The sequence below is a fragment of the Notolabrus celidotus genome, unplaced genomic scaffold, assembly GCF_009762535.1.
Source record: "Notolabrus celidotus isolate fNotCel1 unplaced genomic scaffold, fNotCel1.pri scaffold_259_arrow_ctg1, whole genome shotgun sequence".
NCBI classification, from domain to species: domain Eukaryota; kingdom Metazoa; phylum Chordata; class Actinopteri; order Labriformes; family Labridae; genus Notolabrus; species Notolabrus celidotus.
In genome coordinates, this window is record NW_023260102.1 from 1 (window position 1) to 58,959 (window position 58,959).

General features: G+C 42.6%; 1 protein-coding gene across 1 annotated transcript; it reads right to left on the reverse strand.

Moving 5' to 3' along the window:
• Window positions 1-749: 749 nt before the first annotated feature.
• LOC117809364 (calcium-dependent secretion activator 2-like) lies at window positions 750-56,833 on the reverse strand (the record flags this gene model as incomplete). The annotated part of the gene is made up of 12 exons (XM_034678923.1): window positions 750-857; window positions 18,760-18,843; window positions 23,671-23,745; window positions 27,893-27,907; window positions 31,588-31,735; window positions 34,161-34,316; window positions 36,058-36,087; window positions 40,339-40,480; window positions 44,921-45,077; window positions 51,044-51,144; window positions 54,348-54,471; window positions 56,770-56,833. Coding segments are annotated over 12 exons (1,204 nt in total), but the record flags the coding sequence as incomplete, so codon positions are not given.
• Between the last annotated feature and the right edge of the window lie 2,126 nt (window positions 56,834-58,959).

The following is a 58,959-nucleotide window of genomic DNA, read 5'->3' on the forward strand; positions in this document are numbered from 1 at the left end:
ACTGGCACACTGACACACTGGGATCCTAGCTCACCTTCTTCCCCCCAACCCCTTCATCACTTACTTTAACTCTGCCTGTCCCATTAAAGTTACTAACCATAGACCTTTCTGGAGTCCCTGAGCTCCATTGTCTCGTAGATTCCTCTGAGCTGCCGTAGACGTCCTCCTGCTGCGGACGATCTGGACTCCAGCTGATACGGACGTGCTGGACTCCAGCGGCAACAGCTTCTACGACTCGTCTCATCACTATCACCTCTCTCTCTTACTCCCCTCTATCTGTCTTTCCAGACCCAACTCAGTCGAGGCATGATGGCTGTCTAACATGAGTCTGGTTCTGCTGGAGGTTTCTGCCTGTTAAAGGAAGTTTGTCCTCACCACTGTAACTAGCTAAATACTGCGATGTGCAATGCTCATGATGGATTAAGGTGGGGTCAGACTGAGTCTTACCCTGTCTTGGTGTTGGGTCTCTGTTCATAATTTGACATAGTGTGGTCTAGACCTGCTCTGTTTGTAAAAGCGTCTTGAGATAACGTTTGTTGTGATTTGGCGCTATACAAATAAAGATTGATTGATTGATTGATTGTTACAGTGCAGCGACTTCCAATGACGCCAATGCTGAAGTGCAAACAACTGCAGTTCCTCAAGCGTCCACTTGAGGCTCCTTTTACAGGTTATTCGTCATCTCCAGGTCTCAGTGTTTGAAGTTTCTGAGCGGTGTTATCATCAGAAAAATAAGAATCAAGACTTACATCAAACACCTTCTCGATGTACTGCTCCTCCTGGACCCGGTCTCGAAGGATGTCCTGGTTCTGCCGTACGAAGGTGATGTACGTGTCGGCCAGATCCATCCCCGGTTTCTGGAGGAGACAGAACAAAGACGGGCCTGAAGACAACTCAGAGAGGAAGAGGAAGAAGGAGGAGGAGGAGGAGGAGGCTGGATGTGGAGCAAGCACAAGGTTCAGAGTTTTTTGTAACAGTGAGATGGAAAAGAAGTCAAAGTGATAACGTCAACATGCAACAGTAAAGAAGTCAGCTGAAATGGTTTGGGCATCTGATAAGGACGCCTCCCTTTAGAGGTGTTCCAGGCATGTCCAACTTGGAGAAGGCCCCCGTGGTAGACCCAGAACTCGATGGAGGGATTATATCTCCCGCCTGGTCTGGGATCGCCTCAGGATTCCCCAGGAGGAGCTGGGAAGTGTTGCTGGGGAGAGGGATGTCTGGGTCAATTTGCTTGGACTGCTACCCCAGCGACCCGACCCCGGATTAGTGGAAGTAAATGGATGGATGGATGGATGCAGAAATAAAGCATTAACCCCCGACTGTCTGAATATTATTAATACAACTCAACCTAACTTCTGTCGAGCTAGTGTGAGGTAAAGAGGCGGGCCTTTAGCCTCCTTGCTAACAGCTACAGTGTTCCCGCCTGTCAATCAAGTCAGCCACGCCCTTATTTGGGCAAAACTCAGAAGTTTAATATCTTAAAAAATAATGAGTTACAATAAATTCACCCCATACAGTGTGTGCTGAGAGAGAAATGAGCTCTTCAGACCTAAACAGTTTTTTGAACCAGGCTGTAAACATGTTTATTTCTGCTGTAAAGATCGTCTTCTTTGAATGGGTGTGTATGTGGTTTCCTGTGTTTCTGCAGCCAGCCTCTAGTGGACGCTCGAGGAACTGCAGTTTTTAGCACTTCTGCATGTGCTTCATATTTTAAAGACCAGAGGATGCCGCTTGGTCGGACTAGATCCACTGAAGTTAGGTTGAGTCAGCATTTCAATAGGGCGATGGGCTTCAAAACTCAAACAGGAGATGTTTTATAGTGTATGTCATCTGCCGTCATTTGTGCCCCCCCGAACTGTTATTCCTTCACTAGGTCTTTTGGTTGAGTCAGCACGTGTATACCAGGACTCGTCTCCATGCCAACGATACACAGACAGCCTGTTACTGGGTCACTCTGAATTCTTCACTGCTGCCAGTGCAAGTTTTAACTTTCACTTTCGTTTTTGGAGCAGTTCACATATTGACACTTTGTCAGCTGTAGGAGCCAAGAATGCACGAAAAGGGCGTGTTGGGCGCGGACTTAGCCTAAAGGTTAAATTGCACGCCCATGAAGCGATTGGCCCGGGTTTGAATCCAGCCTGCGGTTTCTTTCCTGCATGTCATTCCCCCCCACTCTCTCCCTGTTTCGTACACTATCCACTGTTCTCTCCTCTATGAATAAAGGTGTTAAAGGCCCTGTGAGGAGTTTTGAACTGGCTGAGAAACAGACTGAAAATGATACTGATGCCTCTTTATGACCTTCAATAGCAAACAAGTCTATCAGCAGCAACACTGACACCTTCTCTGTTGTCATTTTTAATGCCTGAAACCACCCTGAGGGGGTAGGTGTCAGACCAGATGATGGACATCTCGCTTCAGAAACAGCCTTTATTTGACTGTTTTCATGGAAAATAATCACATTGCCTGATAAAGTTGACTGTTGAACACAACAGGATGAGGCTTTAGTTGAAAACACTACTTTTGCATGTATAGGACAAGAGATAAGAGGTATCACTTTGTCCACAAGGGGGGCGCCAGAATCGATACAAAACAAAAGTTCCTCACAGCAGCTTTAAAGCCCCAAAATTATAACTTTAAAAAAGAAGATGGCGTGTTCCAAGTTTGGTACTAAAAGAAAAGTGGACAGTGGTAACTGGCAATTCAAAGGAGAATGGAGTGAAAAATTTGCATTCATTCTCCATCCAACCAGCACAAGAGCCATGTGCTTAATATGCAAGGAAACTATAGCTGTGAAGAAGATTTCCAATTTGAAACGGCAATATGAGACGAAGCATTTTGAAGAGACATTTCCTCAAAATTCAGAGGTAAGAACTACAAAGATAAATGCACTGAATTCGTCATATCAAGCTGCAAGCAGGACTCTTCATCTATGACACGACAACATTTCAGTTCGTATTTTTGTTGTTGCTTTGAATGAAAAGGACATTTTGTTTTGAATATTACAGTATTATTGCATACGGTCTGACCGACATCATTAAATGGACCTTTGACTCATTGAAAAAATTATTTGTGGCCCTTTTAAGATTTGTATTTGATTACCCCTGGGCTATGCATACCACCTGTTAGCCTCTTAATAATACATTTTATTTATATAGCGCTTTTCACAGAACTCAAAGACACTTTACAAATAGCACACAATAAAAGACACAATAAAAGAAACAAGTTAAAAACACAGTGGAAATAAAAACATTAACAGTTAAAAGCAGTTCTGAAGAGGTGTGTTTTGAGGTGGGATTTGAATGTTTGGAGGTCAGTGGAGTTGCGTATGTGTGTGGGGAGGGAGTTCCAGAGGGCAGGGGCAGCAATGGAGTAAGCCCTATCGCCCCAGGTTCGGTGCTTGGTCCTACAGGGTGGGGAGAGGAGGTTTTCATCAGAAGAGCGGAGAGCACGGGAGGGGTTGTGAGGGTGAAGCAGGTCAGTGAGATAGGAGGGAGCCAGGTGATGGAGGGCTTTGTAAGTCAGGAGGAGGACTTTGAAGTGAATGCGTTGGGGGACAGGAAGCCAGTGGAGGTTTTGGAGGACTAATGTGTTTGCTGATTTGGTATGTGATGTACTTCCTGTAACTGTAGATGTGCATGTTAACGTACTGAATGGGAAGAAAGCAGCTCAGTATTAGAGCTCATCCTCTGTAAAACTGAAAAGCGTGGCACTCTGGGAGCCGATAGAGAGAGGAGAGGACGCTTTGTTTACCTAAATGTTATTAATTGTGCAGATCTGATATCATCCTGCAACACAGACTGATCAAAGCAGCCCCAATGCTTCATTTGAAACTGTCCAGACGAGATTGAAGATGAAATATGAGCCTTAATTTGAACATTCTCATTTTGAAGTTTTCTGCTTCAGCTGGTTTTTCTTCCTGCATTTAGCAAATTCAGCAATGTTGATTATAGCTAAGTGTGCAGCTATTTGCAAAAGCATTCCCTGTGTTTAAAAATGACAATTGCACTTATTTCCATTCTCCAAAATTAGGTCTGCATTCAGCAGAAATCCATCTTGTGAAGGAATGTTTATAAAGAGAGATCTCCCCGAGGACTCGGTCGTGTTTCCGGTGTTTTCATGAAGAAGAAAACAGTTTTCACTCCAACGTCCTAGGGAGGAAATGTTCAGCATCACCTGCTGCTTCCTGGGTGAAGAGAGTAAAACAATAATCTACCCTCTCCGTGATCGGAGTATCATGAAGCTGCTGGAGCCGCTGCACCGGAGGAAACGCTCGCTGCTTAGGAAGCAGCGGTTTGCTCGGCGTGCAGAGGCCAGAGGCAGGAGGAGTGTGTACACGTCTGTCCGTTCACACTCCCTGTTGTCAGGGGAGATTACAGCTGTAATGTTTATTGGAATTGCTTTGACATCTTTCACACCCGCTCTCTCTGAGCCGGCGTGTGCAGCCCCCCGGGGGGGTTTTTGTTGCTGTGCTGCTGCAGAGCACGGGAAATGAGAGCCGCTAGAAACCCAGGAAGCTTCAGGCTTCAGTGAAAGGCCAGAGGAGGGTTAGAGAGGGAATCAGCTGAGGGATGTAACCTCGTCTTCAGAAAAGGCAACACGGAAGAGACACAGACGCTCACATGCTAATGTTGGAGGAAACTAGACGGGAAGCTGCATCGCTTCACGGCAAAAGTACCCACATGTACCCACATCTCAGAGCGACGCAGAAAAACTAGTCCATGCATTTGTTACCTCCAGGTTAGATTACTGTAACTCCCTCTTATCAGGCTGCCCCAATAAGTCTCTAAAGATTCTTCAGCTAGTTCAAAACGCTGCAGCTCGAGTATTGACTAAAACTAGGAAGAGGGAGCACATCTCTCCAGTGTTAGCTTCTCTTCACTGGCTCCCAATAAAATGTAGAATAGAATTTAAAATCCTTCTTTTAACCTACAAAGCTCTTAAAAATCAGACACCCTCGTATCTTAAAGACCTCATAGTGCCCTATTACCCCTCTAGAACACTACGCTCCCAACATGCAGGCTTGCTAGTTGTACCTAAAATCTCTAAAAGTAGTATGGGAGGTAGAACCTTCAGTTATCAGGCCCCTCTCCTTTGGAATCATCTACCAGTCAGGGTCCGGGAGGCAGACACCCTCTCCACTTTTAAGAGTAGACTTAAAACTTTCCTTTTTGATAAAGCTTATAGTTAGAGCTGGATCAGGCTTGGACCAGCTTTTGTCATGCTGCTATAGGCCTAGACTGCCGGGGGAACTGGCACACTGACACACTGGGATCCTAGCTCACCTTCTTCCCCCCAACCCCTTCATCACTTACTTTAACTCTGCCTGTCCCATTAAAGTTACTAACCATAGACCTTTCTGGAGTCCCTGAGCTCCATTGTCTCGTAGATTCCTCTGAGCTGCCGTAGACGTCCTCCTGCTGTGGACGATCTGGACTCCAGCTGATACGGACGTGCTGGACTCCAGCGGCAACAGCTTCTACGACTCGTCTCATCACTATCACTTCTCTCTCTCTTACTCCCCTCTATCTGTCTTTCCAGACCCAACTCAGTCGAGGCATGATGGCTGTCTAACATGAGTCTGGTCCTGCTGGAGGTTTCTGCCTGTTAAAAGGAAGTTTTTCCTCACCACTGTAACTAGCTAAATACTGCGATGTGCAATGCTCATGGTGGATTAAGGTGGGGTCAGACTGAGTCTTACCCTGTCTTGAAGTTGGGTCTCTGTTCATAATTTGACATAGTGTGGTCTAGACCTCCTATGTTTGTAAAAGCGTCTTGAGATAACGTTTGTTGTGATTTGGCGCTATACAAATAAAGATTGATTGATTGATTGATTGATGTGGTTTTTGATCTGAGAAGCAGAGAGGCAGCTGTCCCCCCTCGTGTTAAAGCTCGGGTACCAAGCTTCTTTACATCCCACCTACGCCTCAGTTCCTCCTTTCTGCTGTGTCTGATTTTACCACTGTCTTATATATTGTCACTGATGCTCGCTCTGTTCTGTGCAGGGTCTATGCTGCTGCTCTCCCTGCGTTGGCTTTTCATGTATGCACATGAAAGAAAAAAAAGATGGGCTGCTTCCAACCTCAGGATATGGCATTCCATGTAGGTACGTTCACTGATGCCCGCTATGTTTGGTACCCTTTGGTCTTTGCTGCTGCTCCCCCTGCCTCGGCTTTCCATGTATGCACATGAAAGAGACTCTGTGCTCTCCACACCTCAGGCTTTGGCATTCCATGTAGGCACATTGAAGGTCAGGGAGCTCCCAGAACCGCATTTTTGCTGTTGCTCTCCCCGCCTTGGCTTTTCATTTATGCACATGAAGGGGAAGAGAGATGGGCCCCCTCTCACATCAGGATATGGCATTCCACGTAGGCACGTTAACGGATGCCTGATATGTTTGGAACCCTTTGGTCTTTGCTGCTGCTCCCCCTGCCTTGGCTTTTCATGTATGCACATGAAAGGGAAGGGAGGTGGGTTACTTCCCACCTCAGGATATGGCATTCCATGTAGGCACGTTCACTTATGCCCGCTCTGTTCTGTACCTCTGGTGATCTTTGCTGCTGCTCTGCCTGCCTTGGCTTTTCATTTAAGCACGACAGAGAGGGGTGGTGTGCTCTACCCTCCGGCTTTGGCATTCCACGTAGGCACATGTAAGGTCAGGGAGCTCCCACAGCAGTATTTTTGCTGTAGCTTGTTCTGTTCTCTTTGCTGCTGCTCTCCCTGCCTTGGCTTTTCATGTATGCACATGAAAGGGAAGGGAGGTGGGTTACTTCCCACCTCAGGATATGGCATTCCACGTAGGCACGTTCACTGATGCCTGGTCTGTTTGGTACCCTTTGGTCTTTGCTGCTGCTCTCCCTGCCTTGGCTTTTCATGTATGCACATTAATGGGAAGAGAGTTGGGCTACTTCCCGCCTCAGGATATGGCATTCCATGTGGGCAAGCTCACTGATGATTGCTCTGTTTTGTACCTCTGGGGGTCTTTGCTGCTGCTCTGCCTGCCTTGGCTTTTCATTTATGCATATGAAAGAGACTCTCCACACTGCAGGCTCTGGCATTCCACGTTGGCACATGGAAGGGCAGGGAGCTCAAAACAGTAATTTTGCTTTTGTCTGCTCTGGCTTTTCATATACACGCATCAAAGAAAGTGGAGGTGTGCTCTTCCCTCATCAGCCCTTGTCAGTTTATACCAACAAACTTCTCTCTTTCTCTAAAAGGACCCCTTCACTGACTGATTCTCATATGGGACAGATCAGTACAGGATGGGCACCTCTAGTTTTAGCAGCTAGTGCTTTGTGCCTTTTCCCACTCCATGGATGTGACCACGGTGACTCTGCCTGCCCTGACGTCATGTGCTCCCCTTTGAACGAGACGGACTAAATGTAATCCTGACGTCTCTGTTTAATCAAAACTTTCAAAGACACCATCCTCTAGACGACTCACTGGTGGTTTGATGCCGTTCAGCACCGCTTTGGAAGTGATTCAGACGATGCAATCTCGAGGAAGCCAAGCGAGGGGGCTCCGGTACAGTTTCGCCAAGGAAATGTTTCTCAGTGAGCGGGTTAGTATCGTAGTTTCTGCACGGAAGCTGCCAAAATCCGCATAACTGAAAGTTTCTGAAAGTTGCTTTATATCTGGTCTTTGCCAAAAAAAGATCAAATACAATGAAACAGTTTCTGAAGCATTCATGTCCAATGATTATTTCTCTTCTCAACAATGAGAAGTTTGCTTCACATAAAAAATCGTCTGCAACAGTCTGTGGCTTTTCTCCATCTGAGGAAACCTCCACCCACGCAGAGACACGGCGTAGTAAAGCTGAAAAACTCTCTGACTGGAAATGTGTAAACAGCTCTTTTCATGATGATGATGTTTTTCAAGTCCAGGTGAAAACATCGACTCTCTGATTGCTGCTTCTTAAAAAAGTAAAGATTTCCTCTTCATTCTGAGTTTCCACGCTGAACTGAAGACCTCTCCGTTAGCTGGAGTCAAACATGTTCTGGGCCTTGAACAGCGAGTGACAGACGGAGATCAGTCAGATGTAATTCAGACGGACCGCTGGACAGACAGCAGGGGTTAAAGTGGGGTCACATGCCCTCAGGGGGATCTGGTGTGTGTGTGTAGGGAAAGGAGGGGTGGTGCGAGTGTTGTGTCCAACCGAAGAGGGGAGGGGTCAAGGAGGGTGAGTGACAGGCCTGTCAGATTCCCCATAATCCTCTGGAGTGAGGGTCTGGCAGATCCAGGATCTTCGGGGAGTGATTGTCGGGAATGTTGACGAGAACGAGCCGCGTGTTTGTCTCCGATCTGTTCCAGGTGACACTTTGAGGTCACGTCCACATTAATGCTGACACATTTCAAATGTTTATATCTGATCTCAGGACGCTTCAGATATCGACTGATCGCCGTATATTCCTCTGGGAGTGACGGAGAACTTCTTGGGTATTCTGGTGAAGCCTTTCCTCCCTGAGTGCTAGGTTGTTTACGGACTAATTAGCAACATGAGAAGCGACCGTGTGATTGGATACGTCTGCTTAATTGCATCCTCCATAACGGCACTCCTTCATCTGTTCATCTGAGTCTCAGTTTCGCTGTTAATACTAAGTTACACAGAGGCCAAGACTTTGTCTTTGCAACATTGTCTACAGTCCAATTAGCAACTTGAAAGCAGAGTGAAATAAACCCCTCAAGATGTGTCTTAAAAAATCACTTCCTGGTTCATTACATCCCTGATAAGAGCGCCCAATTATCTGTTTCTGGAGAGTCTGAGTTTCGCTGTAAACAGAGCGTTCCAGAGAGGCTTCACTCTGGCTTCCTTAAGCGGTATGAACCTGAAACAGAAACTGATGTTCTTGTGATTTCTTTGCCATTAACAGGCCTTTTTAAGTTGAAAGATTATTGGCCAGGGTCGCACACGTGGAATAGAGAGAATGGCGAATCACGTGAGGCGTTCAGGCGTAGCCATAAATGATGTCATGCCATGACTTTCTCTTCCATTTGCCACATTGTCTACAGTCCAATAAGCAACTTGAAAGCAGTGTCTGGAAAATTCCTTTCTTGGTTCATTACAACCCCGATAAGAGCCCCCATTCGTCTGTTTCTGGTGAGTCTCAGTTTCACTGTAAACAGTAAGTTACACAGAGGCCAAGTCTTTCTCTTTGCAACATTGTCAACAGTCCAATTAGCAACTTGAAAGCAGAGTGAAATAAACCCCTCAAGATGTGTTTGGAAAATTCACTTCTTGGTTCAGTGCATCCCCATAAGAGCGCCCATTCATCTTTTCTGGTGAGTCTCAGTTTCACTGTTAATAGTAAAATACACAGAGGCGTCACTCTGGTTTCCTTCAGCGGTATGAACCTGAAACAGAAACTGATGTTCTTGTGATTACTTTTCCATTAGCAGGTCTTGTAATGCCTCTTTTAATATGAAATATTAATGGTCAGAGTCGCTCACGTGGAATAGAGAGGATGGCGAATCGCGTGAGGCGTTCAGGCGTAGCCATATATGACGTCATGCTAAGACTTTCTCTTCCATTTGCCACATGGTTTACAGTCCAAGCAAAGTGAAATACACCCTGAATGAAAATTGCTTTCTTGGTTCATTACAACCTCGATAAGAGCCCCCATTCATCTGTTTCTGGTGAGTCTCAGTTTCACTGTAAACAGTAAGTCACACAGAGACTTCACTCTGGCTTACATCAGCAGTTTGAACCCACAAAGACAAACAGATTTTCTTGTCAATTACAGGCCTTTTTCATGCCTCCACTGAGAGGACAGGACAGTGGATCGAGTCAGAAACGGAGAGGGGAACACGAAGAATGATGTGAGTTAGAATTGAGCCCAGGGCTGCTTCAAAAACTGTTCGGGAACTCCGTTTGACCACCAGGCTGAACAGATTTGTAAAAACTTAAAGTCAAGCTTTGTCAGGTCTGTCCTCAAGAGGAGAAGAAAACTACATCTACAATGTTTGTTTGTTGAATGGAGGTCTACGAAAGAGGATTAGAGACACTGATGTTTCTTTAGCTCTGACCTTCTTCACTGAATGTTCCATTTGTTCTCAGAATTCTGACATCATCAAAGACAGAATTCTGACATCATCAAAGACAGAATTCTGACATCATCAAAGATAGAATTCTGACATCATCAAAGACAGAATTCTGACATCATCAAAGACAGAACTCTGACATCATCAAAGACAGAATTCTGACATCATCAAAGACAGAATTCTGACATCATCAAAGACAGAATTCTGACATCATCATAGACAGAATTCTGACATCATCAAAGACAGAATTCTGACATCATCAAAGACAGAACTCTGACATCATCAAAGACAGAATTCTGACATCATCAAAGACAGAATTCTGACATCATCAAAGACAACTCTGACATCATCAAAGACAGAATTCTGACATCATCAAAGACAGAACTCTGACATCATCAAAGACAGAATTCTGACATCATCAAAGAAAGAATTCTGACATCATAAAAGACAACTCTGACATCATCAAAGACAGAATTCTGACATCATCAAAGAAAGAATTCTGACATCATCAAAGACAGAATTCTGACATCATCAAAGACAGAATTCTGACATCATCTTAGACAGAATTCTGACATCATCAAAGACAGAATTCTGACATCATCTAAGACAGAATTCTGACATCATCAAAGAAAGAATTCTGACATCATCAAAGACAGAATTCTGACATCATCAAAGACAGAATTCTGACATCATCAAAGACAGAATTCTGACATCATCAAAGACAGAATTCTGACATCATCAAAGAAAGAACTCTGACATCATCAAAGACAGAATTCTGACATCATCAAAGACAGAATTCTGACATCATCTAAGACAGAATTCTGACATCATCAAAGAAAGAATTCTGACATCATCAAAGACAGAATTCTGACATCATCAAAGACAGAATTCTGACATCATCTTAGACAGAATTCTGACATCATCAAAGACAGAATTCTGACATCATTCTAGAACACCTGCTGTTGCTCTCCATACAGACTGTTTCTCCTGCTGACACCTGATTGGTGGATACTCCTCAGACTACAGACAGAGACCAGAACCCCTTCTCAGACTAAAACCCAGACCCTGAGATCCAGATTCAACATGTCTCTGAATCAGAATCTGTAATTACAGGTTAGTTGTAGCTGAAAGTAAAAAGCTTTGTCAGGTCTGTCCTCAAGAGGAGAAGAAAACTACGTCTACAATGTTTGTTTGTTGAATGGAGGTGGGATCCATCATTTCTGATGCTGCGTTCAGGGAAGTCAGGAAATCTAAACGCTGGTTGTCTTTAGTGACACAGCATCAAGCAGATTTGTGTCTCAGTGTGGATGTCTGATTTAGATTGTTAGCTGCTCTTCATGCAGATATCTGTTTATAGAGAGAAAGAAATCCTCCTCAGATGACCTCCTGCTTTTGCTCTCCGTACAGACTGGTTTTCCTGAAGCCTGGAGTTTCTGTACGAGTTCAAGTAAGGTCAAAACCAGAGAGGGAGAGATCCTTACAACATCAGGATTGTGTGTGTGTGTGTGTGTGTGTGTGTGTCACTGGCAACATATTACTGCCCTGCTTGTCACTTGAGACATCAGTTTCCCTCCTTTCCATCCCCTTGAGGCTTAGTCTCAATCATTCACCTCTCTTTTCTCTGGGCCTGACGAGGTGACAAAGCAACATGACAGATCCGAGACGCCGGCACAGTTCCAGCCGCAGAGATTAAGACTTTAACACGAAGAGGAAGGAGCGACCGACAAGAAGAAACACACACATACAAGCGGCCCGGCGCTCTTGTCACGCTCTGCCCTCTCTGCACTGTTTTGTCTCCTTCACTGTTTCTGAACTTGTAGCCAAACACCAGTAATCCCCTCTGCGCCGGGATAATGGCCGCCCGGTTGCTCGTCAACATTTGACAACAGAGAAATAAATGGAGAGTGTAAAATTAAGCTGTTGGATGCAGACGTGGAGGAGAGGGAGGAGGAGGTGGAGGTGGAACAGTGGAGGGAGAGTCCCGTCCACAAAGACTGGGGGAGGAGGGCGGTGAAATGCCAGGTAATTACACACTACGACCAGCCTTGTTTCCGGCCCTGGTTTCATTTCATGTCAACCAGGTGCAGAATGTGTGTGTGTGCAAATATGTGTCTGCACATCACGTCATGTAATTTAACATAATTGTGCTTACAAGAGAGAAAACATCCTTCCCCTGTCCACACGATGTCTGTGAAACAACTTAATGAAAGTCACTGCATTAAACACAGACATGACTCTGTAGTGGAAGTCACTGCATTAAAAACAGACATGACTCTGTAGTGGAAGTCACTGCATTAAACACAGACATGACTCTCCAGTGGAAGTCACTGCATTAAACACAGACATGACTCTGTAGTGGAAGTCACTGCATTTAAAAACAGACATGACTCTGTAGTGGAAGTCACTGCATTAAAAACAGACATGACTCTGTAGTGGAAGTCACTGCATTAAAAACAGACATGACTCTGTAGTGGAAATCACCGCATTAAACACAGACATGACTCTGTAGTGGAAGTCACTGCATTAAACACAGACATGACTCTCCAGTGGAAGTCACTGCATTAAACACAGACATGACTCTGTAGTGGAAGTCACTGCATTAAACACAGACATGACTCTCCAGTGGAAGTCACTGCATTAAAAACAGACATGACTCTGTAGTGGAAGTCACTGCATTCAAAACAGACATGACTCTGTAGTGGAAGTCACTGCATTAAACACAGACATGACTCTGTAGTAGAAATCACTGCATTAAACACAGACATGACTCTGTAGTGGAAGTCACTGCATTCAAAACAGACATGACTCTGTAGTGGAAGTCACTGCATTAAAAACAGACATGACTCTGTAGTGGAAGTCACTGCATTAAAAACAGACATGACTCTGTAGTGGAAGTCACTGCATTAAACACAGACATGACTCTCCAGTGGAAGTCACTGCATTAAACACAGACATGACTCTGTAGTGGAAGTCACTGCATTAAACACAGACATGACTCTCCAGTGGAAGTCACTGCATTAAAAACAGACATGACTCTGTAGTGGAAGTCACTGCATTCAAAACAGACATGACTCTGTAGTGGAAGTCACTGCATTATACACAGACATGACTCTGTAGTAGAAATCACTGCATTAAACACAGACATGACTCTGTAGTGGAAGTCACTGCATTCAAAACAGACATGACTCTGTAGTGGAAGTCACTGCATTAAACACAGACATGACTCTGTAGTGGAAGTCACTGCATTCAAAACAGACATGACTCTGTAGTGGAAATCACTGCATTAAACACAGACATGATTCTCCAGTGGCAGTCACTGCATTAAACACAGACATGACTCTGTAGTGGAAGTCACTGCATTAAACACAGACATGACTCTCCAGTGGAAGTCACTGCATTAAACACAGACATGACTCTGTAGTGGAAGTCACTGCATTAAACACAGACATGACTTGGAAGTCACTGCATTAAACACAGACATGATTCTTTAGTGGAAGTCACTGCATTAAACACAGACATGACTCTGTAGTTGAAGTCACTGCATTAAAAACAGACATGACTCTCCAGTGGAAATCACTGCATTAAACACAGACATAACTCTGTAGTGGAAGTCACCGCATTAAACACAGACATGACTCTGTAGTGGAAGTCACTGCATTAAACACAGACATGACTCTGTAGTGGAAATCACCGCATTAAACACAGACATGACTCTGTAGTGGAAATCACTGCATTAAACACAGACATGACTCTGTAGTGGAAATCACCGCATTAAACACAGACATAACTCTGTAGTGGAAGTCACTGCATTAAACACAGACATGACTCTGTAGTGGAAATCACTGCATTAAACACAGACATGACTCTGTAGTGGAAATCACCGCATTAAACACAGACATAACTCTGTAGTGGAAGTCACTGCATTAAAAACAGACATGACTCTGTAGTGGAAGTCACTGCATTAAAAACAGACATGACTCTGTAGTGGAAGTCACTGCATTAAAAACAGACATGACTCTGTAGTGGAAGTCACTGCATTCAAAACAGACATGACTCTGTAGTGGAAGTCACTGCATTAAACACAGACATGACTCTGTAGTGGAAGTCACTGCATTCAAAACAGACATGACTCTGTAGTGGAAATCACTGCATTAAACACAGACATGATTCTGTAGTGGAAGTCACTGCATTCAAAACAGACATGACTCTGTAGTGGAAATCACTGCATTAAACACAGACATGATTCTCCAGTGGCAGTCACTGCATTAAACACAGACATGACTCTGTAGTGGAAGTCACTGCATTAAACACAGACATGACTCTCCAGTGGAAATCACTGCATTAAACACAGACATGACTCTGTAGTGGAAGTCACTGCATTAAACACAGACATGACTTGGAAGTCACTGCATTAAACACAGACATAATTCTCCAGTGGAAGTCACTGCATTAAACACAGACATGACTCTGTAGTGGAAGTCACTGCATTAAAAACAGACATGACTCTCCAGTGGAAATCACTGCATTAAACACAGACATAACTCTGTAGTGGAAGTCACCGCATTAAACACAGACATGACTCTGTAGTGGAAGTCACTGCATTAAACACAGACATGACTCTCCAGTGGAAGTCACTGCATTAGAAACAGACATGACTCTGTAGTGGAAGTCACTGCATTAGAAACAGACATGACTCTGTAGTGGAAGTCACTGCATTAGAAACAGACATGACTCTGTAGTGGAAGTCACTGCATTAAAAACAGACATGACTCTGTAGTGGAAGTCACTGCATTAAAAACAGACATGACTCTGTAGATGTGATTGGCAGTGAGGCTCCTGCAGAGTGTGTTCGGTGTGTGTTTCTCACACGTGTTCAGCAGGTCTGACGTGTTCACACTCCGCAGCCAAGACAGCAGTGACTGACAGCCGCACAGGCTCGTCTCCACCATATGCACACAGGCGGAGCAGCAACACAAACATTGGAAGAGTGATCGTCAGCACTGGCTCTTCACCATCTTTAGAGCTCATTCCAACCTCTCTGAGAATATTCTAATCATACTTATTAATATTATTTAAAATTTCAACTGAATCTGTCCATCCTGTAAATGTTCCTCATGTGTCTCAAAGAGAGAGAGAGCTTTCTGTTTTTATACCCCTAAACTCTGAGTGTTTTTAAAAGTTAAATTAAGACTTTTTATTCTAGCTTTTAATTTGGAGTAAGTTTTTTTAGCCCTGGACTGCATTCTTAACATTATGACATTTTTTTTAGAATCATTTTATTTTCTATTTATTTTACCTTATCTTATTTAATTGATTATAATGACTTTATTTTCTTTTTTTGATATTTATTTATTTTAATGATTTTATTGAACTGATTTAATTTCTTATTGATTTGATTTTATCTGACATTTTTATGAATTAATTTTATTTATTTATTTTTTGTTTTGATTTTATTTTTTACATTTATCTGATTTTATTTTATTTATTTAATTTAATTATTTAAGTTTTGTTTTGATTTTATTTTGGACATTTATCTAATCTAATTTAATTAATTTAATTTTAATTATTTAATTTCTATTTAATTTTATTTCTGATATTTGAGTATTTTAATACAATCATTTTATTCTGGAATAATTTAATTTTTTCATCTTTATCATATTCAACACTTCTGCTTGCATTAAAGAAGAAGTTAAAATAGTATGTATATATATATATAATTTAAATGAATCTAAATCTGATGAAATCTCAAGGTGTGATGAATAAAGAGCAGTGAACGGCGTGATGAAGACGTTTCTCTAAATGGACTCGGGGACGATGTAGTGAAGGCTGGTTTTTGTTTTCAGGAGGTCATTCCTGCGCCGGCACACTCCGGATAGAGCTTTAGAAAATGTCTCTCCTTTATAGTAAACAAATTAAAGAGTACACATCCAGGGATAAACACAAACAAAAATACAAATTCATGTTTTAATATTTGAGCTGCAGAGAGGAAGGAACGACTAAAAGGCTTTGGTGCAACATTAAAGGTGAAAAACGCACACATGATTAAATGCACCGTGTGTTTTCATGTGACATAAACACATTAAAATAAGGTGGTGAAATGTTTTTCTGATAAATACAAAGTAAACAAGAAGAAAGTCTCTCAGATGTAAACACCGGAGGGTTTAAGCTTCATGTTTTCGTGACAAGGTGTCGGGGGCGGAGCCGTCAAACAAGGACGATAAGAAGCCCCGCCCCCCCGCTGCTCAATGTGCCACCTGCAAAAAGAGGCTTACCCGTGTCAGGTTCCCTCCTCACAAAGGAACCAAGAGGACGAGGTAGCGGTTACATTATAATTTCAGGGGAGAAAGCAGCTGAGGAGGAAGTCTGCTGGGAACCAGAGAGCATGATGGGGGAGGTGGGAGGAGCCATGGCAGGGATTAAGGAGGGTCAGGTGGGATTATGTTGCTGCTCTTTATCTCAGCTGTTCAGCCACTCAGTGAAAGAGTGGAGGATGTTCTCACATCTGTTTTATTACAACACGACTCTGTAGTGGAAGTCACTGCATTAAAAACAGACATGACTCTGTAGTGGAAGTCACTGCATTAAAAACAGACATGACTCTGTAGTGGAAGTCACTGCATTAAACACAGACATGACTGTAGTGGAAGTCACTGCATTAAAAACAGACATGACTCTGTAGTGGAAGTCACTGCATTAAACACAGACATGACTCTGTAGTGGAGGTCACTGCATTAAATACAGACATGACTCTGTAGTGGAAGTCACTGCATTAAAAACAGACATGACTCTGTAGTGGAAGTCACTGCATTAGAAAAAGACATGACTCTGTAGTGGAAGTCACTGCATTAAACACAGACATGACTCTGTAGTGGAAGTCACTGCATTAAACACAGAAGTGACTCTGTAGTGGAAGTCACTGCATTAAAAACAGAAGTGACTCTGTAGTGGAAGTCACTGCATTAAAAACAGACATGACTCTGTAGTGGAAGTCACTGCATTAAACACAGACATGACTCTGTAGTGGAAGTCACTGCATTAAAAACAGACATGACTCTGTAGTGGAAGTCACTGCATTTAAAACAGACATGACTCTGTAGTGGAAGTCACTGCATTAGAAACAGACATGACTCTGTAGTGGAAGTCACTGCATTAAAAATAGACATGACTCTGTAGTGGAAGTCACTGCATTAAAAACAGACAGGACTCTGTAGTGGAAGTCACTGCATCAGGTTAAAACTGAACCATGCAAAGAGGAAACCATATATAAACCTGATCCAGAACCACAGAGCCCTCTTTGGACCTGAGCCCGTTTGAGATGGACTGAGGGGAAGTGAAAACTGTCCTGTGGTCTGATGAAATCCTGGACTCTGTGTCCTCCGCTCTAAAGAGGAGAGGGACCACCCGGCTTGTTATCAGCTCACAGGTCAAAGCCAGCGTCCCTGATGGTATGGGGATCAGAAGAGTCCATGGCATGGGTAGCTTCCACATCTGTGAAGGCTCCATTAATGCTGAACAATATCTACAGGTTTAGGAGCAACACATGCTGCCATCCAGACCATGAGGTCTTCAGGAAGACCTTACAGATTTCAGCAAAACCACATTCTGCACGGACTACAACAGCATGGCTCTGTAGTAGAAGAGTCCAGGTGCTGAAGTGGTCTGCTGTTTGAGAAGCTGAAACCCTCTATCAGGGAGACTTTAAAGTCCAGAAACTGGTCTCCTGGGTTCACCAACGTTTACAGAGTGTTGTTGAAAGAAGAGCTGATGAACATTTTAAATTTTTAAAGTAGAGTTGGACTTCTTGTTGAACAGTTCTCATTCTTAAACTTGATTTTTGTTGAAGTCGTCTTCCACAATGATTCCCTTTGTTTGGATTGAAGGCTGATTTTTTAAAGTCTGTAATCCCAGCGGACGCTTTTAAAAACTGCCAGACTTCACATGGCCGCGATGGAAGATTTGAAACGTGCAGAAACTGAAGTCACTGAGGAATACTGCGTCGTTAAATCGGAGCTGTTAATCACTTTGTGAAAACGCGGGGTCACCTCATAGATTGAGATTAACCCTCTCTCTCCTTCACACCTCGGACGCTGCCAAACGTTAACGCCTCGACACCTCGACTCTTTAACTCCTCATCCCCTCCCTGCCTCGCCTCCTCCCTCCTCCTTCCTCCTTCCTCCTCGCGGGCTCGTCGCGGCCTCTGATCTCTGCCACGCCGCCGCCGTTCATTAACTGCTCGACACCGTAACGCCGCCCACAAACCGACACTTCGGCAAAACACATCTCCAAGGACAAGAGTGCAATTAATTAGGCTTGTTGTGTGATCTTTGGCTCTGGAGCTGCAGATGGATTCAAAAATAAAAAGAAACTCCTCTTTATATCTTTCACACATGCTTCGACGCCACGATGACAAACTTACAGAAAGAAACACAAACTCATGACAAAGAGCGGGCGGCTTTATTCTCCATCCCACGCCTCCCAGTGTCAGGATGCGGGTGGAGACACAGATATGGAAACCAACCGTGACGACATGGGTGAATGATAGAACAGATTGACACACTCACAGGGACTTCCACATATTTGGCAGCTGCTTTCACCTTTCAGGAGAAGAAGAAGAAGAAGAAGGAGGAGAGGAAGAAGAAGAGTGACACTGAAGTTCAGCTCTGGTTTCTGAGAGAAGCCGCTCCACGCTCTCTGATTCAGGAGCAAAACAACGTGTGTACTCACTGTGAAGGAGAGGATGGAGGAGAAGAAGGTTCCTTCATCGTATCTGGAGAGTTTGGAGAGGACGCTGTCCAGACCAGCAGCAAACTGGAGACGGAGGAGAGACGATTCAATGTCGACATTCACCTTTATCTGATTTTTTTTACACATTTCAGGCTTTTATTTTGAAATAAATTCACAGTTTTCTTTCTTTTGTTCCTTTTTTTGTTTCAACACATAAAAAGAAGTGAAATAAACCTGCTTAAGTTAAATATGTTTCTGAAAGAAGAAGGGGTGACATATGACACTTTTTTAAAATCGTCATTAATCGCAGGATGTTTGTTGTGTGGAATCTTGATTAATACCCTCTATTATAATCATGCATTTTTCTTACAGATAATCCTGTGCTTCTTATTATGTTCATGTATTTCCTTGCTCATGTATTCTTCTTTTTAACAATTGTATCAATATGTTTTTTCATTATACATGATTTATTGAAGTAGCCTGTAAATAGTAAGGCGTAAGGTCAGAGATCTGTGCAAATATCTGCACAAAGGCAAGGCAAGGCAAGGCAGCTTTATTTGTATAGCGCATTTCATACACGAGGGCAACTCAATGTGCTTTACATTAAAACATTAAAAGCATTGGAGACATTCAGACAGGCATAAAAGAACACAATTAAAATGACAAATATGATAAAACAGAAAAGAAAAGGAAAATTAGAAATATATTAAAAATTACATTAAAATTTTAATTTAAAGTGGGTTAAAATAATCTAAGATAGGAAGGCAGAGGTAAATAAAAAAGTCTTAATCTTTGATTTAAAAGAGGTGAGAGTTGGAGCAGACCTACAGCTTTCAGGGAGCTTGTTCCAGATATGTGGTGCATAATGACTAAACGCTGCTTCACCATGTTTCCTTCTGACTCTAGGAACTGAAAGCAGACCAGTACCTGATGACCTCAGAGGTCCAGGTGGTTCATAAAGTAGTAGCAGATCAGCAATGTATTTTGGGCCTAAACCATTCAGTGCTTTATAAACCATCAGCAGGATTTTAAAGTCTATTCTCTGACAGACAGGAAGCCAGTGTAGAGATCTAAGAACTGGAGTAATGTGGTCTACTTTTTTGGTCCTTGTTAGGACTCGAGCAGCAGCATTCTGCAGCCGTCTGATGGACTTTTTAGGGAGTCCTGTAAAGACCCCGTTACAGTAGTCTAGTCTGCTAAAGATAAATGCATGGACGAGTTTTTCTGCATCCTGCTGAGACATGAGTCCTTTAATCCTTGATATATTCTTAAGGTGATAGTAGGCGGACTTTGTAATTGTCTTAATGTGGCTGCTGAAATTAAGGTCTGAGTCTATGACTACACCAAGGTTTCTGGCTTGGTTTGAACATTTCATCTGTGCAGATTGGAGCTGAGCAGTAACCTTTAACCTTTCTTCCTCCAAAAACAATCATTTCAGTTTTTTCTTTGTTTAACTGAAGAAAGTTCTGTCTCTCGTCCAGTCATTGATTTGTTCAATGCATTTACTCAGTGTTTGTATGGGACTATAATCCCCTGGTGATATGGTGATGTAAATGTGTGTGTCATCTGCATAGCTATGGTATTTTATTTGGTTGTTTCTTATTATCTGACTTAAGGGGAGCATGTAGATGTTGAATAGTAGAGGCCCCAGAATGGATCCTTGAGGTACTCCACATACGATTTTCATCCGCTCAGATGTGTATTTACCTACAGACACAAAATAGTCCCGGTCATTTAAATAGGACTTAAGCCAATTTAGTACTGCACCAGAGAGTCCCACCCAGTTTTCAAGTCTGTCCAGTAGTATCTTGTGGTCAACTGTGTCAAAGGTGAAATCGAGGACAGAACCTCCGCTTCTGCAGTTCAAGGCAGGTTTAGCCCGGATGTGGTCTCACATCTTCAGCCCACTGCCTTGCAAAAGGCCGAAAGGCCCACCATAGTCTCAGGTTGTGGTTGAATGTGAGCTGAGGGGATTTTTTTGGTAACGTGATGATAAACGGTTTGTATTATGATAAATGAGCGCCTTATGATTACATAAATATTCAGTGGTAACGATGTACGCTTTCTTAAGAATTGTTGATATATGTTTTTTTGATAACCGCAAGTGTCGTAAGTTGTAGACATATGCTAGACTGAGGTAATGTCTCTGTTGTTTCCAGGGTACAATGTTCACCTGACATGACCCTTTGCTCACCCTTGATTGCAACTCACCCACACCTGTCACCCCCCCCCTTTCTCCCCCTCCCTTTGTCTTTTCTTTATGAACAACTGTATTAAGGTCACACATACACATGTTTCCCCCTCCCTTTCCCCCCCTATGTTCGATGAACTATAAAGTATTGAGCATCTCCGTCGTTCGGGGGAGAACTTCAGATGCTCTTGAGTATGCTGTAACTTCTCTCTCATGCTGCATGAATACTTGAGACTTTTAAACGTAAACTAAAAACGTATTTATTCAGTCTGGCTTTTATGTAGGGTTTAACAATTTTATTACCTACCTTTTATTAGAATATTGATTTAAATGTTGCTTTATTATTTTAGTAATTTTAACTGTTATCTTATTCTATTTTTATGTATTTATTCATTCATTTATTTAATTTTATTTATCTACTCAGTTTTATTGATATTTTTCAGCCTTAGTTTTATTTTTCAACTCTTATCCTTACCTTTTAAATCTATTTTAACTATTTTTATTTCTTAATTTTGATGCTTTAACTTATTTTAATTACACATATTTTATTTTGGTGTGCATTGGTCTCTATTTTATTTTATTTTTATGTTGTTCTTATTTTTAATTTGTATTTTTATTAGTTTTATTATTATCATTATTATTATCTTCCACTAAAATGTCTTAGCATTGTTTCATTTCTGCTTCTTTCTTGTTTTCAATCGCTGTAAAGCACTTTGGGTTGCATTTTATTTGTATGAAAGGTGCTCTATAAATAAAGCTTGATTGATTGATTGATTGATGAATAAACTTTGTGTGTAAACTTTGATACTGAGTTCGAAGCCTCATTTCTGGTCACTGCTCCGCTGGATGATCGCCTCACGGCTGGGTCACCCTACCACAGTTGTTTTTTCAATGGTAAATGGTAAATGGACTTGTACTTATATAGCGCTTTTCTAGTCTTTCTGATCACTCAAAGTGCTTTTACACCACTCGTCACATTCACCCATTCATACCCATTCACTCACTGATGGTAGAGGCTGCTACAGTAAGGGACCATCAGTGTTAGCTAACTCATTCGTTCAATGTGGGGTCCAGTGTCTTGCTCAAGGACACTTCGGCATGTGACTGCAGGAGCTGGGATCGAACTGCCAACCTTCTGATTGATAGACGACCGACTCTACGCACTGAGCCACAGCCGCCCCAATCAATCAATCAATCAATCAATCAATCTTTATTTGTATAGCTCCAAATCACAACAAACTTTATCTCAAGACTCTTTTACAAACAGAGCAGGTCTAGACCACTGTAAGTCAAATCCTGAACAGAGACCCAACACCAAGACAGGGTAAGACCATAGACTGTAAAAAATATGGACGTAGTATCCGTGACGTCACCCATCTGTTTCTGAAGAGCTGTTTTGAGACCAATCGGCTGCGGCAGCCATATTGCTTCTGTCGAGCCAGTGTGACGTAAAGAGGCGGGCTTTGAGCCTCCTAGCCAACAGCTGCAGTGTTCCCACAGGCAGCTGTGCCTCTCATTGGAAGACTGGTAATCTCAATATCTTCGAAATTGCAGAATTAGAAAAAAAATCACCCCCCTCACAGTGAGAGGACATCGAGAAATGAGCTATCCAGACTACACTCATCTTTTGTACCAGGCTGTAAACATGTTTATTAATGCTGCAAAGATCAGCTTTTCCCCATTCATGTGTATGTGACTTCTGGTACTTCCGGAACCAGCCTCAAGCGGATCCTCGATGAACTGCAGCTTTTGACGCTTCTGCATTGACTCATATTTTTAGACCGGAGGTTGCCGCTTGGGTAAGACTCAGTCTGACCCCACCTTAATCCACCATGAGCATTGCACATCGCAGTATTTAACTAGTTACAGTGGTGAGGACAAACTTCCTTTAACAGGCAGAAACCTCCAGCAGGACCAGACTCATGTTAGACACACATCTGCTGAGACCGAAGTGATCACATTTATTATCGCGTGTTTCAATAAATTAAGGAAGGACTTAAAAGTGCTATTTTTTGTAAATAGCACACCTTCATTAAGCGGCTGCTAACGACTCCATTGAGCGTTTGAACTTTAATAACCTCCCTCTTCAAGTTTGAGTGAAGCATACGGGTGCAGCTGATGGAGCTGAGGTCAGAGCACTATCTTGGAATCCCCTCAGACCTGAGGAGGAAACTGAACTGAAGAAAGTGACATTGTGTTCTATAAAGTGTGTAAAAATAAAGGATTTATTAATTTATTATTCATTATATTATTTAGTTATTTACACATATTTTAAAACACATTAAAACAATAATAAAAGTGTTATAAATTAATTCTATATTTTTCTTGATTTCTTATAAATTCATACCCTTTAAAAATTAGACTTTATTTTTATTTTTTAAATAGTAAATAAACCTTCAGTGACTCATATATTTTCTTTAAGGATATCATTTTAATCTTTTTGTATCTTTGTCTTGATTAAGACCCTTTTTTTTTTTAAATAATTAGCCCAGGCTTTTATAATTTAGATTGTTATATCAAAATGAGAAGCCTCTGAAGAAAAGTGTAAATTAATAATAGTAATAATAAAGATTTATTCCAAGGGGAAGATGCTGACATAATACAAAATCAAACATGTGACCGAACAGTGAAGATGAAAAATTGGAAGATGATAAAATGAAATAAAAGGCCAACAAAGACGTCCTGAGAGGATCTTGATTGGAGGATAAAAAGAGATTTACCCGCGCGACGAGGGAGGAAACCATTTCTTTGAACGCGTCGTCTATGAGGACGTCGATTTTGGAGTGGTACTGTTGCTGCAGACAGAGAGGAAGAGGAGGACGAGGAGGGGAGGAAAGGAGGGAGGGAGGAAAGGAGGGAGGAGAAAAAGGACAAAAAGCAATATTTATTTCAGAAAACTTAAGGTACACAAAGGTGGAAGGAATGACTCTTCCACGTTACAGAACAACAGCATTGTCCGTGCTGTAAAAGACAGAAACACTCGGTATGAACATCCACACAAACACACACACACACACACTCACACACTCACACCTCCCGACACAGCGAGGCGTGAAAAACCTTCCCATGCGTGGAACGCCGCTGAGTTAAGCAGCTAATAGGACCATTATGTGTCTGACTGACATTCCCCGTCCGCGCTGGAAAAAGCGAAGGAATCTGAAGGATACTTTTTGTGCGGCTCCCGACAATTAGAGCAGCCTTGTATTCCTCTAAAGCACCGGTCCAGCTGCAAGGACCAAAGGCTCACACGAGATTCAATTAATCCGCCATTTCATGTCTTGTTTGAAAAAAAAAAAAAAAAAAGACCCAGACCCCCTCCACCTCCCCTCCACCTCCCCTCCACCTCCTCCCCACCTCCCCTCTGAAAAACATATTCATGGCACCTTTTCCCTTGAAGGGAGGAGGGTAAAAAAAAAGGCCGGGGCTGAGCGCTGAATGGCAGCAGCAGCAGGGGAGTTCATCTCTTGGCGACAATGCCCTTTCACTGGCCGTCTAAAGAACACCCAAATTAAAAATTTCAATCAACAAAGCGAGCGGATCGCTGACAAATTGCAGGTCCAGGGAGGTCACCGCCGCCAGCCCTAATTATGTTTTTTTTTCGCTCTACAGGTCCACAAAAATGGCAGCTCTCTTTCAGCACGCAGAATCTTTTTTGGCAAATCTTGAGAGCTTTTCTCTTTCTCTCTTCTTACCTCAATTAACATTGCTGCTTTGGCCTATTTTATCCCCACAAAGGGCGCCATAAAAAGCAGAAAAAGGAGAAGAAATTGTTTGGTCTTTGCCATGCGCGCCGCTGAAACTGAAAAGAACAATTATTGCTTTTAAAAACATTTATCTGGTGGTTGAGCTGCAGGCGCAGGACGCTCCTTCAGCTCCGTGAGATGTTTTAGATTCTGAACCGGGTCACATTTTCAACACGACCCCGCCGACACTGTTTAAATCACCTCGGCGGCAAAAAGAACCCCCCAAAAGCAGACTGATGAGGATTTTCACCATCGGTCAAGTTTAAGAGGTCGATGGAGGAAGGAGGAATCCAAGCGTAAACATGCTCTCGTAAAAACAGAGGAGTAAACAACGACGGAGAGGCTGAGCTCGGCGACGCACTCGAGGACTAGTTGGCAGGAAAACCGAGCGCTCTCCATCAAAGGTTTGAATCAAGTTCAGACCGGCTCCATTCAGACCGCGGGTCAGGGGGTCAGAGGTAAGGGCGCCTCTTTCACAACACCTCCCGCCAGGTGAGCGCTACGTTTCCCAGCTGAACTTCACACATGGAAGTCAAGAGTCTCTGCTGGTGTTCTTAAGATATGTGGTGAATTCAAACATCACAGAGAGGACGTATCTTTGAATCACAGCCGTCTGAATTTGTGGGAATGGTTTGGTAGTTTGTGTTAACGTTGTAAGGGCCTGTGTCCACTGAGAGCGTCAACCTTTGGAGCACCACTCCCCTCTCCGACCAATCACAAGAGAGGTGGGACAGCTGATATCGGATCTGTCTTTTTATTTGTAAAACGTCAATTCAAAGTGTTTTACAGCAATTGAAAAAAAAAGAAGTAGAAGTAGAGATTAATGCAATAAAATGTATATAAATAAACAACAAAGGGAAATAGTGAATAAATAAGTATTTAAAAATAAAACATGACGGGTAAAGACATTAAAAAAGGTGAAGATTAAATAAATATAAATAAAAGCACTAAAAAAAGCAACAAAAATAAATATTTCACTAATTAAAACAAGTAAATAAATAAATCATTTAAATTAAAAATAAATAATACTATATAATATTAAAAGACACTAGAATAGCAATTAAGAATAAATACAAATTTAGAAAATAAAAAATGTAAAATTAAAAATAAATCAAAAAATATAATATTAATGTAAATATATAAAAAGACACTAAAATAGCAATTAAAAAAATAAAAAGGTAAAATTAAAAACAAATAAAATATGGGTGCAGATTTGGCCTGATGGCTAAATTGCACGCCCATCCAAGTGGTTGGTCCGGGTTCGATTCCAGCCTGCAGCCCCTTTCCCTCATGTCACTCCCCTGCTCTCTCCCTGGTCCCAGCACTATCCACTGTCCTCCCCTCTCTCTAATAAAGGTGCAAAAATCCCCAAAATATTAAGAAAATAAATAAATAAATAAAAAATGAATGTAAATATATAAAAATACACTAAAATAGCCTTAAAAATAAATAAATATATACATATAAATAAAAATACATTTAAAATGTAAATAAATGAAACTGTATAATACTAAAGGAAATATAAAAATACATTAAATAGACGAGTAAAGACATGAAAAAAAGGTAAAGATTAAAGTCTGAGATAAATAAAAGCACTAAAATAGCAAATAAATAAATAAATAAATGAAATAATTAAAATAAGTAAATTGTTTAAATTAAAAATCAATAATACTAATATTAAGGTAAATATAAAAATACACTTAAATAGCAACAAAAAATAAATAATTATTTAAATAATTAAAATAAGTTAATAAATACATAATTTACATTAAAAATAAATAATACTATATAATATTGAAGTAAATATATAAAAAAAGACACTAAAATAGCAATTAAGAATAAATACAAATTTAGAAAATAAAAAATATGGAATAAAAAATAATTTAAAAAAATAATATTAATGTATATATATAAAAAGACACTAAAATAGCAATAAAAAAATGACAAATGTAATGCCTGATGGCTTAATTGCACGCCCGATTCCAGCCTGCGGCCCCTTTCCTGCATGTCACTCCCCCCGCAAGCACTATCCACTGTCCTCCCCTCTCTCTAATAAAGGTGCAAAAATCCCCAAAATATTAAGAAAATAAATAAATAAAAAAATAATGTAAATATATAAAAATACACTAAAATAGCCATAAAAATACATTAAAATTGAAATTGAAAACAAATGAAACTGTATTATACTAAAGGAAATATAAAAATACATTAAAATGATAAATTAGAAAAAGCCAGACTAAATACATGGGTTTTTATTCCTGTCTCCTCTCAGAAGCGTCCCGTCTTGAGGTCGTTGGTTCTGCCAGTGTAAAAAAAAAAACGCTGCACATGGTCCCTGAAAATAACCTGCACAACATGAACCTTTAAAAAACAGAGGTTTGACTTTCTGGGTTCAAGGAATCAGTTATTTTAACTACAAAATACAGGAGCTGCTGGTCTACCACTGCCTCTGTTTTTGATGTTGTTGACAGATCTACCGGTTTAAAAAAGGTCCAAACACAACGTTTGGTTTGGGCGCATTTCCCTGCAAGGCCTGCTGAGTTTTTCGTACCTATCGGTCACTTTAACCTCAAAATAAAAGAAGTGTGGGATCCCAACATTTCCCTTTAAAGAAACAACCACAATCATCTGCACTCAAATGTCTCATAATCTTCTCTTGTTTCTAAATGTACCGCTCTCCCTTCATGTCTACAATGATGACGGACATAAATAAAAACAGGGCGTCACGTTGCATTACTTCATTCCGTAGTAAACAAAGTAATCTAGCTGGTTTATCACATGCTGTTAGGACACGGTGTAACTGCGGGTTGATTTGATGACTTCCAGCTTTAGCGTATAAACGAGAGTGAAGACATGAGAAGAGGAAAACAAAGCAGGGATATAAATAATCATGTTTGTTAGAAGCTGCTGAGGCTTTCTGATTGTGAGTTTGAGAGTCTGAGAGTTTACTCCTGAGAACCTCCTTTAAGAGATAACGTCTGTAAGGTTCAAACCGTATGCAGACGATTCAGTGATTTATTGAAGTGAGGCTCCCTTCAGGTCCTGCAAAGGCCCAGTGATTCTTCTCCTCAAATTATGAAGGTTTCAATGAAAGACTTATGAAGTTCTCTGGGTGACTCTCTCACTCTCTCACTCTCTCTGAAAACCTCAGACAGAAGAATGACGAACACAAAGGCGATGAGGCGATGGAGGGACTTACCCATTGTTTGTCAATCTGGGGTTCAAACAATGACGTGCAGGACACATGGACATGAAAGAGGGACGGGGACGACATGAGACAAAGAAGAGAGGGCATACAAGTCAGTGGCATTAAAACACATTTAAATACCTGCATGATGAATCAATACAACTTTCTCTTTCCACACTTCACACACCTCCACTTATCAATAATCGCTCCTGTGTTCTGAAGTTGGAACATCTTTTTATTCTGAGTTTTGACCTTGAGTTCTTCATTTCTTTCTAAAAGTCATGTAAAACCACATCATACATTTATTTAAAGAGAACTGAATAAGAGCGACCAGCGCCATACATGGAAAATTAAATCTTATTCAGTTTGAGTTCAAATAAAACTCTGGATTTGTAGGCGAGAAAAATCAAACACGTACAAAGCAGCAGGGAGACGATGAATCGATGAAGTTTTTCTACTTTTCACATCTCCAACAGATGATTTGGATCATTCAGGTTAACATAGATCTGGATTATCAGAGGAGTTTGTGTTTGTTTTGTTGTAATCCAAACAATACTGGCCAATTACATATCAGCAGGGTTTCATGTACGCAGGAAAAACAGCTTGTATGGAGAGCAAAAGCAGGCAGAACACCAGCCAACGTAATGACATCCTGAGTCCTAACTGTAGACCAGGGGTTCTCAAACTTTTTGGGGTCAGGGACCCCTTACAGATGAGAGTATTTTCCAAGGACCCCCTCATAATTGTAACACAGATTAAGCACATGCTTTCTACTATTTGCACTCTTAATTGCCCTTGGACTTATTTGTTTTGTAAAATGTATCAATCTTAAAGGTGACATATCACGCTTTTTTCATCAACATGTCTTAAAAGTTTATGCTCAAAAAAACACTTTGAAATCAGATTCTGGTCTGCCTGTAAAACCCTCTTCTTCATTCCTCCTCAGAACACTCTGTTTTCCCTCTGACCACGCCCCCTCAGGAAGTGGGTGTGGCCTCGGCTCTCCAGCACGTTGATCTAATGTTTACATGTTGGCTGAATATACACGGCTGCTCAGAGACCCACGTTACTTCAACCCTCTGAATCTGATCCAGAATCTGATCCTGATGGAGAGGCGCCTGCAGCAGGACCTTTCTGAACCATTGGTCACAGATTTAGTGTTTCTTGTTGTTTTATTTATCAGCATGTCGACGTGTGTCTTGGTACACAGCTACAAACATGTAGCTATGCTAACTAGCGCTAGCACTTATCCATGAAAAATAAAAATCATCCACTAGATCTTCAAATCTGCAGACGTGGGGAGTAAAACCGACCTCTGCCAGAAAGGCAGCAGGACCTTTCTGAAGGATTGGTCACAGATTCTGTTTCTTGTTGTTTTATTTGTCAGTATGTCGACATGTAGCTATGTAGCTATGCTAACTAGCGCTAGCACTTTTCCATGACAAATAAAAATGCAAAATTAACTTTTTAATGGTTCTCTACCTGAAATCTGTGTCCCTGTCTACAAACCCCCTGAAATGTAAAAGACTCCATTCTGCCCCTGTTCTGATTTCTCCACCTTTCTGTAAATGTGTGCTGAAACCAGCTGTTTCAGTTTTCAGTGTTTTTCATACGTCACAACGCCATCCGGTCTGTAACAGGAAGTCAGAGCTCGGAGCTTGTTCAGCCCATAGACTGTATAAAATACAACTCAACCCCTCCTCCGTTTTTCATTCCCTGCACACATGTGTGCTAACAAGGAGCTTAGGAGGGAGGCATGCTAGTTGTAGGCTGTCTTAATAAACACAAAGGTCGGTTTGACTCCCCACGTCTGCAGATTTGAAGATCTAGTGGATGATTTTTAGTTGTCATGGATAAGTGCTAGCGCTAGTTAGCATAGCTACATAGCTACATGTTCGTAGCTGTGTACCAAGACACACGTCGACATACTGACAAATAAAACAACAAGAAACACTAAATCTGTGACCAATGGTTCAGAAAGGTCCTGCTGCAGGCGCCTCTCCGTCAGGATCAGATTCTGGATCAGATTCAGAGGGTTGAAGTAACGCGGGTCTGTGAGCAGCCGTGTATATTCAGCCAACATGTAAACATTAGATCAACGTGCTGGACAGCCGAGGCCACACCCACTTCCTGAGGGGGCGTGGTCAGAGAGGAAACAGACTGTTCTGAGGAGGACTGAAGAAGAGGGTTTTACAGGCAGACCAAAATCTGATTTCAAAGTGTTTTTTTGAGCATAAACTTTAAAGACATGTTTTGGGGACCTCTTAGACCAATATATGTTGATGAAAAAAGCGTGATATGTCACCTTTAATGACACAGCACAATTTAATAATTTACTAGAAATGGATTATAATTATTTCACAGACCCCCACGTTATGGTTCGTGGACCTGACTTTGGGAACCACTAATGTAGACTACATAATACATTTGCTGAATAATATTGGCAAGCTTTTTGGTACACAAGTAAAAGCAGTCAGTATGGGGAGCAAAAGCAGGCAGAACACCAGCCACCTTAATGACTTCCTTGCTCCTAACCCTAGACTGTATAATACATAATCTGAACAATATTGGCCAATCAGGTATCAGCATTCTTTCTTGTGTGCAGGAAAAAAACGGCTTGTATGGAGAGCAAAAGCAGGCAGAACACCAGCCACCAATGACATCCTGATTCCTAAAGGCTGATTTATACTTCTGCGTCGTATCGTCGGCGTAGCCTGTGTGTTAGCCCCCTCGCTAACACTAACTGGACTCCTTCAGCATGGTTACATCTTTTTTTTACAGGAAAATATTTGACAGATTTAAAATGATTCACACCGTTTGAAACTATTTAACATTTAATTTAATATAAACGTTTCATCGGCTCCCTAATTCAGGAAACGCTGATTAAACCAGGTTTTCTGACATGCTGTTAAAATTTGAATCGATGACTCTTTCAGGTTCTGGTTTCCATTTTACTCTCTGCTCTTCTTCTCCTCCTTTAGTGTCTGTATTTGTTGTGTTACATCCTCAAAGTGTTGAATAAAACGAGCCAATAAAACACTAGAAGCAGCGTGTGTGTGTAAAGCTGATACACTGAGTGCCTCTCTGCAGGCGGGTATTCAGTGTGTGTGTGTGTGTGTGTGTGTGTGTGAGAGAGCGGGAATAAATGGACAGACGGTGTTTTTTCGAGCAGCGACGACTCGGCGGAAAGCTGAAGAAGAGAAGAAGCTGAAGGTTAAGAGAACAGCAATCTTAGCTCTCTGTCAAGACTGCCGGCGGCCAAGGGTTTCGCTCTCAGCGAAGCCAAGGCTGCAGCCTCACACGGGCTTCACGGTCATCCATTTAACAGCTTGTGTCGAGCGCTTGGCCGCTTCAAGTGAACACAAATACACCTGAACTCCCCGACTGCTGCGTGTTCGGAGGGAAACCGCCGCGGTTTTTAGTGGCTGAGCTGACAGTTTGACTCCACCTGTGCACCGTCAGGCTGCAGAGAAGAGACGACTGAGGGGTTTGTTCAAATATGTGAATACAAACTGATGGAGCGTGATATTTATAAAGGAGGCAATGTGCTAGATGCTCGTCGGCTTCAATTTAAAGATGTTTAAGGTAAACCTGTGAGCAAATATGTGAAGACCAGAAAGCATAAGGAAGGAAGGATGGTGGAGATGGTGGAGGTGGAAAGTACATGGCGTGCACTGCAGCCATCAAAGAAGCATCCACTCTCTCACCTCCTGCCCGGTGTCCAGCACGCAGAGTTTGGAGCACTGCTTCTTGGCGTCCATCAGCACGTTGAACATGGTGCAGATCGACAGAGGAACCCGGAAGTCTGTCGTCTTGCTCGTTTTCTGCATTTTGGAATCAAACGCAGATTTTGTTCTGAGGGACGAAACACAAAAACACAACTTATTATTGTTACCCAGCTGTGTGAAATACTTGATTCTGATTGGTTGAAACACAGGGACACCAGAGACGACCTGACGTCATGTCAAATCAATCTGCAGAAAGGAGAACAGAATGTAAAGGTGTTTTTGGACCAGTGGACCCAGGGTCTAAATTTAGTTCAGGGGTAGATAATCTCCCCACTAAAAAGCCCCTGCTAGGGGGGTAGTACTTTTCAAAGGTCCCTGGGCTTTCAGGGGGCGGGGCCTGCAATGCTGAACGTGTCTGATTGGTAGATTAACCGCAGTTATTTATTCCGCCCGCCGTCCACAATAACATCACACACATCTGTGATTCACTTGATTTCTCTTTCTTTCATTAGTTTTTATTTGTTCTATCTTGTTTGTATGTGTGTGTACTTTTCAAAAGAAGAAGCTGTGATTCTCTTGATTTAGCAGCTTGTAACAGTAGTCTTCTCTCAGCCCACCGTGAATGCGTCTCTCCTCCCGGTGTTCCGGTTTTAAAAGTCACGTGACACGTGAGAGTTTTTAACCCCAGGCACAACATTTTCACTTTTTTTTCTCATGTTTTTCTGCTTTTGGAGCACAATTTCAAGTTTGAGGAAATTTTTGTTTTCGACAGGGTCAACTTTTTTTTCATTTTTTTTTGTCAAATTTAAGTTTTTTCAAAAAAAAATTTGTCAAAAAAAAATTTTTTTTGTCGAAATTTTTTTTTTGTCAAATATTTTTTCGATTTTTTTTTTCAAAAAATGTTCTCAAATTTTTTTATTCAAAAGGTTTTTTCAAAATTGTATTCAATTTTTTTTTTTTCAAATTTTTTTTTTTATTTCAAATTTTGCAAAAAACATTCACAGTCATTGTATTTTCCATCTGTGATTCTCTTGATTTCTCTTTCTTTCATTAGTTTTTATTTGTTCTATCTTTTTTGTATGTGTGTGTACTTTTCAAAAGAAGAAGCTGTGATTCTCTTGATTTAGCAGCTTGTAACAGCCCACCGTGAATGCGTCTCTCCTCCCGGTGTTCCGGTTTTAAAAGTGACCCTGTAAACTGGAGACCTTCAGCTGAACGTGTCAGTGTTTGTGGAGTTTACACAGCTGTTGAAACACAGAGGGAGTTCCTGGGAATGCAAACTAGTTTAGTTTTTATTAAGATTTCAAAATATCCTCATCAGATATTTAATGATGGTCTAAAGACGTTTATGAGGGATGCATCCGGCTGAGAGTCTCCAGTTAACAGGGTCGCCGTTTAAACCAAAACACCGGCCGATCTCTGCGATCACGGCTTTTTGAGTTCAAAAGGATTTTAAAGCCGTGTTGAAACGTCTTTGCTACTCGCGCTTATCTCCTCTCACGTGTTGATTCAGTGAATCCATCTGTGATGAAATATAGCACCATCTAAAACATGTTCCTGGTCAACTTTTTTGTCAAAAATTTTTTTTTGTCAAATTTTTTTTTTCAAATTTTTTTTTTTTAATTTTTTTTTTAATTTTTTTTTCAAACTTTTTTTTTCAAACTGTTTTTTCAAAATGTCTTTATTTTTCAAAATCATTTTTTCAAAAAAGACTATCAATTTTTTTTGCAAAGAAAATTCTTTGTCACCTTTTTTTTTCAATTTTATTTTATTTTTCTATTTTTTTTTCTTTTTTTCATTTTTTCATTTTTTCCAGAAACCATTCACAGTCATTTTTTTTTTCCATCTGTGATGAAATATAGCACCATCTAAAACAGCACCAGCTGAGTCTCTTCATGCTAACAGGCTAACTGTTGTGTTGCTCATAATGATACCTGCCTGTCCGTCTGCTTCTATGGAGTCATCTGTGACGAATGGCATTCCTCTTTGTTTTACTGCCCTCTACTGGTCTGGTGGTGTAGTGCATTTACTTTTTTTTCCTCCATACGTCACTGGCCTGATTTGCACAATCTACCCGGGACTTCAGCCCGCGGTCGAAACGCAGACAACAATGGGGGACCAGGAACCTTTTAGTTCAGGGTGAAGTAGTTCAGGGGGCTAAAAGACCCCGGAACTCTTGGTGGAAATGCACCTTAATGGAATGGAATGCATCAAAGGAGAATCTAAAATTGACTCCAGGGCAACCTGATCACATGTCATATCAAATCCTTCCACAGAAAGTAGCCCGGTACATCCCCCCTCTGCCTGTTGACACTGTGGTAAAAACGTTAGTGTGGTCTCAGCTTGGTCTTGGTCGTTGGGGAATAATGACAGTTAGTGGGCACAGATGTGAGGGCAGCATGAGGAGATACTGGACCCCGACCATCTCTGAGAGGGAAAAGTGGAGCAACTTCCTGTCCTGCAGGTAATAACCAGGATAATGTAAAGTGAGCAGGTGGTTATGTTTCACCCGCCTGCTCAGTGTTTGTGGAAATCATGCTCTCAAATCTGACCTCTTGACGCAGGCCTCCATCATGTCGCTCGCCATCAGTTTGAGTCTCTGCTCCAGATGTTTGGCGAACTCGGGTTCCGGCCAGTGGAGGTCCAGGACGAACATCTGCAGGGCGTCCAGCTTCCAGAACAAGTCCTCTGAGGTGGCTGAACCGTTACTGCGGAGAGGATGGAGATGGAGGATTTAGAGAGGAGAACAAACACAGACAACAAGACAGGGTTTTACTGGGACCTGATGTGGTCTCCAACGTGGCCGAGGGACCTGCTGTGATGTTCTTTTATTCTGCTTTCAAGGTGAATATCTTTGTGTTTTTGGGGCTCAAAACTCGACCCAGTCTCAGGGTTTGGAGACTTGTGAGTAGATATAAGGCTATGATCAACCAGCGGACATCATGCTTGCTCTGTATCGTGGTTCTTCAACAGGTTCTGGTAGCTTCTCGCCGTGCAAGTCAGTAAACTCAGAACCAGGAAGACACAGAGACAGATGGACGCCTCCCGCCTTCTCCCCTGCGCACAGGTTACACAGCAACACATGGCAACGCTCGCCGCCACGACATCCAAGTGTACAGCGCCCGGCTAGAATGACAGCCACAGGAGGATGGAGGAGGAGGAGGAGGAGGAGGAAGGAGGGAGGGAGGGAGGGAGGGATAGGGGGTGATGGGGGGTTAAAACAAGCACCACTCACTCCCTCACTTTTCTCACTTCGCCTTTAAAAGACTGTTACCTTAACAAGTGGCGAACAGGAATAAACGCTTTGGGCTGAGTCTGCGGTGCAATTAAACGCTCGGTGGCTATCCCCCTCATGTCTAATTAGCAGTGCTCTTCTGTGAGCGCGCTCCGCCCCGCTCCCCGGGGAGCGGGACGATCCCACTCGCCCGTCTGTGCTCGCTAATGAAGTGCCAGCTTTTCTCTCTCTCTCTCTCTCTTTTCAGCGGATCGAGGAGGGCCAAGTGAAGAGAGATAGAGGAACAGTGCGGTCTGTGCGGTGGGAAAGGCCGGGGGAGTCGAACGAGGAGCCTTTTTAAAAAAAAAAACACACTCCCTCAGACGGCCTCACGGAGCAGCGCACATGACCCCAGCATGGCCACCAACACTGAGGACTCACTTTGGAACAGACTGACAGCTTCATGAAAACTTAAAGACATGTTCACTGAGAATTCAACATAAAGTCCTTTAACCCTCCTGTTGTCCTCATATTCTGTATACACCCCGTGTCCTCCGGGTCAAAATGACCCGTCTTCACTAAAACCCCCAATATAAGCAGCTTAATTGAATTTTAAACACCAAATTTTATCTTGCTTGAAGAAACAACTTGTCATTCACCACAAAATGTGTGAATACCTGAGTTTTCCCTCTTCACTTGTATTTCTATAGTTTAAGAAAAGAATAGAAATGTGCAAAAAGGAGTTCTGTGGCTCGGAAAATTGGCCTTCCACTCTCTGCATCCCATAGACTAGCTGCAGCCTCACCTCGGGACCTGTATACACCTGCTAAGATTAGCAGCCCTAAGTAGGCCTGCAGGTCAGCACCACTAGGGGCGCCAAAAGCAACATCAACCAAAAGTTCCCCACTGGAGCTTTAATGGAATATGTATCAGAGTTTGTGTCCACGCTTTAGAGAAGGCATTATCTCATGAAACAGTTTTATTGTGATGCTTCTGGTTTGTCTTTTTAGGAACTTACACCCAGACTACTGTGTTTCTAACTTTGATAATAAACATGCTTTTATTTTGAAAAGACTTAAAGGGTACTTCCGCTAGATTGTTAAGTTTTGGAAGCTAAGAAAAACAACTAAAAGTTTGGATGGTTGAAGAGAGAAAGGTGAAGGGAGATTTGGAGGAACAAGGTTGAAATTTAAAAGAATTTAAGTCAACCAAGAGGAGAACATTTGTCAACTTACAAGACATCAGGCAGATTTATTCCTTGCAGGCTGCAATAGAAAGTTAAGTTGTTTTGTTATCGTCACACATTCATTTCTTCACAAGGCATGCTCAGTACATGACACAAACACTTGTAGCACACGGCATATCATTAAATCTTATAAGTACTGCAATATGATGATGCATGCTTTTTGTTTCACTCTCAGATCAGAGAGCTTTGGACTAAAACTAACATCAAACAGACGACAGAAACAAGGCTGAAGAAAGAGAAACGGAGAATTCGAAATAGACGGTGGGGAAAATCTTGGCTAAAGGTCTTCAAAAGCTCTCTTGCATGTTATGTTTGTTATCTAATCTGTCTGTTTTTAATGCAGTGACTTCCACTGCAGAGTCATGTCTGTTTTTAATGCAGTGACTTCCACTACAGAGTCATGTCTGTGTTTAATGCAGTGACTTCCACTGCAGAGTCATGTCTGTTTTTAATGCAGTGACTTCCACTACAGAGTCATGTCTGTTTTTTAATGCAGTGACTTCCACTACAGAGTCATGTCTGTTTTTAATGCAGTGACTTCCACTACAGAGTCATGTCTGTTTTTAATGCAGTGACTTCCACTGCAGAGTCATGTCTGTTTTTAATGCAGTGACCTCCACTACAGAGTCATGTCTGTTTTTTAATGCAGTGACTTCCACTACAGAGTCATGTCTGTGTTTAATGCAGTGACTTCCACTACAGAGTCATGTCTGTGTTTAATGCAGTGACTTCCACTACAGAGTCATGTCTGTTTTTAATGCAGTGACTTCCACTACAGAGTCATGTCTGTGTTTAATGCAGTGACTTCCACTACAGTCATGTCTGTGTTTAATGCAGTGACTTCCACTACAAAGTCATGTCTGTGTTTAATGCAGTGACTTCCACTACAGTCATGTCTGTGTTTTAATGCAGTGACTTCCACTACAGAGTCATGTCTGTTTCTAATGCAGTGACTTCCACTACAGAGTTATGTCTGTTTTTAATGCAGTGACTTCCACTACAGAGTCATGTCTGTTTTTAATGCAGTGACTTCCACTTCAGAGTCATGTCTTTTTTTAATGCAGTGACTTCCACTACAGAGTCATGTCTGTGTTTAATGCAGTGACTTCCACTACAGAGTCATGTCTGTTTTTAATGCAGTGACTTCCACTTCAGAGTCATGTCTTTTTTTAATGCAGTGACTTCCACTACAGAGTCATGTCTGTGTTTAATGTAGTGACTTCCACTACAGAGTCATGTCTGTGTTTAATGCAGTGACTTCCACTACAGAGTCATGTCTGTTTTTTAATGCAGTGACTTCCACTGCAGAGTCATGTCTGTATTTAATGCAGTGACTTCCACTACAGAGTCATGTCTGTGTTTAATGCAGTGACTTCCACTACAGAGTCATGTCTGTTTCTAATGCAGTGACTTCCACTACAGAGTCATGTCTGTGTTTAATGCAGTGACTTCCACTACAGAGTCATGTCTGTTTTTAATGCAGTGACTTCCACTACAGAGTCATGTCTGTTTTTAATGCAGTGACTTCCACTACAGAGTCATGTCTGTTTTTAATGCAGTGACTTCCACTACAGAGTCATGTCTGTTTTTAATGCAGTGACTTCCACTACAGAGTCATGTCTGTAATTAATGCAGTGACTTCCACTACAGAGTCATGTCTGTTTCTAATGCAGTGACTTCCACTACAGAGTCATGTCTGTGTTTAATGCAGTGACTTCCACTACAGTCATGTCTGTTTTTAATGCAGTGACTTCCACTACAGAGTCATGTCTGTTTCTATTGCAGTGACTTCCACTACAGAGTCATGTCTGTGTTTAATGCAGTGACTTCCACTACAGAGTCATGTCTGTTTTTAATGCAGTGACTTCCACTACAGTCATGTCTGTTTTTAATGCAGTGACTTCCACTACAGAGTCATGTCTGTTTCTATTGCAGTGACTTCCACTATAGAGTCATGTCTGTTTCTATTGCAGTGACTTCCACTACAGAGCTGAATGAAGACCTTTAGCCCGGTTCGCCCCCCCCTAGCTCGACTTCATACATACGTGTTTTCACACAGCGGTCCCATCCAGGCGGGCGCTGAGAAGCTGGGCATCTGCGGCAGCGTGAGAGGGAGGCTGGGGACTTTAGGAAGAGGAACGCTGGCTAGATTGTTAGTTAACGACCTGCCGGGTCAGAGAGGGGTCGATCGATGTCAGTAAGGGAGAATGTTAAAAGAATAAAAGAGAAAGAGAAGAAACAGGGAGAGTAACAGTGGGAATTCTTCACGGCGGGAGAGTAGTAACATATAATAGCAGCCACTTGTTCTCCCTGCAGTAACTGATCAATGGCAAACACCAATAAAAGACAGAAAAGTCACTGCCTCCTTCCATTCACTCCGTCTTCTTTCAGCTCAGGTGTGTTTTGTTAAAGCGCGCTGCTGTCGCTGCATTGTTCCTGCCAGCTGTGTGTCCTTGCAGTGTGTGTAGTACATTCAGCTCGGGCCTCCTTTTGTCCCGCCGCGCTCGGTTTGTTCCTCGTCTCTTATTGTTTCTCTTACATTCACGCAGCAGCTACTGTCACAACTCAGCGAATAATGGCCGCCGATAGTAAACAGAGGGTTAAAAAACGACAATGAAAGACGACTGAGAGCGTCCAAAACATACCTTTACACGCGTGCACTGCAAAAACTCCAAACGGACAAAGTGTTTTCTACCGATACAGTGGGGCTAACAAGTATTTAGTCAGCCACTGATTTTGCAAGTTCTCCCACTTAGAAAGATGAGAGAGGTCTGTCATTTTCAACTCAATAACCTTTGTTGGCAATGACAGAGGTCAAACGTTTCCTGTAAGTCTCCTCCAGGTTTGCACACACTGTAGCTGGTATTTTGGCCCATTCCTCCATGCACATCTCCTCTAGAGCAGTGATGTTTTGGGGCTGTCGCTGGGCAACACAGACTTTCAACTCCCTCCACAAATTTTCTATGGGGTTGAGTATCTGGAGACTGTCTAGGCCACTCCAGGACCTTGAAATGCTTTTAACGGAGCCACTCCTTCGTTGCCCGAGCGGTGTGTTTGGGATCATTGTCATGCTGGAAGACCCAGCCACGTTCCATCTTCAATGCTCTCACTCATGGAAGGAGGTTTAGGCTTAAAATCTCACCATACATGGCCCCGTTCATTCTTCCCTTCACACGGATCAGTCGTCCTGTCCCCTTTGCAGAAAAACAGCCCCAAAGCATGAGGTTTCCACCCCCATGCTGCACAGTAGGTATGGTGCTCTTGGGATGCAACTCAGCATTCTTCAAAAAGTTCTATTTTGGTTTCATCTGACCACATGATATTCTCCCAATCCTCTTCTGGATCATCCATATGCTCTCTGGCAAACTTCAGACGGGCCTGGACATGTACTGGCTTAAGCAGGGTGGACACGCCTGGCGCTGCAGGATTTGAGTCCGTCTCGGCGTAGTGTGTTACTGATGGTAGCCTTTGTTACTTTGGTCCCAGCTCTCTGCAGGTCATTCATCAGGTCCCTCAGTGTAGTTCTGGGATTTGTGCTCACCGTTCTCATGATCATTTTGACCCCACGGGATGAGATCTTGCATGGGGCCCCAGATCGAGGGAGATTATCAATGGTCTTGTATGTCTTCCATTTTCTTAGAATTGCTCCCACAGTTGATTTATTCACACCAACCTGCTTGCCTATTGTAGATTCACTCTTCCCAGCCTGGTGCAGGTCCACAATTTTCTTCCTGGTGTCCTTGGACAGCTCTTTGGTCTTGGCCATGGTTGAGTTTGGAGTGTGACTGTTTGAGGCTGTGGACAGGTGTCTTTATACAGATAACCAGTTCAAACAGGTGCCATTAATACAGGTAACGAGTGGAGGACAGAAGAGCTTCTTAAAGAAGAAGTTACAGGTCTGTGAGAGACAGAAATCTTGCTTGTTTGTGGGTGACCAAATACTTATTTTCCACCATCATTTACAAATAAATTCTTTAAAAATCCTACAATGTGATTTCCTGGATGTTTTTCTCATTTTGTCTCTCATAGTTGAAGTGTACCTCTGATGAAAATTACAGACCTCTCTCATCTTTCTAAGTGGGAGAACTTGCGAAATCAGTGGCTGACTAAATACTTGTTAGCCCCACTGTATCTGATAAAATATATCTCTTTAGACTTAAAGCAAGTCGCACTGACCTGCTGAGTCCAGATACACGTCCTGTTTAAGTTTTTAACACTGCTCTGACGCTAATCGCTAATTCAGGTGGAGAACAGGTGGGCGGAGTCTTACTTCACAGACTGCCAGGTCTCCTGCTCGAAGCCTCGGTGGATGGACTGAGCGATGGACGACTCCATCAGGTCGATGTAGCGCACCACCAGGGGGACGAACAGGTCCTGCAGGTGTTTGTGGAACGGCCCGTTGCACAGGTGAGCTGAAAAGAGACGAACAGAAAATCACAAAATCAAACCTGTCTCTAAAACTGAGCGGGGGGGTCTTTGCTGCTGCTCTCCCTGCCTTGGCTTTTTATGTATGCTCATGAGAGAGAGGTAGGTGTGCTCTCCCTTACTTAGGCTCTGGCATTCCACGTGTGCTTATGAAAGAGAGGCAAGGTGTGCTCTCTCTACCTCAGGCTTTGAGATTCCACTTGGGCACATGGAAAAGAGGTGAGGTGTGCTCTCCCCGCCTCAGACGTAGGCACTCGACGTAGGCACATGAAAGAGAGAGGAGTTGTGCTTTTCTGCCTCAGCCTTTTGCATTCTACGTGTGCCTTCGAAAGAAAGGGGAGGTGTGCTCTCCCCGCCTCAGCCTTTGGTATTCGACGTAGGTACATGAAAGAGAGAGGAGTTGTGCTTTTTTGCCTCAGCCTTTAGGATTCTACACGTGCATACGAAGGAGAAGGGAGGTGTGCTCTGTCAAACTCAGGCTTTGGCCGTCAAAGTAGGCACATGGAAAAGAAAGGAGATGTGCTCTCCCCGCAAAAGGCTCTGGCATTACATGGAGGCAAATGAAAAAGAGGCAAGTTGTGCTCTCTCCACCTCAGACTTTCATATGTAGGCACATGAAAGAGAGGGGAGGTGTGCTCTTCCATCCTCAGGCTTTGGCCTTCCATGTGATCAAATGAAAGAGAGGGGAGGTGTGCTCTTCCCACCTCAGACTTTCATATGTAGGCAAATGAAAGAGAGGGGAGGTGTGCTCTTCCATCCTCAGGCTTTGGCCTTCCATGTGATCAAATGAAAGAGAGGGGAGGTGTGCTCTTCCCACCTCAGACTTTCATATGTAGGCAAATGAAAGAGAGGGGAGGTGTGCTCTTCCATCCTCAGGCTTTGGCCTTCCATGTGATCAGATGAAAGAGAGGGGAGATGTGCTCTCCCTATCTCAGGCTTCGGCACACCACGTGTGCACATGAGCGTGTTCTCTTCCTGCCTCAGCTTTTGGCATTCGAGGCAGGCACATGAAATTGAGGGGAAGTGTGCTCTCCCTCAGAACAGAGCCATACCTCTAAATATAACTTGATACATGCAAATAAACAATTATTTTCTATTCTTCTATTCAAGTAACATCATGAATCATGAATATTGATTTAAATTAGTTTGATGCCTATCCCAAATCAAAGCTGCTAAGCTAAGCTAATCAGCTAGAGTCTAATTTGTTAGGACAGACCGCAGACAAGCCCCAAAGTTGGTGGTTACAATATTGGAAATGCTGACTCAGTCGGACTTAACTCAGCTGTGCCTCTTATTTTGCCACTTCATCTTAGTCCAACAAAATCTGATGAGTTATAAAAATGCATTACACCCGTACAGTGTGCTAAAAAAGGCAAAAGAGCCATACAGCCTATAAACATTTCTTGCAACAGACTAAACATCTTTCTCAATGTTGTAAATACAGGCATGTTAACATTGGTAGGTCTCAGCAGATGTGTGTGTCTAACATGAGTCTGGTCTTGCTGGAGGTTTCTGCCTGTTAAAGGAAGTTTGTCCTTGCCACTGTAACTTGCTAAATGCTGCAAAGTGCTCTGCTCATGGTGGATTAAGATGAGATCAGACTGAGTCCTGTCTGGAAGATGGGACTGGATCATATCCAGTCTTGATGTTGGGTCTTTGTTAATAATAGAACATAGAGTACGGTCTAGACCGGCCCTGTTTGGAAAGAGTCTGAGGAGAACGCTTGTTGTGATTTGGCGCTTTATAAATAAAGATTGATTGATTAACGGGGATTCATGTGAGTTATTTATAAAGTAATTCTTAGCAGTGTCTGGATTCGGTGGTTTTAGCTGCACAGAGGTAGAGTCAGTATCGTCAAAGGGCCGATCCTCTGGGCTCAAATGTGACTGCACAGGTGTTCATGATACTGTACACCAAACCAGACCCCTCCTGGTGGGTTTAACTGAGACTGTGAAGCAGACAGAGAAGTCCTGAGGGAGACAAAGACAGAGAGAGAGAGAGAGAGAGAGAGAGAGAGGGAGAGAAGCGAGGCGGCCGCTCTCTCCGGGCTTCATTAGTTTTAATTCCTCTCGCTCTGCTCCATCATGATTAACACTAGCCTTTTCACCCTCCGGAGACTCAAACCAGCCTCCCTCGCAACCGCTCCGATCGCAAGCTGACAATCAAGTGAGCATTTAAATAATCTACCAAACGAGTCGTGTCGACGGGGATCAGAAAGTTTGGTTCCTTTTTTTAGATTTAAAAAAAATGTTGCAAACAATTAAAAAAGTCAAGGATGATTCAGATATCTTCAATCACTCACTTCACCTCGTCACCACAGAGCCACGCTCAGATTAAATCTCTCCTTCTCGCTTTAGACATAATTATTAAAAAGGGAAACCTCATTTGTGCAAACAGTCAAAACTACAATTTCTCCTCCTCTGTGTCTCGTTTTTGTCTATTGCCTCATTATGAACCAATTTAAGTTGACTCATGTTGTGACACTTGGAATAATTACGGCACTAACAGAGTATGGTAATTAGAAAAAAATATAAAAGATATGTGCCACGGAGAAGAGATTTGTGGATTCTTCACATAATGAAACGCTGAGTTTTTGTTCCCAACGGTGCCCTTGGGCTGTCTGTCTCTCTGCCTGCCTGTCTGTTACTGTATGCGAGGTTCTTTGGCATCAGCCATGTTAAATAACGCCTCGCTCCTCGCCAAGTCTCTGCTGGCGGCGAGTCAAAGCCCGAGGAGCTGAAGGAGGGACGGAGAGAGAGAGAGGAAACAATGAGGAGAGTAGTAAGTGTCGGCAGTAAGAGGCGATTTCTCAGGGAGGAAAATACCAAGACGATGGAAACGTTGAAGATAACGCTCACGATGATGAAGACTCTGAATTAATAAGAGACGGATGATGCTGAAAGTTCATTTAAACATGATAAATGCTGAAATGATTGGAAAATAATGCTGCAATTAATAAAAATTATGCCTGAAGTGTTAAAGATGATACTGAAAATGACAGAAGCGATGCTCCAGATGTTAAAGATTATGTAGATGATGTGAAAAATGAAAAATGTGTTGCTCAAAATGATAAAAATGGTGCTGAAATGGACGAAGATGATGCCTGGGTGCAACAGAGGATGATGAAAATGATGCTTTTAATGATAATGCTATTGTTAAAGATGATGTAGCTAATGCTTTTAATTTAAATGATGAACATGGGGTAGAAAGTTATGTGAGTGATGCTCAATATGCACACAATGGTACTGGGAATGCTGAAGATAATGCGCTTAAAGAGGGAGATGATGCTAAAATGATTAAGATGATGCTGGAAATGACAGAAATGATGCTCTAAATGCTGAAGATAATGCTGAAAGTCATAAATATGCTGAATATTATGCTGAATATGCAGAACATAATGCTCTAAAAGATAAAGGTAATGCTAAGAATGCAAAGAAGCTGCTGAAAATGACAGAAATTATGATGAATATGCTGAAGATGATTCTCTAACAGATGAAGATGATGCTTTACATGATCAAAAAAAGCTGCTGAAAATGACTTATTGTTGCAAAAATGCTGAAAATGCTGATGAATTTGCTGAAGATAATGTTTTAAATGATGAAAATGGTAATTCTAATGCTGGAAATAACATAAATTATGCTAAAAAATAAAAAAAGGTGATGCAGAAACCTTGAAGATGCTGCTGAAAATGATGTCGTTAATGCTGAATATATTGACGATGATCCTGAAAAGGCTGAAGGCAATGCTCTTAATGATGAAAGTGATGCTGAAAATCACATAAATAATGCTACAAATGATAAAGGTGAAGATTAAACTGTAAAGATAATGCTGGAAATGACAGAAAGGATGCTGAAGACGATGTTAAAGAGTTCATCTTGCTTTCTCATTTGAACTGATAGAAGACTCCAGAAGTTCTCCGTCTGAGGATGAATTAATCAGAGAGAGAGAGATTTGAAGTGCTGACGTGGTGCGAACATCCTCTGCAGCTACCTGCTGACAGGTAGGCAGGTCAGCTGACATCACGCCCTCCTCTGTTCCCGTTAATTACGCCTCTGTCGAGCGTGGGAGGTGTCGTTAACCCCGTCTCTTAACGAGCCTTGTTTTCTCTTTTATGCAGCGGTGTTAATTAGAGCTCTTAAAGGTTAGTACGTGAAATGTGCGGGGCAGTCGCTGATTAAAAACGATGAAGGGGAGTCGGACAGGACAGAACCACGTCAGGTGACTTACAGTTCACTTCAAAACACCAGAGAACTGAAATACGCTCAGTGTGGTTTCACTTTAATTGAAGGATGAACTTTTTCACACTCTCAGCAACACGTCCTCTCTCACACGGCTGCAGCCTCCGGCCTTCTGAAGTGATTACAGTCGGAGTTTGTTTGGAGAGTTTTCAGAGGCAGAGAGATAAAATCAATCAACGAGAGACTCACGGTCCGTCCGCAGGAAGTTGTTGTGGAGCTGGAATAAAGGGAAGCTGTCCCAGGAGTCCACAGGCTGGACCTGCAGAGCGGCGTCCATGTCGGCTCTGTACAGGGACAGGAAGGTCTCGGCGTGCTCGGCCATCAGCTCCGGCCACCACGAGAAAGCCTGAGAGAGAGGGATGGAGAAACAGTGACAGAGATTAGGCAAAGTTTAATCATGTACTAAAGTGTATGACAAATATTATCTCTAGTTTGATCTGGAGGACTTGTTTGGAACCTAAAGGGTCTCTGGAGGTCCAGTTTGAGGCCTGACATTTGGTTTTATTGCTCACCACCAGCCACGTGGGCCAGAGAATGAACGTTAGTCAAGCTTGTCATGTTCCCCAAATGTCAAGGATAAATGTGAGAACTCTAAATCACCATTTTATTTGGGATGACAATAAAATGACCTATTCTTGTTTTCCTCAAGTGCTTCTGATCTTCAAGGATTAATAATACACACTGTACCTTTAAATACTAGTCACTGTATCTTTAAATACTAGTCACTGTACCTTTAAGTACTAGTCACTGTACCTTTGAATACTACACACTGTACCTTTAAATACTAGTCACTGTACCTTTGAATACTACACACTGTTCCTTTAAATAATACACACTGTGCCTTTAAATATTACATACTGTACCTTTAAATACTACACACTGTACCTTTAAATACTACACACTGTAACTTTAAAAACTACGCACTGTACCTTTAAATACTACACACTGCGCCTTTAAATACTACACACTGTGCCTTTAAATATTACACACTGTACCTTTAAATACTAAACACTGTACCTTTAAATACTTCACACTGTACCTTTAAATACTAGTCACTGTACCTTTAAATACTAAACACTGTACCTTTAAATACTACACACTGTACCTTTAAATACTACACACTGTACCTTTAAATATTACACTGCACCTTTAAATGCTACACACTGTGCCTTTAAATATTACACACTGTACCTATAAATATTAGACACTGTACCTTTAAATATTACACACTGCACCTTTAAATGCTACACACTGTACCTATAAATATTAGACACTGTACCTTTAAATACTTCACACTGTACCTTTAAATACTAGTCACTGTACCTTTAAATACTACACACTGTACCTTTAAATACTAAACACTGTACCTTTAAATACTTCACACTGTACCTTTACATACTTCACACTGTACCTTTAAATACTACACACTGTACCTTTAAATACTAGTCACTGTACCTTTAAATACTACACACTGTACCTTTAAATACTAAACACTGTACCTTTAAATACTTCACACCGTACCTTTAAATACTAGTCACTGTACCTTTAAATACTACACACTGTACCTTTAAATACTAAACACTGTACCTTTAAATACTACACACTGTACCTTTAAATATTGCATATTGTACCTTTAAATATTACATACTGTACCTTTAAATACTACACACTGTACCTTTAAATACTATGCACTGTGCCTTTAAATATTGCATATTGTACCTTTAAATATTACACACTGTACCTTTAAATACTATGCACTGTGCCTTTAAAGGTACAGTTTGTAAAATTTAAAGGTGCAGTTTGTAGTTTTTAAAGGTACAGTGCATATTCAAAGGTAGAGTATAGTATTTAAAGGTACAGTGTGTAGTATTTAAAGGTACACTGTGTAATATTTAAAGGTGCAGTGTGTAATATTTAAAGGTACAGTGTCTGATATTTATAGGTACAGTGTGTAATATTTAAAGGCACAGTGTGTAGCATTTAAAGGTGCAGTGTAATATTTAAAGGTGCAGTGTGTTGTATTTAAAGGTACAGTGTGTAGTATTAAAAAGTGTAGTGAGTACTATTTAAAGGTACAGTGTCTAGTCTTTAAAAGAACTGTGCGTATTTAAAGGGGCAGTGCGTATTATTTAAAGGTACAGTGCGTGTTTTTTAAAGGTAGAAAGTATAGTATTTAAAGGTACATGTAAACCTCACTCACTGTACCTTTAATATTAACAAACTGGTTTATGGGATTTATCTTTTTCCTGTTGACAGAAAGCCACATTTTCTTGACTGTGACTTCACTTTGTTGAACTTTTTTAAAGTGCTTCATGTTTCTCTCTCTCTCTCTGTGAGTCTTCATGTTGTGAAGTCTGTTAAAAGCAGCTGAAATCTAAATACAGTTTCAGCCCCTGAGAGATAAATTCAGCTGCTGTGACTGTTGGATGCTTTTAATCTGAAAGAGAAAGTAAAAAAAGACCCAGAGGTGCGTCTCTCCTGCAGACAGAGGTCGGCTCGCTCAGGTGATCGCTGCTAAAGGACACCTGAGAGAAAAGTGCAACCCGCTCTGAACCGCTCGCTGATGCACTGAGGTCGGTTTGTGAGCACGACGGAGAGAAGTGAGAGCCGGAGAGAGAGAGAGAGACGGCCTTGCAGGACGACTCGTCCTTTCAAACACGCCTTTTCTGTTTCCTGTTACCGACAACAAACACCTGAAGAATCCTCCGCACTTCAACTCTTTCTTCTCTTTTCAAGACAGCGACGTCAATCAGCGCTGATTGAAGATAAACACGGCGACAAAGAAGGAGAGAGAAGAGAGAGAGAGAGAGAGAACGTGGGAGCGCATCGAGGAGGAGACGGAGAGGAGATGAAGGAAGCATAGAAAAGACATGATGAGGGCTGAAAGGAGTCAATGAAAGTGGGTAAAAAGAAGGTGTAAAGGAATTAAGAAGAGTGAAAGATGAGAGAGAGAAAGAAGAAGAATATGAAGACTGAATGAGGGATTGAGAGAAGTATAAAAAGTAGTACGAGTATAAAAAGAGAATAAATCGAGAGAAATTGGAGTTGATGGGAAAAGAAAGCAGAAAACAGGGGCGACAGAAAGAAGGAAGAAAGACGAGTAACTGCACTACACCTCCAGACCAGTAGAGGGCGGTAGGAAGTGACAGACAGGCCTGCATCGTCATGAACAACGCTACAGTTAGCCTGTTAGCATGAGGGAGATTACAATTGTGCTTTTTTTGAATCAACACTTTGAAGGAGGCGGGAGAGGATTCAAAACGTCTGAAACACTCAACAGATTTTAAAGCCATGTCAGAGATGAACCGGTGTTCCAGTTTAAACGGCGACCCTGTTAACTGGAGACTCTCAGCCGGATGCATCCCTCATAAACGTCTTTAGACCATCATTAAATATCTGATGAGGATATTTTGAAATCTTAATAAAAACTAAACTAGTTTGCATTCCCAGGAACTCCCTCTGTGTTTCAACAGCTGTGTAAACTCCACAAACACTGACACGTTCAGCTGAAGGTCTCCAGTTTACAGGGTCACTTTTAAAACCGGAACACCGGGAGCTGACAGAGACGCATTCACACTATCAGGCTCAGAGAAGACCGATGTTCAGGAGTTATTAAAGCAAGTGAATCACATCAAGTGTGTGTGATGTTGTTGTGGAGGGAGGGGGAAGTAAAAACACTGAGGGTAATCGTTCGGCATTGCAGGCCCCGCCCCCAAAAGTTCCTGGAACTTTGGAACGTACAACCACAAAACTACAAAACTTTGACAGACAGGGTGTCACTCATTACTGATTCATGTGGTCACACAGAGATGACTGGGACAGAAACACAAACATGAGCAGCAGATTATTCATAACACTTACCTCTCTTCCCTTCCCACGGTGCGATACAGAAAAGAGACAAACAGAGAGGACCGTCAGATTCAAAATAACACCTTTAAAGAGACTGAAGATTTGTTTCTTATCTCTACTGTGATGCATATGCTCCGCTCATTTCCCCAGGACCAGTTCACTAACTGTCCCCAGGACCGGTTCACTAACTTTCCTCAGGACCGGTTCACTAACTTCCCCCAGGACCAGTTCACTAACTTTCCCCAGGACTGATTCACTAACATTCCCCAGGACCGGTTCACTAACTTTCACCAGGACCGGTTCACTAACTTTCCCCAGGACCGATTCACTAACATTCCCCAGGACCGGTTCACTAACTTTCCCCAGGACCGGTTCACTAACTTTCCCCAGAACCAGTTCACTAACTTTCCTCAGGACCAGTTCACTAACTTTCCCCAGGACCGGTTCACTAACTTTCCCAGGACCGGTTCACTAACTTTCCCCAGGACCGGTTCACTAACTTTCCCCAGGACCGGTTCACTAACTTTCCCCAGGACCGGTTCACTAACTTTCCCCAGGACCGGTTCAATAACTTTCCCCAGGACCGGCTCACTAACTGTCCCCAGGACTGGTTTACTAACTTTCCCCAGAACCAGTTCACTAACTGTCCCCAGGACCAGTTCACTAACTGTCCCCAGGACTGGTTTACTAACTGTCCCCAGGATCGGTTCACTAACTTTCCCCAGGACCGGTTCACTAACTTTCCCCAGGACCGGTTCACTAACTTTCCCCAGGACCGGTTCAATAACTTTCCCCAGGACCGGCTCACTAACTGTCCCCAGGACTGGTTTACTAACTTTCCCCAGAACCAGTTCACTAACTGTCCCCAGGACCAGTTCACTAACTGTCCCCAGGACTGGTTTACTAACTGTCCCCAGGATCGGTTCACTAACTCTCCCCAGGACCAGTTCACTAACTGTCCCCAGGACTGGTTTACTAACTGTCCCCAGGATCGGTTCACTAACTGTCCCCAGGACTGGTTCACTAACTTTCCCCAGGACCGATTCACTAACTGTCCCCAGGACTGGTTTACTAACTGTCCCCAGGACCGGTTCACTAACTGTCCCCAGGATCGGTTCACTAACTGTCCCCAGGACTGGTTTACTAACTGTCCCCAGGACCGGTTCACTAACTGTCCCCAGGACTGGTTCACTAACTGTCCCCAGGACCAGTTCACTAACTTTCCCCAGGACCAGTTCACTAACTGTCCCCAGGACTGGTTTACTAACTGTCCCCAGGACCGGTTCACTAACTGTCCCCAGGACCGGTTCACTAACTGTCCCCAGGACCGGTTCACTTACTGTCCCCAGGACCGGTTCACTAACTGTCCCCAGGACCGGTTCACTAACTGTCCCCAGGATCGGTTCACTAACTGTCCCCAGGATCGGTTCACTAACTGTCCCCAGGACCGGTACACTAACTGTCAGCTCAGAGTTTAGACTAACAGCTCCGTCTGACACCCGGAGCCGAGCTCCTCTGCGTGCACATACTACCCTTCAGCCTCCACTGCTCCGGGTGTCCCATGGTCCTGATGCCCTGGAGACTACGGAGTGATAAAATTAAAGGTCCTGATTCTGAAGTATTTTGTGACTCAGCACTCAGAGACCATCTGAAATGAATCAGGTTCTGGAGTCTTGATGTCTTTAGATTCAGCTGTGAACTCTCTCAGCCTGTATCAGACGTTGTTTGGATGTGGACTGTAACTGAGAACATAATAATGATTCATCTGTAAACTGAAGCTGTGACAGCTTGAGGCGTCGCTCTGACAAAAAACATCACGTCTGAATCTCGGAGCGGAGCCCGAGCGGTCTCCATGGCAGCGGCGGAGCGCGGCGTGTTATTAATATCCCAGAAACAGATGCCTGAACGCCACGCTGCCACTTCGGGGGCCGATCACACCGACGCGTCTCAACACCTATGATTGATCAGTTTTGCACCGTGGCGTGGAAACGCGGCGTGCATATGGGCCGTGGGCGTTGTTTTCATCGCTTCCCCGCCCGCAGATGTGATGGCCGCCACTTCACCGTGAGCGCCGCCAGCCAGCAAAGGCAGAGGAGGGGAAAATGGACAGTGCTGCGAAAAGTGATCAAGAATGTTAATGAAATGATCAAGTGACTCGAAGCGTCTCCGCCGCTGTCACTCACACGCAGGAGAGAGACGTGTTGGAGTTAAACGGATCCTTTAATTAATCAAAGAAAACAAGACGGGGACAGAAGTCAGCGCCTCCAATCAGCTCAGCTCCTCGTTTCACACTCGCGCGAACCGTGTCGTCCATGATCTGAATAACAATGAAGTTCAATCTGAAAATAAACCACCGTGAACTCAGGTACAAAGAGATACAGACGCCTACAGACTGCTGTCATCTGAGCGTCAGGAGGCCGGTCTCTCCTGGAACAGACCGAGCAGGTAGATATGTAAACATACCTCTGAGTGATGCTCCTCGTTCTGCTGCAGCACCTCGATGCTCAGCTCTCCCAGACGCAGCATGTCCTCCAGTCTCTTCTCTGGAGCCGCCTGAGCGTCCACTGAGCACAGAAATAAAAACACAAGAAGGGTTTATGGTAAAGATTTAAACAGGACTACATTTCCCATGAGCCTCAGCTGACTCTTGAACCGCTGACCACCTTGAAATCTGGGTGGCTTGACACTGTTGGACTTTCTGAGCCTTAAACTGAGAGAGATGAATCCTGTATGTTTGGCATGTTTCAGAAATATTAGGAAAGTCAAATGATTATTTCTTCAATCATTTTTTTGGGGGGCTTTTTGCACCTTTATCTAAAGAGGAGAGGACAGTGGATAGTGTAGGAAACCAGGAGAGAGTGTGGGATTGACATGCAGGAAAGAGGCCACAGATTGGATTCGAACCCAGGCCACCCGCTACATGGGCGCACAACTTAACCATTAAGCTAAATCTGCGCCCAATCACACATTTATTATCTCTTCTAAAGAACCTTAAAGGGGACATATCACGCTTTTTTTCATCAACATATATTGGTCTAAGAGGTCCCCAAAACATGTCTTTAAAGTTTATGCTCAAAAAAACACTTTGAAATCAGATTTTGGTCTGCCTGAAAAACCCTCTTCTTCATTCCTCATCAGAACACTCTGTTTTCCCTCTGACCACGCCCCCTCAGGAAGTGGATGTGCCTCGGCTCTCCAGCACGTTGATCTAATGTTGACATGTTGGCTGAATATACACGGCTGCTCAGAGCTCGCGTTACTTCAACCCTCTGAATCTGATCCAGAATCTGATCCTGATGGAGAGGTGCCTGCAGCAGGACCTTTCTGAACCATTGGTCACAGATTTAGTGTTTCTTGTTGTTTTATTTATCAGTATGTCGACGTGTGTCTTGGTGCACAGCTACGAACATGTAGCTATGTGGCTATGCTAACTAGCGCTAGCACTTATCCATGATAAATAAAAATCATCCACTAGATCTTCAAATCTGCAGACGTGGGGAGTCAAAGCGACCTCTGCCAGAAAGGCAGCAGGACCTTTCTGAAGGATTGGTCACAGATTTAGTGTTTCTTGTTGTTTTATTTGTCAGTATGTCAACGTGTGTCTTGGTACACAGCTACAGCTACAGCTATGAACATATAGCTATGTGGCTATGCTAATTAGCGCTAGCACTTATCCATGACAAATACAAATCATTCACTAGATCTTCAAATCTGCAGACGTGGGGAGTCAAAGCGACCTTTGTGTTTATTAAGACAGCCTACAACTAGCATGCCTCCCTCCTAAGCTCCTTGTTAGCACACATTTGTGCAGGGAATGAAAAACGGAGGAGGGGTTGAGTTGTATTTTATACAGTCTATGGGCTGAACAAGCTCCGAGCTCTGACTTCCTGTTACAGACCGGATGTTGTTGTTACGTAACAAAAACACTGAAAACTGAAACGGCTGGTTTCAGCACACATTTACAGAAAGGTGGAGAAATCAGAACAGGGGCAGAATGGAGTCTTTTCATTCTCAGGGGGTTTGTAGACAGGGACACAGATTTCAGGTAAAGAACCATTAAAAAGTCAATTTTGCATGATATGTCACCTTTAAAGGGAAATTCTTGAATTTCTTCTACTCTTTTCAGAATCATCAGAATCAGAACTACTTTAAATATCCCTGGGAGGGGAATTCAAGTAAAACACAACAAGATAGTGGACTAATATGTTTCCTTTCAGCCTGCTTTTTTAAGTTAATTTGAATATTTGCTTTGAAAAATCTCTGCATCATAGTTTTGATGTAGAGATCATGTAAGGCAGTTAAACGGATCTTAATTCTGTATGTAACATTTTTCCCTGGAAGGTGACAGGCTTAACCGTTTCCCACTCATCTCAGAAGTGCAGGACCAATCAGATTCATTCATTTTGAAATGAAGCGGTCCTGTATAAGATGACGAGATGACAAGAAAGCCGCCTCCGCCTTTGTCTTGTATATACAGTGAAATAAACCTTTGAATCTTGAATCTTGAACAGAGTCTGAGTTTAAGAAGAAGGGGTTTCATCTTTCTATGGCGACACTTTCATTCACTCTTCAGGATATCTCACTGCGTCTGACACCTCAGTTGCATTCGTGCACGAATCTAGATCCCATCCACACGGACCCTGATGCTTCCCTCTGTCTTTTGTCCCGGAGACAGTGACATTGAAAGACGGCCCAAAATGCACTCAAACCAAGGACGCCGTGGTTACACACAACCCTGACCCCGTCGACCTGTTCCTCTCTCTCTCTTTCTGTGTTCCTTTTTAACACTGAGTGAACGCCCAGTAGAACGAGTGTCTGCATGAATGTTGTGTCTGTATGAATGTTGTGTCTGCATGAATGTGTCTGCATGGATGTTGTGTCTGCATGAATGTGTCTGCATGAATGTGTCTGCATGAATGTTGTGTCTGCATGAATGTTGTGTCTGCATGGATGTTGCATCTGCATGGATGTTGTGTCTGCATGGATGTTGTGTCTGCATGGATGTTGTGTCTGTATGGATGTTGTGTCTGCATGAATGTTGTGTCTGCATGGATGTTGTGTCTGCATGAATGTTGTGTCTGCATGAATGTGTCTGCATGAATGTGTCTGCATGGATGTTGTGTCTGCATGGATGTTGTGTCTGCATGGATGTTGTGTCTGCATGAATGTTGTGTCTGCATGAATGTTGTGTCTGCATGAATGTTGTGTCTGCATGGATGTTGTGTCTGCATGGATGTTGTGTCTGCATGAATGTGTCTGCATGGATGTTGTGTCTGCATGGATGTTGTCTGCATGGATGTTGTGTCTGCATGAATGTGTCTGCATGGATGTTGTGTCTGCATGAATGTGTCTGCATGGATGTTGTGTCTGCATGGATTTTGTGTTTGCATGAATGTGTCTGCATGAATGTGTCTGCATGGATGTTGCATCTGCAAGGATGTTGTGTCTGCATAGATGTTGTGTCTGCATGAATGTGTCTGCATGAATGTGTCTGCATGAATGTTGTGTCTGCATGGATGTTGTGTCTGCATGAATGTGTCTGCATGGATGTTGTGTCTGCATGGATGTTGTGTCTGCATGAATGTTGTGTCTGCATGGATGTTGTGTCTGCATGAATGTTGTGTCTGCATGGATGTTGTGTCTGCATGAATGTTGTGTCTGCATGGATGCTGTGTCTGCAGCAGCAGCAGCAGGTATCATAGAGTTAAGATGTATATCTGAGGCCGCTGACACACTGACTGAACAGACGGGATGGTAACACTCTCACCTTTGATCTGAGCGTACTCCATCAGCTGGCTGTAGTTGATTTTTGCGGCTTTTTCCAAACACTTCTGCACCAGTTTCTTCATCTCATCCGGGGGGACGGGTGTGGTGATGTCCTTCATCAGAACCTGAAACAATAGACCAAAATAAAAACACTTCACATTATGACAGAAAACAGACCAGTCTCTGGTAATAAATACAAGATATAGAAGGTAGAATAAAAGCTACATTCTTAAAAACAGTAGAAACACATCCGTGCTTTTAGCTCCATGTGACCTTCTTTTTTAAACTTTGTGCTTTTATTAAACTGTTTGACTTGATTTTACATTTTCTTCATGCCATAATATTGAATATATTTGAAGTATAACGTGTTTTGTTGATCTTTTTCTGTTATCATCCATCAAGTTTCTGTTCTATTATTTGGGGTCTTCATTGTTGTTTAAACTCCACTCTAGCAATTTTTATGTGCATTTATTATCTTTATTAACCATATATAAACCTGATCCAGAACCACAGAGACTTCTGTGGACCTGAGCCCGTTTAAGATGGACTGAGAGGAAGTGGAAAACTGTCATGATATGACTCTGTAGTGGAAGTCACTGCATTAAAAACAGACATGACTCTGTAGTGGAAGTCACTGCATTAAAAACAGACATGACTCTGTAGTGGAAGTCACTGCATTAAAAACAGACATGACTCTGTAGTGGAAGTCACTGCATTAAACACAGACATGACTCTGTAGTGGAAGTCACTGCATTAAAAACAGACATGACTCTAGTGGAAGACACCGCATTAAAAACAGACATGACTCTGTAGTGGAAGTCACTGCATTAAAAACAGACATGACTCTAGTGGAAGACACCGCATTAAAAACAGACATGACTCTGTAGTGGAAGTCGCTGCATTAAACACACAGACATGACTCTGTAGTGGAAGTCACTGCATTAAAAACAGACATGACTCTAGTGGAAGACACCGCATTAAAAACAGACATGACTCTGTAGTGGAAGTCACTGCATTAAAAACAGACATGACTCTGTAGTGGAAGTCACTGCATTAAAAACGGACATGACTCTGTAGTGGAAGTCACTGCATTAAAAACAGACATGACTCTGTAGTGGAAGTCACTGCATTAAAAACAGACATGACTCTGTAGTGGAAGTCACCGCATTAAAAAACAGACATGACTCTGTAGTGGAAGTCACTGCATTAAACACAGACATGACTCTGTAGTGGAAGTCACTGCATGAAAAACAGACATGACTCTGTAGTGGAAGTCACTGCATTAAACACAGACATGACTCTGTAGTGGAAGTTACTGCATTAAAAACAGACATGACTCTGTAGTGGAAGTCACTGCATTAAAAATGGTCATGACTCTGTAGTGGAAGTCACTGCATTAAAAACAGACAGGACTCTGTAGTGGAAGTCACTGCATTAAACACAGACATGACTCTGTAGTGGAAGTCACTGCATTAAAAACAGACATGACTCTGTAGTGGAAGTCACTGCATTAAAAACAGACATGACGCTGTAGTGGAAGTCACTGCATTAAAAACAGACATGACTCTGTAGTGGAAGTCACTGCATTAAAAACAGACATGACTCTGTAGTGGAAGTCACTGCATTAAAAAACAGACATGACTCTGTAGTGGAAGTCACTGCATTAAAAAAACAGACATGACTCTGTAGTGGAAGTCACTGCATCAGATTAAAACTGAACCATGCAAAGAGGAAACTATATATAAACCTGATCTAGAACCACAGAGACTTCTCTGGACCTGAGCCCGTTTAAGATGGATCGAGGGGAAGTTGAAAACTGTCCTGTGGTCTGATGAAATCCTGGACGCTGTGTCCTCCGCTCTAAAGAGGAGAGGGACCACCCGGCTTGTTATCAGCTCACAGGTCAAAGCCAGCGTCCCTGATGGTATGTGGATCATAAGAGTCCATGGCATGGGTAGCTTCCACATCTGTGAAGGCTCCATTAATGCTGAACAATATCTACAGGTTTAGGAGCAACACATGCTGACACCCAGACCATGAGGTCTTCAGGAAGACCTTACAGATTTCAGCAAAACCACATTCTGCACGGACTACAACAGCATGGCTCTGTAGTAGAAGAGTCCTGACTCATTCCCCATTGAAACTCTAAAATACAACAATGAAGACCCTGAACTGTTGAGCAGCTGGAATCCTCTATCAGGCAAGAACGGGACACTTTAAAGTCCAGGACCTGGTCTCCTGGGTTCACCAACGTTTACAGAGTGTTGTTGAAAGAAGAGCTGATGAACACAACGTGAACATATCTCTGTAACAATCATTTGGAGTATTAATCTTTAGAAGGCTCAGATCTTTCCTGCTCTCTACATGTGAAAACCTTTCCATCACATTTTGAAAAGCAGAAGTTCTTAAACGTGTTCCTGTACCCGTTCCTGCAGGGAGAGCGTTGCCTTCAGGGCCCCATCTGGTCGTCCAAAGGGAAAGCAGTACCTGCAGATGCAAAAAACATGGGGGGTCATCACATTTAGAAACAATCTCAAGGATAACAGCATGAATTAAAAAAAAGACAGGGAGAGAGAGAGAGGGGGGGGGGGAATGGGAGGACGGAGGCAGCGGCAGGAAGACGTCAGTCGGCGTCAACAGATGGCTGCTTCCCTTTCCTCTAATTACACCGACGGAGACGCTTTTCTCACCTCCAGCTCCGCCTGAGAGCCGGCGAGGAGGTGCGGGAGGTTCAACGTCGCTAATTGACAAGTGAAGAGAGCTAAATAAACAAAAGCACGCGGACACATGGGTCGGACAATTAGGGACAAAAAGCAGCGGCGGGCAGATGTTCTCATCTCGCTGATCTGATTCAGAAAACAGAAGAAGGGTTTTAGAAATGCTCCCGGCTGCTTGGATTGAAGGTTGTGTTTCATCTTAAAACAAAGTAACAAGTTGATGCTGTTCTTTTTGAGGAAGAGTCACGTCTTGAACCCTTTAAATCTGACAGAGTTCAATGTAATCTGACTTCAGTCATGTTTACTGCAGCAGCAGCAGCAGAGCGGTGTTTGTGTTTGGCGTCTTGGCTCAGACGTCCAGATTCCTCAGGATAATAAATATCCAGAGACAGCAAATGTGTCGGCACAAATTCACCACCAACTTCAAGGACATGTTTGGTTCAGGTGATCGTGAGAATGCCGCGTGTCAAATGTGAAATCATGCTTGTTTTCAGGCGTCATTTAAGGACAGATTTCAGAAGTCTGGGTTGTGGGTCAGCTGAGGACACCTGTAAGCTGAAGGACTTGTGATGCTGTCTTTAGAGGATGTCAGTGGAGCTCAGTCTGAATATTGAGAAGCGAAGGCCTTCACAACCGGCCTGGGTCTGACTTTGATCCTTGTCAACTCAGTCTTGGAACCAGTCATCTGATGAAGCTGTGTGAGATAATCCTCTTTCAGTATATTCCTTAGAGCCAGTGATGAGAAGTAAGGTCCAGTTTCAAAATCCAGCCATGAGTTCCTCTCGTGAGGCTTTTATATCAACTATAGATGCTTTGATGTTTGGTCCACTACATTCCCCAAATCATCTGTTTCAAGAAGGTCTCAGTTTCACTGTAAATATTAAGTTACACAGAGACTTTACATCTGCTTACTTTAGAAGTATGCTTCCCTCCTCCTTTCCTCTCCTTTCCTCTCTTTCCTCTCATTTTTTCTTCCCTCCTCTCCTCTTTTTCCCTGTCCTTTCCTCATTCCTCTCCTCTCTTTTTTCTCTCCTTTTTCTTCCCTCCTCTCCTTTCCTCATTCCTCTCCTCTTTTTTTCCTCTCCTTTTTCTTCCCTCCTCTCCTTTCCTCATTCCTCTCCTCTCTTTTTTCTCTCCTTTTTCTTCCCTCCTCTCCTTTCCTCATTCCTCTCCTCTTTTTTCCTCTCCTAGCTTTCTTTCCACTCCTTTTTCTTCCCTCCTCTCCTTTCCTCATTCCTCTCCTCTTTTTTCCTCTCCTAGCTTTCTTTCCTCTCCTTTTCTTCCCTCCTCTCCTCTCTTCTTTCTTCTCCTCTCTCTCACCTCATTCTTCCTTCTGTCTTCCTTTTTCCTTCTCTCCTCTGCTGCCTCTCCTTTTTTTCTTTCCTCTCCTTTCTTTCTTTCCTTCTCTCCTTTCCTCTTTCCTCTCCTTTCTTTCTTTCCTTCTCTCCTTTCCTCTTTCCTCTCAATTTTTTCTTTCCTCCTCTCTCTTTTTTCCTCTCCTCTCTTCTTTCTTCCCCTCTCTCTTACCTCTCTCCTTTTTTTTATTTCCTCCTCTCCTTTCTTTCTTTCCCTTTCTCTCTTTTTTCCTCTCCCGTTTTTTTACTCCTCTCCTCTTTTTTGCTCTCTTTTTTTCCTTTCCTCCTCTCCTCTTTTCTTTCTTTCCTCTCCTTTTTTCTTCCCTTCTCTCCTTTTTTCTCCCCTCTCCTTTTTCCTTTCCTCCTCTCCTCTTTTTCTCCCTTTCCTCGTATCCTTTCTTTCTTTCTTCCCCTCTCTCTCTCTCCTCATTCTTTTTCTCTCCTCCTTCTGTCTTCCTTTTTCCTTCTCTCCTCTGCTGCATCTCCTCTTTTCTTTCCCCTTCTTATTCCCACTTAGTTTGTTGAATGGAGGTGGGAGCCA